General features: G+C 43.7%; 1 long non-coding RNA gene across 1 annotated transcript; it reads left to right on the forward strand.

Annotated features, from left to right (window-relative positions):
- Positions 1-14917: 14917 nt before the first annotated feature.
- Positions 14918-21456, forward strand: LOC132667810 (uncharacterized). Its single transcript, XR_009605381.3, has 2 exons — positions 14918-15252; positions 21281-21456. It is a non-coding gene; the product is annotated as an uncharacterized LOC132667810 (long non-coding RNA).
- The last annotated feature ends 50633 nt before the right edge of the window (positions 21457-72089 follow it).

Genomic DNA, 72089 nt, shown 5'->3' on the forward strand with positions numbered 1-72089 from the left:
GAGCTGGGTCCACAGCTCTTCTACTCGGTCCATGTATCAGCTCCACTGAGAAGCATTCCTAGCCTCCCATCCCTGGCCTGCCCCATCCCCAGCCCATCCAGCTCGGCCTGGAATCCCTCCCCTGGCAGAGTCACTATATTCCCTGTTCAAAAGTTATATTTAGCTCCATGGTGAAAGTACTATTTCTTGCTCAGGAATATCCCTCCTAGTCATCTATAAGAAAAGAAACAAAACTTAATGTTCATGCCCATCCACAGGCCATTTCCTTATATCCACCCTCTGCCTGAGTCACCCACCCACTGCAGGCAGAGTCCACATCCTTGCCAGGACGCAACCCTGCTCTGGGAGCATGACTCCAGCCCACCTTCTTCATCCAGAGCAGCTCTGCTCCCCAGTCACAGTACATTAGCCCAGGAGTTAGGACCTGAGCAGAAAGCAGTCACCTGGGCTGGACACATGGGCAGTGAAGCACCTTTGACGTACTTGTTTCCAGCTTTTTGCCTCAATTTTTGTTCTATACTGAGAGCAGCAAGATGAACTGAAAGAGGAGATAATCTATCAGTTTTGGTTGGTGGGGGGGATGAGAAATAGGAAAGTGTCGAGAGCATGTGAAAAGATGGTCAACATCGCTCATCATCAGGGAAATACAAACCAAAACCACAGTGAAACACTGCCTCACACCTGTCAGAATGGCTAACGTCAACAACACAAGAAACAAGTGTTGGTGAGGATGTGGAAAAAGGGGAACCCTCTCGTACTGCTGGTGGAAATGCAAACTGGCACAGCCACTGTGGAAAACAGAATGGAGGTCCCTCAAAAATTAAAAAGAACTACCATCTAATCCAGTAATTCCACCACTGGGTATTTACCCAGAGAAAACAAAAAACATGAACTCAAAAAGATACATTTACCCCTATGTGTTTTGCAGTGTTATTTACAGCAGCCAAGATACGGAAGCAGCCCAAGTGTCCATTGCTAGATGAAAGGATAAGGAAGATGTGGTGTCTCTGTCTCTCTCTCTCTCTCTCTCTCTCTCACACACACACACACTCACACACACACACAGGAATATTACACAGCCATAAAAAGGATGAAATCTTGCCATTTGCAACAACTGGGATGGAGCCGAACGGTATCAAGCTAAGTGAAATAAGTCAGACAGAGAGAGACAAATGCCACATGATTTCACTCATACGTGGAATCTGAAAGACAAAACAAATGAATAAACAAACAAAAAACAGAATCAGACCTATAAATATAGAGAACAAACTGAGGGTTGCCAGAGAGGGGAAGGGGGGGAAGATGGGCAAAATGGGTGAAGGGGAGTGGGAGACCCAGGGTTGCAGTTATTGAATAAGTCATGGGAGAAAAGGCACAGCATGGGAAATACAGTCAATGATGTAATAGTAGCATATGGTGGCAGATGGTCGCTACAGTTGTCGTGAACACAGCATAACATATGGAGAAGTTGAATCACTGTGTTGTACACCTGAAACTAATATAACATTGTGTGTCAACTACACTCAAATAGAAAATCACTATAAAATAAAAAGAGAAAGAAAAGAAAAGTGTTAACAGGAGGAGGCAGGGCCTTGAAGGGCCAGGGTCAACGGCAGAGCAGCAGAAGTGGATCAAGAGTCAAGCTTTTTTTTTTTGGCTTTTGAATTATGTGTTTTGCTGAGAGGCAGCCCCTCCCCATTCAGTCTCCATAACGACAGCACTGGTAAAGTCTGCTAGGCCCACATATACTTTGTGCAAGTGGTTATGCATTGGCTTTGTTTGCCTTGCTTTGTTACAACACAAAGGTGGTAGGTTTTTTTAATTAATTTATTTATTTATTTATTTATATTGAGAGACAGAGAAAGAGAGAGAGGGAAAGGGGAACAGAGAGGGAGAGAGAGAATCCCAAGCAAGCTCCACTCTGCCAGCATGGACACAGGGCTCAAACTCACAAACCTGTGAGGTCATGACCTGAGCCAAAACTAAGAGTTGAATGCTTAACCAGTAGAGCCCACCCAGGAGCCCCAAAGGTGTTAGTTTTTATGCCAGGATCAACTCTGTGTAGTGCAGAGATTTAGTGAGAGGCACCTGAACCCCCTCAGGGATTCATAACAAGCTTCAGAACCAGGAGAATTGGGGCTCCAGTCATTTGTTCCAAGATTTCCAGGAGGTGTGAGACCAGAGATGACATTTGTATTTGTGTACACTTATTAATTTATTCAACAAACTCTACAACAAGCAAAAGCTGGAAGGCTGTCTGGATATGGTAGGGTTACTTGAAAATATTTTTGCAGAAGGTGAGTTTTGTAGGAAAAAAGAAGTTAGGACTGCTTTCCAAAGATCAGGGATATTTCAAGATGGTGGACAAATGCTATCTATGAAATTTGGAGACAGAAACAAGCAGGCTGCATGAAGGCTGGTGACTTGTGTGGCAGGAATGGAAGCACTGAAGGAAGACTCTTCTCGCTGCTTTAGTAACAGGCACCTATTGTTTGTCAGACAAGTGCCTTCTTTCTTCTGGGAACTATTTCCCACCACCCCACTTTCATCCACATATTTCCATAGCAATAATGTTTTCCGTAACCCACCTCTCCCCTGGTGTTGCAGCTGTTAGATGTGGAGCTCGGTCACTGGATGACTGTGGTTCCTACCATGTGGGTGCCAGTGCTCTGGCTTGCTGAGCAGAGGAGAATGTTGCATGATGGACAGGAAGGAAAGAGAGAGATTCTTGGTGGTTTCTAAGTCTCTGGGTTCTAGTTAATCCTGAGACCAAGCCATTTCCCTGTCCTTTGGCTTTGGACATCTCATCTTCCTAATTTAGGTAGTCAACATTTTCAGTATTCTATCTAGAATAAAGAAGTTCTGTCTAGCACAATCCATAAGAGCCCCTAGAGAAAAAAGCAGAAGAGCCTAGTGACAGCAGGAAGGCTGGCTGAGCAGCTTGTACAAATACTCCAAACTTGATGAGACAGAGATCTAGTCCATGGCTGTCACAATGGGAATGAGCAGATGCAAATGGCATTCCAGGTGACTGAGCTGCAGGAAGTGATGATAGAATACAGAGCTTCCCAGCATTTGGAGTGCTTGTCATAGTAACATTTTCCTGTGACACCTTTGTTGGCTACCGCGCTTTTATGGCAATAATGGGTATAACAGCTTCAATACTAGCCCAGTTGCTCCTAGGACAGGACGCGACCACAAAACATGTCAGAAAGCCAAGGGCATTAATGGAGACTCGGGGGAGCTATAACTTAACCCAAAGAAGAGACTTGATCCAGCCTTTCCAGAAAGGAAATTAAGCACTTCAGCTACCAACTCACCAGCAAGTCCTACTCTCCCCCAAATTAAAGGGCAGCTGCAACTCTACAGGAAGCACCAGGATCTGTTCCCCGGAGGCCCTCAGCTGGAGCCGAAGCATCTGGTCTCCAGGGAAGGCTGAAACTGAGAGGAAAGTCCTGGAGGAGCGCCAGGACAACTGGAGCCAAAAATGTGTCCAAATCCAGAGAAGCACCACCACTCACTAGACTATAGCCTGTGTTTTCTAACCACCTATACAAATATTTGTGGATCCCTCCCCTATGATCTAGACTGATGATAAGCTTTGGGGGAAATTTATAAGTTGTGATCTCACAAACTTTCCTTGAACCTATGTTTCCTTTAACTAAGACCCCTGACATTCATGATTACAAATGTAAGAGGGAGTCTCTTGGAACGACGATTCCTTCTGGGTCTTTTTTTAGAATAAAGGAAAGTTTATACAGAATGCTATCATTCCATGGCATATAATCTCACTATCCATCAGTAGCTCCAGGACCTCCAGAGAAAATGTGAATGCCTGACAGAAAGAATTCAATCTTCAAGCAGAAGTAAGTTAGTTCTTTGACTTCCCAGCAATCAATTTCAAAGTATAGACATTTTAGTTCCTGCACTGTGAAGGATGGGGAGTAAACTGAGTCAGTCAGGATAGGCTAGATGTTATGCTGCAGTGACAAAAGACACCAAAACCTTAAAAAACAGCTTAAACAAAGGTTCACTTCTTACTCGTGATCTGTGTCTAACACAGACCAGGGTGGGGATCCCTGTGCTGCACACAGCCACCATCTCCCACTGCTGATGTAGAGCCAGAGACGTATGGAGACTATCTCAGAGTCTCTTCATGCTTCCGCCCAGAAGTACCCAGCTTCCTGTCAAGAGAGTTCAGTTCTGAATCCAGTTCTGCTGCTGATTTACTATCTGGTGTGACTATAAAGTAATTAAACAAAAAAAGAAGCAGAGCGCAAACATTCAAATGACTCAGAGTAGTCAATGTGGGAAACTTTATACCTCTGTGTACTTAGGGTAGCAAGTCTGGAATCATCCAAGAGCCCAACTGTGGCATTATTCCCAATACTGTGACACTGTCCCCATGACGTGGGCTGAAGGGAAACAGGGAGCTGAGGTCCCAGCTAATCCCCTCACCATGTATCCAGAGGGGAAAGAGGGGAAGAGTGGAAAGGCAGCCACACTGTTGAGTCCCCAGACCCACATTGTTGGGTTACCATGGTGAACACAAGCCTGTTCTGCTCTTGTTCTGCTTTTGTTTTGCTTCTTTCATTGTCTCTTTAAAGAGTGGTACAAGTTCTGTTTTCTCCTAACTTTCAAAGGCAATTTCCCACTGAGTTTTCTCTCTCTCTCTCTCTCTCTCTAAAAGATTATCTGCTTTCCTGCAGTTCTGAGACTTAACAAAACTGTGTCTAGATGTGAGCCTTATTTCTTTCATTATGTTGGGCACTCATATACCTTTAATCTGGACAGTTGTGTTCTTCAGCTCTGGACATCTTTTCTTGATATTTTTTATTTATTTAATTTATTTCTTCCTTCCATTTAATCTGCTCACTCTTTCTGAAATGGCCATCATTTGGATCTTCTGACCCAATCCTCTATTTTTTTTCTCTTTTTCACTGCTCACTTTTCCTTTCCTTGTCTGTTTTATTTTTTGGATATTTGTCAGCTTTATCATCTGATTTTTTGTTTTATGCTACCATATGTTTAAGTGTCTAAATCCCTTTTCATATTGCATCTGATTCTTTTCTATAGAATTTTATTCTTGCTCCATGTTCTGAAGTCATTTGTTACATTTGTTTTGTTTTGTTCAGTAGCACATCGTCTGTCCTTTCCGTTTCAATCTGTGTTGCTCAGTTAAAGGTTTTATATAAATTCTTGGTTATTCTTCACTGTTTATAGTTACAGATGAGACTCTAAAAGACATTCATTATGGAAGATTGGCTATTTCGCTGGATCCCTAAATGCCAGTATTTAAAATACAGTTGACCCTTGAACAACATGGGGGTTATGGGCACTGACTCCTCACCCAGTCAGAAATCCACATATAAATTTGACTCCTCAAAACTGAACTAACAACCTACTGTTGAAGGGAAGCCTTACGAATAATATAAAGAGTCAGCTAATACAATATTGTGTGTTAAATGTATTACATACTACATTCTTATAATAAGGTAAGCTGGAGAAAAGAAAACGTTATTTTAAAAATCATAAGGAAGAGAAAATATATTTACAGTACTCCACTATATTTTTTGAAAGCAAAAACAAAAACAAAACATGTAGCTCAAACCATGTTGTTCAAAGGTCAACTGTATTTCATATTGGACCAGTGTCCTTACAGAGAGTCCTCAAAGCTACTGTGTAAGTGTGTAAGCCTGACTGTCAGTTCTGGGGACTGAAGGGGATTGGGAGTTCTATAAACTCAGTATGTTCATTTTTATTTCATCCTTTTTGAAAAAAAATATAATTTCATACCCTCATCCCTCAGCTATCCTCAGTGTCCCCAAATCTAGAGGCTATCTAGCTCAATATCCCCATAAAGTAAACCTCCCACCTTTTCCTGGAATCATGGGCAAACCCATGATTGCCTTGTGATACGGGGTGAACGAAACCATCTGAAGCCCTAATTCTCCTTTAGCTTTCCATCACTACTCCTGTTTTCAGGCCCAACTGCATCCCGACCTAATGCTCTAATTCCTGGGTTTTTCCAGGATTCTGTGACAAGAGAAATCTTGCTTTTTTTCACTTTCCATCCAGAGACTTAAGTAGTAGCCATCTCTGGGATTCAAACCATTTATTTGTCTCCATTCTTCTTTCCAGTTTCCAAAGTGCTAACTTCTAGACACAATCTCCCCTCCTTTTCTTTCAATTCTTGTGTATTTACAACATGTTATTCCTTTACTACCATTTTGGTGGGATTTCAGAAGGCAGAAAAGATAAGCAAAATGTTCAAACTTCTTTGTTTAACTGGAAGTCTGTTACAATCTATTTTTAATGTTATATTACTGGATATTATGTAACTTAAATTATATCTGGGGGTGCCTGGGTGGCTGAATTGGTTGAGTGTCTGACTTTATCTCAGGTCATGATTTCACAGTTCATGAGTTCAAGCCCCTCATCAGGCCCTGTGCTGACAGCTTGGAGCCTGGAGCCTGCTTTGGATTCTTTGTCTCCCTCTCTCTCTCTCTCTCTCTGCCCCTTCCCTACTTGTGAGCTCTATCTCTCTCCCTCCCTCTCTTTCTCTCTCAAAAATAAATAAATAAACATTTTTAAAAAACTATATCTGAAACAAAATGAGAGGGAGAAAGGGCAATAGAGAAACAAAGGAAGAGGGAAAATAGGAGAGAATGAGAGAAAGGAGGGGAAGAGGAAAAATAGAGACAGGAGTGGATACAGGTTTGATCTAGGCTGCATTCATGCACCTTGCAGAAAAAGATGCTCAGGGTCACTCATGTGCAAGGAGGCATCATGGACCTAAGAAGGGTATTTGGTCCAGAGTAGATGTTCAACTGGCACATAGTGATACAGGGATAAAAAGTGAAAAGAGCCAGCCCAGCATTAGGTGCCATGTTAGTCTAGGTTCTCTGAAAAGCATATACTAAGATGGGATTAAACTTGCAAAAATTTTACTAAGGGACTGTGTGAAAAGGAGCAAGAAAGGAGCAGGGAAGGCTGAGAGCCACCACACCACAGCTACACTTGACCCCAAGTGAAAGAGGGAAGCAAGGAAGTTTCAGTGCAGGTGTCCAAGGACACTTTGCAAAGTCATCAGGGAGTCTTTGAGTCAAGGGCAGGTGATAAAGGAGTCCACACCTCCCAGAAAAAAATCTGCCTTAGCATCCCTACTGCAGTCACTGGGACAACCTAAGAGAAATAAGGCCTTGGCATAACCACAGCATTGGAGCCCAAATGCAGTAGCGAGGCTCTCGACCCTGATGCTCTCTGTAGTAGTACGTCTGCCAGGAACATTCTCACGGCCACCACAGATGCCGGTAAGGAAGGCTGGAATGCAAGGGTCCAGCCAGGGAAGCCACATGACCATCGTCATAACAATGATGGCCACCATTGACTAGGCACTGCCTGGGTGCCTGCACTTGTGTTAGGCACATTCCATACATGAATAATGTCTGTTGCCAATGACCCCATCGCCTGCTAAGAAGGGCAGATCCCAGAAGGATCTTTTTACAGGCAGAGTGGTAGGTGCAAAGATTCAAGATCGAAGAAGTCAAGAAACCCGAGTTACTCTGAGTCATAAAAGGGAAAAATGTGGAGACAACAAGAGGAATCCAGGAGGTAGCAAAGGCCAAGCCCAGCAAGGTTGCACAGACAGGTGTGGACAGAACTGAGAGGAAGGTGAGGCCATGGGAAGCCAGAGAAAAGCTGGAGAAAGAGGTGGGAAGCAAATACCCAATTTGGAACTTTGGTGGCTTGGTGGCATTACACACACTAAAGCTCTCTTTGATCTTCTTAAAACATTTTCATAAAGGGGCACCTGGGTGGCTCAGTCGGTGAAGCGTCCGACTTTGGTTCGGGTCATGATCTCACCACTCGTGAGTTCAAGCCCCACATCAGACTCTGTGCTGACAGCTCAGAGTCTGGAGCCTGCTTCAGATCCTGTGTCTCCCTCTCTCTCTGTGCCTCCCCAACTCATGTTCTGTCTCTTTCTCTCAAAAATAAATACACGTTAAAATAAATAAATAAATAAATAAATAAATAAATAAATAAATAAAATATTTTCGTAAAATCTGCACACTTGGACTTCCAGTTTGGGCAATACTTTCAACATAACACCTGAAACTTTTTTATGTGATAAAATAATTTACATCATTCCCAAATGGTTTATGGAACGGAATCTGATTTGGGAGATATGACAAAATGCTGGGTCCTATAATTCTAAGGACTGAATAAGAAGTTGAAAAAGAAACCCAGTCTTACAGACTTGGGCAACATCATAGGCACTTGGGAAATGCTATGGTTGGGTGGGTAGATATACAGGTACGTGTAGCTCATGACAGCCACATCCGATACCAGAAAGATTAATTCTAAGGACCCTCTTTACCCTAACCCTCCCCTGCTTATAGGTCAGAACCTAATGATTTGGAGCTGACCTTTACCTCAAATGGCTCAAAAACTATGTAAAACTAATCTGCCAGTTCTCAACCATGAGAGGACATGGAGAAGGTGGGGCTGGTATTTCCCGTCCTACATGACAACAGAGATATTCTCACAGAAACAGTGTCCGCTAGGAGTAAGGAATCATTTTTTGTTTGTTTTTGATGGGCATGCAGGCCAGTCAGAAAAACACAAAAGTGCTTACACATTTTTTTTACAAAATGAACATATCTTGAGTGTAATTATAGATGTCTATAAATACATATCTACCCTTGTGATGTAGAAGACTTACTTTATTGTATAGAAATATATTTAAGGGCAAATATTCCTCAGTTATTAAAGCCTTAACATCTGAGGTATCTTTTAGAAGTAGTAATGAGACACAGCCCTTTCACTATTCACCCTGGAAACTCCATCAGAGGCCACAGCAGGAAGTTAGTGGACAGAACGAGACCGTGAGCTTTGGGAGTCACTTGTCACCAGACAGGATATTCATTTAACACTAATGGATAGCACACAGGAGCCTTCAATGGACATGAACGCACGGGCAGTGGCTGCTGAGCTCCACTTGGCTCTACCCTGGGGATCCAAGGAGGTTTAAGGATATAGGCTCCCTGGCCCCTCTGGGAGTGGGTCAGAGTGCCATGGAAGAGGGAGACAGCCAAGTGAGCATGTACCAGCACTGTGACGCATGACATACTAAAGAGCGAGTCCAATTTTTTTGTTGGATAAAACAGCAAAATAATTCTTATTTTGGAAGGCTAATGTACATCAGATAATTATGCAATGAGCATACTGAGACCATTATCTAATTATCCTTAGAGCCTCCCGATCTAAGGACGGGACTTCTAATACTTCTTGTTCCAGGCAAATGCTTGTGTAACTGAGACTTGTGTTTATTAAAGTTTCAAGCTGAGAACAATCATTGTGTAGAGGAACTTGGAAGACCCTTAACAACAACAACAACAAAAAATGCTATGGTTGTGCTAAAAATCACATCCCTTCCACATGTTACCTTGGCTTGGCTTGGCTTTTGCTTTTTCATTGGGTTTTATTAACACCAGGCATGGCAACTTAATAATCTGGTTTGCCTTCCTTGTTCTTAACACTTCAGAGAGGCAAACAAAAGGTTTAGAAAGAAATTAACTACTTTTCTTGCAATGTCTTAATAAGTGGACTGGTCACATCTCACTCACTGCTTTTATGCTTACATGGGACTTCTCTTGCTAGACTAGTGAGTTGGAAATCTAATTCTCAATGTTGACTTTCTATAATCAGTTCCAACACAAAATACTTTAGAGGTTAAAAAGAATATTGGCCTCCAGACAGTCTAAAAACTGCCCTAGAAGGAAGCAGGCACAGAATGAACCAGGCAATACATACTATTTCTGTGTTCAGCTGTTTGAAAACTCTTCAAGTCTTACTCTGTGACATTTACAGACAGTTTCAAGAATGCTTAATAAAATAGGCTTTGAAAGTGTCTTTTCTTAATCTACAGTATCCATTTGTGCATCATCAGTGTATAATTATAGAGCAGTGCTGATGCTAAAAATATAGCAAAGGAGGTAAACTCCCTCTGTGGGCTCAATCAAGCTGGGTTATCCAGGGAAACAGTCCTGGAGAGGTGGGGCTCTACCAACAGTGCTCAGACCCCTCCCTCTACAGAGCTGGATCCCAGATAAATGGGATTTATGCTTTTTTTTTTTTTTTTTTTTTTTTAATGGCTGGGCTCTGGAAAGCAAGGGAAATCTCCAAGGACAGATTTTTTTTCAGTCTTTGAGCTGAAAGCAGAGCAGAGAGCCATGAGCTTCAAACAAATATATTAGGAATGGTCGACATGAGAGCCAATGGTAACATAACTCTACACTAAAAACCTGAACGGTGCACCTGTTGCTTAGGGAAAAGATGAACTTGGGAATCCCTGCAAGTCTGAAAACCTGAAGACACAACACTGCCCTGGATCCTGGAAGAAGCAAATGCAAGTCACTAGAGGAACATCCCCAATGTGGGCTCTCAGGAGTCTCCGACATGAAAATCAAACAAATCCAGGCTCATAACAAAAGATCAAATTCACAAAGGAAAAGTCCTCATGAATGTGAGTTAACAGAAACAAAACCAGCATATTCAGGCTCACACCCAAGGACTTTAGATACTAAAATCATCACACATAGATAAATTCCATATCAAGTGTCTGAAGGAATAAAATACAGAATCACAAAAATGAAAGAGCAGCAGAAGATGATTAATAATGACCAGACAGACGTTTTAGATATTTTAAAAATGAAAAATACGCTGTTGTAAAGAATAAATTGTGGTAGTCCTCACAAAGGTAACCACGAAAACCCGTTCAAACAAGCAAACGGGGTTCATGCCTATTCTTGCCAAGTAAGGGAGAGGGTGCTAAGAATAGGGTCTCAGCCATGTCTTGAGAAGTGAAGTCACAGAGGAATTTTATGGCACTGGCCTGTGTTAGGGTGAGAATGCAGCTGATTTGGGGTGAGCTTTCAAAAGCACCCAAGTAAGTAGTGAAATAGGCAAGGTTAGTCACTTTCGGTCAGTGGGGGGCACAGAGAAGGGTTTTCCCCAGGAGTTGTGTAGTGGGGCATGCTACAGTTGTAGCTTTCCAGAGCGGGTCGTGGCCACTCTGCGTGCCTTCTGCTAGGGAAGGTTTTCAATCCTACATCCCTCCTCTATGTCCCTACAGTACTTTAAAAACAACTCTTTCACAGGATCTTTGACATTACCGTCAGGTTGCTCTATTTTTTGTACATGGCATGTAACTTTGAAGATCGTAAGGCTTCAAAACATGCTTACAACAGAAAGAAAAGAATAAGGGAAGGAGGCAAAGAGTGAATACTGCACATACCTTATTCGTTGGGCTATCAGACCCCCAGGTCTGGTCTTGCAAGTCTTAGAAAGACTTGCACGTTCCATGAACACAAGGACTAGTAGAAATTCCAGGAGCTTACTTACTGTTCCTCATATGTAGTCAACATTTCTTCTTCCTCTTTTTTTTTTTTAAATGTTTAATTTATTTTTGAGAGAGAGCACAAGCAGGGAAGGAGCAGAGAGAACAGTGAACAGAGGATCTGAGGCAGTCCCTGCCCTGACAGCAGTGAACTCAATGTGGGGCTCAAACCCACAAACCATGAGATCATGACCTGAGCCACCTAGGTGTCCCTGTAGTCAATAATTCTGACTACCCATCCATGAAACAAGAGTCTTGGGCACTATCAGATATTAGTTTCCCCAGTCTCCCTTCCTGGTCTCTCATCTGAAAAAAGGCCGCCTCTGAAAGATGGTCAGCTGGGTAGAAAGAGAAAAAGCAAATGGACTCAATTATCACTTTGCCGGCCATGTTTCTGTCACAGAGCCCTAAGGAATGATGGTGGATCTTCACATAGAAAGCCAGAAAGGACCACAGTGAACTTCTCAGAATAATGGCCATTGCTTCATGCCTGCCTTCCACATCTCATGCAAATCTCCTTTGGCCAAATCTAACCCAGGAAAGGAAATTCAAGGAACCGTAGCTCCCAGCTTGACCAAGTTGGCCTGGAACAATCTAGCACAGCCAGCAATGGAGAACAGTTCCTGAACGAAAAAGTCCCTGGCTTGAAGAAGACAGAGGAGAGGAAGCAGAGTTCATGGAAAGCTCATGGAGGAGGTGCAGTGTTCACTGAGGCTCAAAAGAAGAATATGATTTAGATATGGGGAAAAGAGAATGAGCAAATACTTCCTGTTTAAATACCTCCTTTATTCTGGTGTTGGCCCAGAGCATGTACCACTTTCATGGAACATGGACAAGGAACCACAGGACGCTGGAGGTAGGATGTGGCCTAGAAACAGACAGAGGAAGAGCCTCATCCTAGCCTTCACTCCGTCCTTGGGAAGGACTGGGCCAGGATCCTGCTGCCAAACCCATCAACTCACCCAAAGTGGTATAATAGGTCTACACAACAGCCTCAGCTTTGCATTCCACTGTTCCCATGTCTGCTCAAAGACCATTTGGCATGTCTCCTCCAGAACAGGAGCCTGCTTTGAAAAGAATGAATTCTGTCTGGTTGCTTTTTAAGGGCAAATTTTAAAGTCAAGACAGCTCTGAAAACAAGTAGAGTTTTGTTCTTCGCTGACCTCAATGAGATGCTTGTTGGCTCCAGTGCCCAGCAGCCTGGCTTAGAGTTCTGTTGAGCCAGTGGCAACTCGCATGGAGTGAGCACTGCAGGAAGGGGTGCAATGCTGGTGAGTTTCTGCTGCAGTAGAGGAAAGGGTGCCCCATTGGAAGTGTTCCACCAGGGTAATGGCTTTGGTGCTGGCCCAGGGACTTATGATGGGGGGGGGGGGGGGGAGAAGGGGAGGGAACCTGTGGAAAACACTCACGGTGTTCAGAGGGGAAGCAGTTCAGAAAAGGAGGAGGTGGTAGCCAATGAAGAAATGGGCTCCCCAAGATGAGCTCCAATCCTCAACAAATAAAGTCACCCCTACTGCAATGGAGCTCAAATCTCAGGAGCCTGCAGGGTGGGAAGCTCTTTCAGATAGTTCTTTTGCTCCTGGCATCCTCTAAACCACATCTTCACTCACAGGAGGACTGAAAGGAAGGGTTTTTCCATGGGCTTGCACAAAAACAGGATAAGAATTCCTTTAAGCTGTTCTCAGTATTCAACGTTTCGATAACTTGCTTCAGCTCTGGGACACAAAACTGAAAGAAGACTCTTCACCTTGCTGATCCCACATGTACATTGACTGTGCACATGACAGAATATTCTAGCTATATTGCTACCTAGGGATTTTCATGTTGACGTGCTTTTTAAATGGTGCCAAAGAATATCTAGGTGTTTCCCGTCCTGTTAGACCAGTAAGATCTGATTCATTTCCACTTCACAAAGGCTCACTCTATCACAGGCTTGAGCAATCTATCTTTCCTCCCCACATCAAGGATATTGGATCAGCTTTTTCCTTCTCTTCTTTTGCTAAGGAAAATTGGGTTTTCATCAAATGGTTTTCCCATTTCTTTTTAAACAAGCAGGGTAAATGGACTCCCAGGTTGGCCAGTGCGTGGCCCTTCTGAGACACACATGATCCAGGGAAACCTGACCCCACAGCATTCCGCACCTTGCTATTGGAATGTTGAATGCTGTTGACAGGAAAGATACTCTTTCTTTCTACTCACCAAGAGGCTTTGATGTCCAAATCCCCATCACTCAGTCCTGGAGACTATCAGGCGTGTGTGAGAGCACCAGACACAAATCTCTGAGGTCAGGGTCTTGTTTGCATTCAAGTACATGTGCCCCATGGTCCCTGATGACCAGCATGTCCCTCTCTGCATGTGGGATCATCCTTGGCCTACAGCCCCTGCTATGTTCCAGACTCACCTCACACGCAGCTGGAGCACAAATGAGGAAGTCAACGCAATTTGGTATTTGGAGGCATGAGAAGGCGCCAATTTACATTTTCTGTTTGCATTTGCTCAGTGCGTTCATTCCTTCACCCACCGTTGGAGTGAAGAAAAGCAATTCTTGGAGAAATCATTTGCCCAAAGTCTTCATTGTATTCCATGAGGTGCTCCCTCTTCTCAAGAGCAGAATGGCATTATGGAGGGAGGAATACAGTGGAGACAGGGAGCCAAGGCCCCTGTAGATGGTGGTCTTTAGTCCTCTGACGGGGCAGTTTCACCCTCCACCCTGCCCTGTTTCATGTTGTTTCCCACATCCCACTATGCTTAACAAGTCCTGGTCCTCTCTCCAAGCTGCCTGAATTATATTTTTTAAATACAAGTGGAATTATGTCACTCTCCTGCTTAAGACCACCCTCTAGATTCCACTGTCCTTGGTTTAAAGAAGAGCTTTTTCTTGGGCCCCAGCCACCACCACCAGCTGTCTCTTTCCCCAGCCTCCCTCCCTCACCTATCACATGAACTTTCTTTGGTTCTCACATCCCATCATGGCCTTTCTCCTCTCTCAGCCTCACATATGCTACCCTCCTGCTGGGCTGTTGTCCCTTCTTTCTCCTCTCGTCAAACTGACAAATGCATTTGTCTAGAGAGGCCTTCACTGACCTCTCACCCTTCTAACCTCTAATGGCCCCCGCCATTACCAATGGTCCCTTTGCTATTCTGTCCCATAGGATTTTATGCCTGTCTTTCATGGAATTTATGACAACATTCAATGACATAGCTCATCTGCCTACTCAACACCTCCCAATAGCATTGGAAGCTTTAAGCGGCTAGAGGTGGTATCTATATTGTCCACCATAGTCTACCTAGTGCCTAGTACAATGCCCACCACTTTGAAGGGACTCCATAATCATTTACTGAGGGAATGAACACAGGCATGGACAAATAATGAAGTCTGGATTTCAATACCCTGCAGGTGCCCTCTGGGCACCACACCTGACCTTTCCTTCCCAGATTCACTCATGGTGTTTGTGGTTATGTGAGCCCTGTCCACTCAGTCAGAAAATCTGGCCCTATCTTCCACCAGCAGCAAAAAGTACAGGAAATCTCTGTATTTAGGAGCAAGGAACTCCAACTTCTCAACCAGACGCCTGAGTTACAGTTAATGTAACCAATGTTAACCCTAGAAGGCACCTTGACAGCCATCTCTCCATCTCTCCTGCCCTCATTTACTGATGAGCAGAAAAACCATGGCGATAACAAAGGACGTTATTGGATAACACTCTGGGGTCCAGACCCCAGGAAGTTTATACTGCAAATGAGCTGCTCAGTACCTCCCCCATGGCCAGTGCTGTCTCCTTCCCATCCTTTGAGTCAGTGTTCAGGACCCCCAGAGAAGGCTATTCTTATTTTCCAAGCCATTGTTCATGGTAAGCTCTGACCTTAGAATGACTTTGAGATATAGCAATTTAAGATGTAAAGCAATATTGATAGAGTCTAGTTAGACAGTGGTTTTTCTAACCCTCTTTGTCAAAACAATGTTTCCACTATTTCCATTCTAAATATTTCATTTTTGGAACATCGGTCCAACAAGAAAACACAAGGCTTGCTGTGTTAATAGGTGCGCCTGAACACACACTTGGGCAATCTGAGCATTTCTTGTGAGGAACTCCATGGGTCAGTGGGATATAATTTGGTTGAGGAAAAGAGAATCTCAGTGCCACAGCAAATGAATAAATAATTTGATGACCACAAAAGGAATGATTAGAATTTTCACCACAAGGCAAAAGAATTAATTGTTAAAATGTGCACAGGAAGGTGAGAGGATCCATTTTTAATAATAATGTTGTTCAAAAACAAATTTAATCTAACTACGCAACCTGAAATATTTTCATATGCAATAACAAAAATGAAGATTATTGGCTCCTCTTGGTCCTTAGGGATTATTTGTCTGTGAGCAGCATATGAAGAAAACTTTGGAACTGAATCCATATAACAGAAAACATCTGTTTGGGTATCTTTCAATTACAATATGTTACAGGGAGGAAATGGGATTGAGAAATACCAGTCTGACATGTAAACTGGCCATTTCTGACTTAAACATTTCATAGACTCCCTTGGCAGAAACACCTCTGGTGATCCTTTAAATTGATCTCTCTGCCTTTTGAAATTCTTAAAAGCGTTGGTCTCCCCATCTTCTTATGTGGTAAATAAAGTAACCAGACATACACACAAAGAATAATTGTGAGGGTAGGTTCAAAAACATTTCCCCATTAATATGTAAAAAGAGGGAGGAAATGGAAAGCCTGGATTGATAGCTGGAAAATCTTTGTCATAGAATGTGAGTCATTGATTTCAATGTTTCAGGTGGAGACTACACGGAGTGAAAGAAGGAAAGCTCACGTCTCCCATCTTTTAAAAACTCTGTGAGCTCACACTGCCTTCAGGCACTGTGTTCTCTCCTTGCCATCATGGCTCGACAAGCTCCCGGCCACACTTCCCCTGCTCCAGGCATCGGGCTCCACTTACTCAGGATCCACAGAAACCAGACTCTTCTCTGAAGTCTCCTACCACTACCAGTGATGTCCTGATGGCCAGTAGGGTGCACACGATGTGCAATGCCCTTCTTTTTGGAAGTTGTTTCTCTTCCACTCCACCCCACTTGTAGATTCGTGATTAGCCCTTCACCCCTCAAATAGTGTTTCCTCTGTCCTCAGCTTGGAAGCTATTAACACAAGTCTCACCCCACCCCTTGCATCTGCCCCTCCCCCTCCTGCTCCATTGGTCCAGGCCTTCATCTTTTCTGCCTGGACTCCCCGCCCACCTTGCACTCCCACCCCCCACACTCCACCCTATCTCCTGATCGTGCCCCAGGTTGCCGCCAACCATCACCCTACAGGGAAAATCTGTTGTGTCACTTCTCCCCTGCCTTAAAATCCTCCAGTGGCTCCCCATAGCTCCCAGTTTACCCTGCCCAGTCAAGACCCTCCTGGCCAGGCCTGCCCCTGATCCTGCCCTTCCGGAAGGCCACCCTCTCTCCCGGTGCTCCTCACCAAAAGCAGCGGTGGCCTCAGCTACTGCCATTGGTCCAGCCTCTCCTCACTGCCTGGCACACCCCTTCCCCTTCATCACTTCCCTCTTAGTCTTTAAACCTTGGCCTCCATGCCACCTTTCTCATCATCTCCAGTAGCGGCCCTTTGTGACTTCTTTCCATTTTGAATTGATCAGCCTTGCCCATGGTTTATCAATTTTACTCATCTTTTCAAAAAACACAATTTTGGTTTTGGCTCTTCTGCCTGGCTTTTATTTCAGCATTTTCTGCCCTTGTTTTTATTGTTTTCTTTCTTCTCCTCTCTTTGCATTTGTTTTGTTTTTCTCTTTCTAATTTCTGGAGACAAACACTTAGTTCCTGGAATGCTTTTCAGGCTGTATCTTTTCCTAGTACAACATTCTAAGGTGAACATTTCTCTTCAAGCATTGCTTTCACTACATCCCACATGTGTTTGAAAAATATGTTCTTTAAAAAACCTATTTTGGTTGGGGTTCTTTTTGACTTGTGGATTATTAGATATTTTTCTTAATTTTTAAACATACGGTGATCTTCTAGTGACCTTTTTGCTTTTGAACTGTGGTCACATTACACCCACTGTAATTCTCACCTTTTGAAGTTGTTGATTCTTGCTTTGTGGCCTCCTACGGGCTGAGTTTTTGTAATTCAATATATACTTGAAACTAGGTATATTCTCTCACCTCTCTTGGTGTGTCAGGTTTTTAACCATGTTTTTGAAATTTCTCCTAGACTTATAGATTTTTTGCCTGCTTGATCTATCAGTTCTGAGAGAGATCTGTTACAAAATTCCAGTATGACTGTGGATTTACCGAAACCTCCATCGAGTTCTTCTGGTCACTTTTTTTTCAAATATTTAAGGCCATATAATTAGATGCTTATAAATGCTAAGTTATTTTATATTCTTGATGGGCTGAATCCCTAATCAGTAAGAAGTAACTCTTAATCTCCAGTAATTCTTTTTCTTTCCTTTTTTTTCTTTTTTTTTTTTTCTTTTTAACTTGCTTTAAGTTCAAGTTTGTCCGATATTAATACAGATTTACCAGCTTTCCTTTGGCCACTATTTACAGAGTTTAATGGGTTCCACTCTTTTATTTTCAAACTGTGTTTATTCTTATGCTTTAATTTGTGCCTTGAAAACAGAATATAATTTGACTTCAATTTGTAATCAAGCCAGAAAATCTTTGTCTTTTAACTGAAGTAATTAGTCTACCTTTATTGAATATAATTACAATATATTTGACTTTAAATCGACTATCTTACAATATGCTATTTGTCCCACTCACTCCATGCTCTTTTCCTCTCTTTTCTTGCCTTCTTTTGGATTGACTATTTTTTATCATTCCATTTTCTCAGTCTCTTTATTTATAAGCTTTATACTTTTTAGTATGCTTTTAATGGTTACCTTGGAAATGACAACATGAGTTTTGGACTTAACAAAGTGTTTTGATAATTGGTACTTTTACCTCCTCTAGGGTAGTATCAGGACCTTAGAACCCTTAGAATCTTTTTAATCCCTTCCAAACTTAAAGCTTTTCATATCCTACATAGAAATAGATGATAGATAGATAGATAGATAGATGATAGATAGATAGATAGATAGATAGATAGATGATAGATGGATGATAGATGATAGATAGATAGATAGATAGATAGATAGATAGATAGATGATAGATGGATGATAGATGATAGATAGATAGATAGATGATAGATGGATGATAGATGATAGATAGATAGATAGATAGACAGATGATAGATGGATGATAGAAAAATAGATGATCGATGGATGATAGATAGATAATAACAAACACACATATATATGGATCCCACAAATATTATTATTGTTTTATAAAATCCATGTCATTCGGATTTGCTCATTTATTTATTTATTTATTTATTTATTTATTTATTCTCTTGCATCTCTAACCTTCCATCAAGGATTACTTTTTGCCTAATAAAGAACTGTCCTTAATGTTTCCTTCATTGACAATCTGTTGGTAACAACTCTTTCTGTTTTTGTCTGAGAATGTCTTAATTTCATCTTCATACTTGAAAGATATTTTTACTGACAGTCTATACTGGCAGTTTGATCTTTGTGTTTGGTTTTTCAGTATATTGAAGATATTCCACTATCTTTTTTTACTTCCATCGTTGCTCCTGATAACTCAATTATCAGTGTATTTACTGTACCTTTTAAAATAATCTTTTGGGGTCCCTGGGGGGCTCAGTCAGTTAAGCGTCCAACTCTTGATCTCAGCTCAGGTCTTGGTCTCAGGGTCATGAGTTCAAGCCCCACACTGGGCTCCTTATGAAGCCTACATAAAAAAAAAAAAAGTAACATTTTTCTCTCTGGCAGTTTTAAGGATTTGTCTACAACAACACCATGATAGATCCTTTATATTTATCCTGACTAAGATTCCTTGGGATTTTTTACATATATATTAATGTCTCTTGGGAAAATTGTCAGCAATTATTTTCATCAATTATTATTGATAAATATTATAATTTTGAGCAGTTATTTTATTCTTGAGGCTCTTGCTGCTACTCCTTCCAAAATTCCAACTGGACATGTGTTGGACTGTCTAATTATACCCTCTCTTTGTATTGTGTCTTCTTATTACCTTCTGCCTTTGTGTGCTTCATTTTGCGTATTTTCCTCTAAACTTACAGTTTACTAATTTTCTCTTCAACTCTATCTAATATGTCATTAAATCTATATATTGAGTTTTAACTAAGTTACTGGATTTTTAAGTTCTAGAGTTTATTTTGTTTTCATTTAAATCTGCTTTGCACTTTTTGTGGGTTCCGATAATCTGCCAAATTTTTCAAACTTATCCTTTCTCTTCTTAAAAATAGTAAATACAGTTGCTATAAAGTCTCTCACTGATCACTCCCATATCTGATATTCTTACAGGGGTGCGTGTTATTTCTTGTTTTCACTGTTCTTTCACACGGTTCTTTCTCAGGTGACTGTGTACCTTCTGTGCCTAGTTTTTTGTTTTGTTGGTTTTTTTTAATATACGCTTGACGTTGTACTTTTTTAATTATTAGTAGAAATATTTTGGAGCCAGAATTGTTACTTTTTAGATTTAATTTTTATTTGCCTCTGCCATGGCTTGAGGTGCTATCATTTCCTTATCCTTTATTCCAATTTCAGGACCTAAGATTTCTTGGTCCCCCAGATGACCCCGAACTGGGCCATAGTGCATGAGAGGGCTGTTTTACTTCTGTTTGACCCTCGTCTCTAGGATGAACAGTGCTGCTGAGACTGAGACCAAAGAATGGCAGTTTTTTTTCCTGTGGGCTCGGGGCTCCGAACTCATGCCCCATCATCTCACAGGACTGGAAATGTGCTGCTCACTCTCTTAACCATATTTCAGATTTTCATCTGTCCCTTGGTCAAAAGCAGTGGCAACATCACTTCTCGGATTTTCGTCTTCTCCTCAATCTTGACCCACTAACTCCTCATTATCTCATTCGCTCTTTAATGCTTTTGGGAAATGTTTTAAATGTCATTTAATTGTCTGGTGGTTATTTTCAGTGAGATGATTGGTAGGAATTACCCCACCCCTGTCACCAACAGAATCTCTTTTGCCGTTTCAAGCAATGTTATTCATCTTTCCACCCTTGCTATCTCGTTTTCACTGTTCTTTCACACGGTTCTTTCTCAGGTGACTGTGTACCTTCTGTGCCTAGTTTTTTGTTTTGTTGTTTACCCGATACTACAGTATCGGGTAAAAGTGCTGGTCTGGCATACAATGAGGGTGTGGCCCCTGGGGGTGAGAGGCAACTGTTGTCCAATATTGGATAAAAGTCTAGTGAAGAAGAAACTTCCAGCTTCTTCCACCCAACTTGTACTCTTTCCCTGGGCCCCACTCCTTCTCTGTGCCGCTTGTCCCTCAGCACTTTCCCTTGGCTCTCCCCTGCTCTCCCCTGCTCTCCCCTGCTCTCCCTTGTTCTTCCTGCCTCCTAAAACCAGTTCATCTACAAATGGCTCTTGAGCCCATTCTCATTGTTTCATAGTTTCCATCTGAAAAAAAATCAAAAGTGATTCTTTTCCTATATGGATTCAAATGACTCTTAATTTCTTTTTCTAGAAAAGAAAGGTCCAATTGCATTAAACCAAGAGAGACTCTGAGAAACAATGTTAAAGGAGTGATTCATCATGCCGACATTAACTGGGAGGATGTCCAAAGCACACAGAAGAGTAAATACACTTAGAAAGATGATTTTTCATGTTTAAAATCATAATAATCATGTTTCCCATGTCCTCTTTGTTGAGGCTTAAAGTGTCAGGCTAAAAGTAATTAAGCTTTACACTCAATACAAAAATGTATTCAGAAACTGTCATGTCTCAACTTTGTCTTTATTTTTATGTCTTTATAACCAGGACTGGCCTGTCATAAGACATGACGCTTCATTGCAAACATCTCCACTCCTCACCTCCTCACGTGCTCAGCAACCTTCTCAGTGGAGTAACTGTAAACTCCATTCTCATAAAAACCCCAAGGATGTAAACCCCACAGGATTGAGTTTATTAAAGTAAAACCCGAAACAAAATCCCTACATTCTTCTCTTTTAGATCTATTCAAAAGAACCGATAGCCTTCACTCCCACAAACTGCCACAGTATTTCCATTCCAATGAAAACAAACAAGCTTGAACTGAAAAACCTACAGTCCGTGGCAAACAACAAGTCAGGTAATTTCCTTCAATAGGGACACAGACTTGTAAATAAAGAGGCAAAGCAGTACATTTCGAGGGACATTCTTCCCTCCTGTAACTTCCATCAGCTTTTCCCTCCATGTCCACCGACCCACATCATATCACCTCCTCCAGTCAATAAACAACCTCAGTAAAATGAGCTGCTGGCCATGGGCTTGTGTGTGTGTATAGAAAGAGGAGTAGAGAGAGACAGAGACAGAGAGATACAGAGATGAGATGGGGGAAGGGAAAGCAGTAAAGCACGTAAGGTGAAGTGTTAAGTCAGGGAATCTGGCTCATCCATGGAAGTTTTGTACTATTCTTGCGACTTCTCTATGCATCAGAAATCATTTCAAGAAAGAAAGCAAGAACAAAAGATTCTGAGGCTTTGCTTTCAATTTGTGAGCTGGACAAACCCAATCTCCGCTCTCTAGCTCCTTTTTAAGTAAGTCACCGCAAACAGCATCACGTCCTCAGGCAAGTTACAAAACAGTTGCCTGTGTCACAGGCTTCCTTTACTTCATCATCATCATTGTCCCTCCTGAAGTCTTCTCCTGGCCCTGTGATCAAACTTGGATGTTTTTCAAGTGTCTGTCAGTGGGAGGTGAACAAATCATCTTTCCAGGGAGGGAGCTTCTGTGCCTGCTCCAAATACAGAGCAAAAGAAGTTGAGAATTGACAGTGATCTTGTAAAAGAAAAACCAAATCTCCTGAGAGCTCACCAGAAGACAAGGCATGTATTAGCCTCGCACTAATGTTCGATAGATACATGTCAAGGGATGAAAAAAACATGAAATGTGCATATATGCCCAAAAGTCACAAAGCACACAGATGTGTCCACACTGTGGCTTGGATCCTGTCCCCTCTGGCCTGATCTTGCTCAAGGTTGACATCTTCTACCAGCTTCACCTCCTGATTCTGTTCTGTCCCGAGGCCACATTCATGTCCATGCTGGTCTGCTCCCTTTAGACCATGGGAACTTCAGGCACCTATCCTAACTCCAGAGAGAGTTCGACTTCCTTCCTTGCAAATGCTCACATTTTAGTCTTTAATGCACAAAAACCTCTTCGCCTCAACTACAGACACTTCATAAACTTATTTTTGCCCCAGTTCTTTCTACTGCACAAATTCATCAACTACAAGACTTAACTGAGGTGGAATTGTCTCCAAGTCAAACACACTCAACAAAGTGCAAGATGCTTGCTAAGCCCTCTCGAAGTGGGTGGAGGAGTTAAAGACCCTCCTGGGTTCAGAAAGGAAAAACCAGGGGCACCTGGATGGCTCAGTCGGTGAAGCTTCCGACTTTGGCTCAGGTCACGATCTCACGGTTCGTGGGTTCGGGCCCCGCGTCGGGCTCTGTGCGGACAGCTCAGAGCCTGGAGCCTGCTTCGGATCTGTGTTTGCCTCTCTCTCTGCCCTTCCCCTATTCACTCTCTGTCTCTCAAAAATAAATACATAAATGTAAAAAAAAAATTTTTTTAAAGAAAGGAAAAACCATACCCTCCATGCTGAAGGCTCTTGGCAAGATTATTCCTTATTTTTCACATTTATTCTTTGCTTGCTTTCTGTCTTTCCTGTGGCTGTGGTTAAAACCCAACCACTCACTAAATAGTTACCTTATTGGACCTTTGAGATTTCATATTTTATTTACTTACATATGTGCGTTATAGTCATTCAACAAAATGTTTCAAATGTCTGCAATACAGCTGGCGTGAGGGGTGAAAATACAGGGGGATCGACCCCCGACAAGATATAGTTCTGGCTGACCACAGCATGTCTGGTCTTGGAAGTCAGTGCTTCAGGGAGTATTTGGTGGCCTATCGTGCATTAGCATATGATAAGTATCAGCTCAAATAATGCTAATTAACCCTCTATGCCCACCGAACACAAGGTAGCTTTTTACATAATGAACAAAAAATGTAATGATCACCTACAAAGTGAAGGTCATTGTACCAACGACGCACAGGAGTAGGGGATTTCAAACCATCTTGGAGGAGATAAGACGTTAACGTGTGAAAAAGTAATGAACAATTTACGGACACCTATGATCTAGGAGCATCCACTTCTTTGAGACGAGCAAGCTGTGAAGACAAGGCAGGTCTATGGGCAGAATTCCCGACAGTGTCACCCCAACGTGGAAAAGGTTTCCAGCCAAATTTCCTCGTGTTCTTCAAATCACAGCACACAGGTCACTACCTATAGCACGTTCTTCCCAAAGACACAGTGCACGGTGCTGGGCCTGCTCAAAATGGGCCGGACTCCTTTAGTAGGCCGGGAGGGATGTAGGAGCCCGTGCAGCGCGGCGAGGGGCGGGGGGCTCTGAACTCCTGGAACAGCCCAGGGAGGCCCCTCGCCGGTCCACCGCCATCCGTGTGCCATGCTTTCCGGCCGCTGGGTGGGGCAGTTGAAGGAAGGGTCACTCATGGCCTCCCAGAGAGGTAGAGTCTCCAAATAAGGTGCCACACGCACTGTTGTGTTTTCTTCGCCCTTGTCCCCACCGAAAGAAGCACCTGATGCCAGCCCGAGGCACTGCTTATTGCCACTAGTGTCCCCACGGTGCCATGTTACCCGGCTGCTGGCCCGATGGCCCTACCCAGGCTTCCGTGCCCACCATGGGCACATCCTCAGGCCTAGACCCCCGGCCGGACCACAGGGCACCGCGAGTAGCACGCCAGGCTGTGGCCGGTACAGTCCGTCCCTCTGGAGGAGCTCAAGAGACTCTGGAGGAGTCACCAAGTCACTCCCTCCTCTCTTAGGATGAGTCTCTGCTGAGGACTTTTCCTGGTCCCCCAGTAAGCTCGCCTTGCTGGGCTCCAGACCTATGCAAACATCGACTCCTGAGTGGAGACAGCTAAGGCTCCAAAGGGACCCCCTGCCTCACAGGCATTGGCAACGGCTCGGGACCCGGCCCCTGACCAGAAACCGCAGAGAGCCCAGCTGTGAGCATCAGGCACGCCAACGCCGGGCACATGTCGGGGAGGGCTGGGCCAAAGACACGCCTCGAGGAGCTCAGGTCCCCGTTCCTGTTGAAGAACCTCCTAGCCCAGATGATTTCCTGGACAAAGGGGCTCCGGGCCAAAACTTGACAGCAAGCTGATGAAACTTCCCATCGTGTCAAGACCTGGGCATGAGCTCCCCGAACCACGAGCCAGGCCGGGACTCTGGGAAGGAGAGGATGGGGCAAGAAAACAAAGACTCAAGGGGCTTCCACCCTGTCGGGGAGGGCGCCCCCCGGGCCCTGCCACGGCCCAGGCGGGCGGGACATCGGAGCACGCGCAGGTGTAGAGGTCCGGATCTGCTGACCCAGGCTCAGGATCTGCCCCGGGAAGTGCCAGCGGGGCAGCTGCTGAGTGCGCCTTTATGAGGCTGCCTGCCCAGCCTCAGACCGTCTCTTTGGGGGCCTTCTTGGCCCCAGGCTGGAGCAGAAGGCAGGGAGCCAGTGCTCCCAGTCAGAGTAAGCCCGTTAAAGGCCTTCAGGAGGGCGCCAGACTCCTCTGCGTGGTTCTTTTTCCTTTAGGAAAGCAGACTCTCTTGGAATAACTGAGCCAACGTGAGCTCCTGCTCCCCCCTCCCGAGTCTGGCCAGGCATCCCAAGCCCCATGCCCACAGCTCTCTCCTTGACCGTGACCTCATCCCCAAACACTGTGAGCCAGGCCTCCTGAGCAAGCGTGGCAGGATCGGAAAGGCAAGGCAAAGTTTCTGGAACGGGGAAAAGGCTTCACGTGACAAGGGCACTCTCCTCCCTCGCGGGCCCCTCCAGGACACCTTGCCCTGCAGCATGAGGACCCTCACACCCCTCCTCCCGGGCAACAGCACAGCTGTACTGAGACGCCACAACAGGGAGCCCCAGTCTGGGTGCACCACCGTGGCACAGGGGAGCATGTTCGTAACACAGATGCTCGAACATCCTACCCGCTGCCTGACCTACTTCATCGTAATCTCCCGCTGGGGGCTTGGGGCGGCGAAGAAGGCACACGCCGTTTTCAGAAGCCCCTCAAGTGACTTTTAGAAGCTCCCATATCGCCCCGGGGAAAGGCCTCTGCGCTGTGGCGTATAAAGTCTGCAGAATGTGAATAGACACACCACACCTGCCCTCAAGGAACTCTCGAGCCCTCCCCTGACTCCTGCCTGCACCACCTCACACAGAATGAGGCTTCTGAGAAGACGAGAAAGGTGGGGGGCGGGGGGGGGGCACGGGGCTTCACCCAGCTGCGGGCCCACGAATGGCACGGGACAGGCGTGGTCTGGAGGCGACGGCCAAGGAGGTAGAGCCACGGGGCCAGAGTTGCAGTGAGTGGCGAGGCTTCTTTCGGGTGGGAAGAGGGCCCCAGGAAGCTTCTGAGGTTGAGGACTCTCGCTGGGAGAAAGGCACCAGCCACACATGCTGCCCGGGGCCAGGCTGGGCCAGACTTCGTCTTGAGTGACACACTCTCCCAGGCACACAGCACGGGGACCCTGGAGTCCCAAGATTCACCTGCTCAGCCCAGCCCAGACCCACCCCTCCCTGCTCACCCATCCCCACCCCACCCCCACCAGGACCAGGCGCCGAGGCCGCCACCCCACTGCAGGCGGGTTGCCTTCCACGGTCGGCCGCACTCCATCTGAGCTGCTGAGCCTCGTGGGGTCCTGAGAGGAAACGAGGGACCGCCGGGGCCAGCCTGTCCTGAAGCCCTCTTTCTGCTCCATCTAGCCATTACTAACGGACTAATCCTGAATCTTCTGCTTCTTCTGGGGCCATGACTGCTCCTCCCCTGCACTAAGGGGTAAAACCAATCATAGTCTGAAGGGGGACAGTCTTATTCTGGACACATAGACAGACAAGTCTGATAATTCAGAGTCTGTGTCCGATCCCACAGAGACTCAAATCATGGCTTTTGCTTGCAGGCTTTTGCATGTACTAACCCTCTGAAGACTCACAGTGACGCTTGCAGTGGACACGACCGTCACTCTATCCATAGAGAAGGAGACGAGGGCTCGAGACTCAGCTGTTACAGGGTCCATGAAATGCCACCTCATAATACTGTTTGGAAAGTAGACGAGATGGGGAGAGGGATGAACAGGTGCAGCACAGGGAATTTTAAGAGCAGAGAAACTAGGACACCTGGGCGTCTGGCTTTTGGTTTAAGGTCAGATCATGATCTCATAGTTCATGGGTTCGAGCCCCATGCTGGGCTCTGTACTGACAGCATGGAGCCTGCTTGAGATTCTCTCTCTCTCTCTCTCTCTCTCTCTCTCTCAATAAATTAAAAAATAATAATAACAGAGAAACTATTCTATAAGATACTGTGGTAGGGGCACCTGGGTGGCTCAGTTGGTTAAGTGTCCAACTTCAGCTCAGGTCATGATCTCACAGTTTGAGTTCGAGCCCCACATTGGGCTCTGTGCTGACAGCTCAGAGCCTGGAGCCTGCTTCGAATTCTGTGTCTTCCTTTTTCTCTCCTCCACTCATGCTCTGCCTCTCTCTCTCTCTCTCTCAAAAATAAATCAACATTAAAAAAAATTTTTTTTAAGAAGAAAGAAAAAAGATACTGTGGTATATAGATTTGTCCAAACCCAAGGAACTTTAGGACATGGAGAGTGAACCCTAATGTAAACTCGGGACTTTAGTTGATAATAATGTATCAATATGGGCTCATCACTTGTAGCAGACTGACCACACACTAATGCAAGATGTTAATAATACAGGAAACTGTGGGGGGCGGGGTGACACATGGAGAACTCGTACTTTGTGCTCAGTCTTTCTATAAACTTAAAAATGCTCTAAAAAAAAAAAAAGCCTAGTTTTTTAAGTCAATGAGATAACATGCATTTAAAGCACTTGCAAAGCGGCTGACATATTATCTGCTATAGTTATCACCATTTTCTGTCCTGGAACCCAGGCAGATCAGAAAAGCACCCTTCCCTCCAAAAATCTAAAAATTAAAATAAACAAATAAACAGCAACAGCAAAAACAGAAACAGACTCATAAACACAGAGGGCAAACTGGTGGTTGCCAGAGGGGAGGGGGCTGGGGGGCTGGGCAAAATAGGTAAAGAGGATTGAGGGGTACAAACTTCTGGTTATAAAGTAACAAGTCACGGGGATGAAAAGTTCGGCGTAGTATATAGTAACCGTATGGTAACAACTGCTGACAGGTGGTAGTTACACTTACTGTGGTGAGCAATGTGCAATGTATATAATCGTGGGATTGCCATGCCGTGCACCTGAGGCTATATAACATTATAAGCCAACCCTACTTCAATTAAAATAAAACATAAATAAAAAAACAGAATAAAAATAAATTACATATTTAATTTGAGAAAAAAAGAACAGTCCCACTCAGATTTTGTAGGCGATAAGAATATTTCCTTGGGTCTATCATCTTTGGGAGAAGCCCTCCCTTTAGATACCGCTGAAATGATGTGTCTGTGGCAGACAAATTTATAAAACTGCTAAGAATTCGCCAGACCGCCCCCCCCCCCCCCCCCGTGTTTCTTGCCTACCAACCATGTTGCTTGGTGAGAATGGGACATCCGAGCCCCAGCCACGCAAAAGATTTGCTCAGATTCACTGTATCACTGTCCAAACTGAAATGCCCTCTCCTGACTTTATATCCTTGTGTTTTTAAATTTTTTTTTTTTTACATTTTGTTTATTTTTGATAGACAGAGACAGAGCACAAGTGGGGGAGGGGCAGAGAGAGTTGGAGACACAGAATCCAAAGCAGGCTCCGGGCTCCGAGCTGTCAGCACAGAGCCTAACATGGGGCTCGAACGCACAAACCGCGAGATCATGACCTGAGCCGAAGTCGGACGCTTAACCGACTGAGCCACCCAGGTGCCCCAATATCCTCCTGGTTTTTTTTTTTTGTTTTTTGTTTTTTGTTTTTTTTTCCTTTTTTATTTATTTTTGGGACAGAGAGAGACAGAGCATGAACGGGGGAGGGGCAGAGAGAGAGGGAGACACAGAATCAGAAACAGGCTCCAGGCTCCGAGCCATCAGCCCAGAGCCTGACGCGGGGCTCGAACTCACGGACCGCGAGATCGTGACCTGGCTGGAGTCGGACGCTTAACCGACTGCGCCACCCAGGCGCCCCTCCTCCTGTTTTTAAAGATAGCCCTAGTCAGGGTTCTCCGCAGGGTTCTCTCCCAGGCACCCCAATATCCTTGTGTTTTTAAAGATAGCCCTAGTCAGGGTTCTTCGCAGATACAGAACCAAGAGGATATGTATGTGAAGAGAGTTATTTTAAGGAATTGGCTCATCGATTGTGGGGGCTGATGAGCCTGAAATTTGTAGGGCAGACTGGTAGGCTGGAAACTCAGGCAGGGTTTCCATGTTATAGTCTTGAGGCAGAAATCCTAACTCTTGAGGAAACCTTAGGTTTTGTTCTTGGGCTCATGAAGCCTTCAACTGATTGGTTGAGGCCCACCCACATTATGGAGGGTAATTTTCTTTACTTAAAGTCAATTTACCCTAGATGTGAATCACATCTGCAAAATACCTGACAGCAACATCTAGGCTAACGTTTGGCACAACAACCAAGAATCGTAGTCTGGCTAAGTTGACGTGAAATTTAACCACCACAGCTACTTTCCTAAACAAACAAGATGGAAATGGGTGTGTTTGGAAACTATTTCTATTTCAAATGTTCTTGAAGAAATGTACCTCAAGACGTTGTCATCTGACCTGCCAGGCTGGTCCGTGGACTCTTTCGTGCCCCTCTTGGCTACCTCTCGAGAAAAGGACTGTGTCCCTTACCGTGGCCTGCCGCACCACACACGCATGGGGATCTGGAAGCAGGGGACGCAGAGCCCAGTTGAAGAACCTGCTCATGGCGCAGAAACGCTCGCCTGTGCGCATGATGTTGGGCAGTCCTTGCAGCCACCGGTCGGAGCTCTGTCCTGTTGTCACCAGGCAACTAACAGCAGACCCTGAGGAGATACGACGCTCTCACCTTAGGTGGGAGGAGAGATGAGGTCAATCCCAGCACCAGAGGGCGACTCGACACCAGCTGGGACATGTTACTCCTGACAAGCACTTGGCCCTGGAACTCTCAGCACTGGTCAAGCAGGACAGAGAACGTCATTCCCTCCCTGGGCCCCCTGTGAGCCTCTACCGAAGACCTGACAGGAAACCAAGCTAGAAGCGTGCAGAATTGAGCTCAGGTCGCTTTGTTCTAACGTTCTTTGCACTGTGCTCCTGAAGAATGTTGAGGAATATGCAGCTGCTTGAACATGGCCCCGGGGGTGGGTGGGATCTAGGAGGCCATGACTGTGCCAACATTTTGAGAACACTCAGCCAGGAAGAGCATCTCCACCAACAGGACCATCCGTAGGTGGGCAACCTAATGAGCAAAGACAACTCCAGAGACTGTTCCCAGGGGATCAAAATTGGTCAGGGGGTTCCAACACTAAGTGAAGCTGTCCTCTCCACCTCGGGCAGGCTAACATCCCCTCTCCCCAAGACAACAGGCTCCCTCCCAGAGGAAGGCTCTGCTTGGTGGCCCCCGGAGGACCCTCCATCAGAGTGGTGGCTCTTTGGACATGAACAGGTCTTGTTGGGTCAGACACCAGTTACTGCTCCTGTCCCCCTGAGGGGTGGGAACACCCCGCTGTGGACACTGAGCCTGCTCCGGGTGCAAATCCCACACCAACAGCCGCGGAACGCCAAACATGAGCATCCAACAAATCCGGTTGGAGCAAGAGCCCGTATTGCCCATCCTTCAAAGGGTGGAAAATGGGAGCTCTCGGGCCAGGTTAACCAGAGAGATGAACCTTTCTAAGCACATTTCCTCAGCTGCCTGCCTACTTCAGTGAGGCCCGAAAGGCCAGGCAAGCAGCGCACAGGAAGTGATTTGGGAAGATCACCGTGTATGGGACAGAACCTTGAAACTAATGCAGGCAATGCAGGCTATCAACACATTGTCATCTTAACTAGACAGGGTAGGTTTAGGGTAACTGGGTGAATTGTTCCCTGAAGAGAAAAATTCAATTGAGATTATCTTCTTAGAGCACAAAAGCTATCTGGGCTCACAGTTGGCACATTTTTCAGATATTCTCGGTGCCATTAATGAGGGCTCTGCCAAAGCTGATCCACTCCTCCCAGCTTGCTCTCTGTAAGCTGTTTTAACTTTTTTTTAATGTTTATTTATTTTTGAGGGAGAGACAGAGCACAAGCGGGGGAGGGGCAGAGAGAGAGGGAGACACAGAACCCGAAGCAGGCTCCAGGCTCTGAGCTGTCAGCACAGAGCCTGACGCGGGGCTCGAACTCACAGACTGTGAGATCATGGCCTGAGCCGAAGTCGGACGCTCAACCGACTGAGCCACCCAGGCGCTCCTAAGCTACATTATAAAGACCTCTTCTCTGCTAAACCAGCTACCTCTCTTCTTCAGCCACTTCTTCAGAAGTTTAAATCTCCTGCCGCTGTTTTCTCCTCTCTGACATCCTCCGTACCTAAAGATTTGCAGATTTTTCCTATCTTTTTACAAGGGCTTCATTGAAAAGAGGGGTACATTCCTGTAGCTCATCTGCCATAAAATATCACATCGATATGTTGTGCCTGTTTCTGATTCTGTGGTCTAGGTTTGGTCATTGCATGGACTTTCAGGGAATTTCTGCTGGTGGGAGTGAGAGTGATTGCGGGAAATACTGCATAACCGAGACAGGAACCATCCCATCCGCATTCTCTCAGCCCGGAGAAGATGTCTCCGGAAAATGCCAGTCTCTAATGACACAGTCGAGAGGGCCTTACCTCCGTAGCAAGAAGGCAGTGCTGCAGGAGTTAGAGCCCGCTGACCCTGCCACTCAGCAAAACACCTCTTCCACTCATTCCTGCCTGATGCCCTTAGTCCGCCATCACTGATGCAGACAAGCACTTTCCCCTGGAACCTCTTTTCCTCACTTCCTGTTGTTCCATTGACTCAGTTAATTTTTGCCAAGCACGTCCTACATGCTGCGAATCGTGCTATGGATTGTGGGTACAAAAATGAATAAGATAGGATATTTGCTACCGTAGAATAAACATCGTAGCTGGAAAGACAGACAAATCAGCACATAAGGTGGTCCTTGTGGGAGCACAGTGGTTGGAAAGTTCTACCTGGCGTGGCTGAGGAAGCCTTCAAAGAGAAATGTCCTTGAAGAATGAGTCAGACTGAACCAGGCAGGGAAAGCAAAGTAATAGTGAACAGAGACGGGGTTAGAAAAAGCCAAAGACACTTGAGAGACGCTCATAGCACTGTGGTGTGAATTACAGTGCATAGTTTAATAGGAAATCTCCAGTAAGCAACAGAGTGCTGGGGGTTTCAGAAGTAGAAGGTTACATATCAATAAACATGACGGGTAGAAACAGAAAACCATAAACTCCACATTCTCGCATTCAGCTTTGGTTATGAATATAGTCCAAAGCAAAAGCCACAAATTTCAACAGAACTTGAGAGAATGACAGAGCTGTTGTCACAGGTGTTTTGAAAATACGAAGCACTGAACTTGCCACCGCATCTTATGATAAAGTTACCCCAGAAGGTGAAGAACGTATACAAGTCAAACACTTCAAAGACACTCCAGGAAATAAATGCTAACCAGTTGGACAATTTCTTATTCTGCAGAGTGTCAAGCTGAATCGAGGCTGATTTGTTTGCTGGAAATTCTCCCGTGACAATCCGTTTGTAAATTCTAAAAGCCTTATCATCATCTCTTCTGGAATGTAACCCTTAAGCTCTAGGCTATGCTTGCCTTGCATAGTTCTTATGGAGAGTTGCTTTTCCCTGCTATTTTATTTGTTTAGCAAATTGTATTCATTATAAGATATTTATTGTAGAGCATAAAATAATTTACTCATCTAAATTATAATGTACACATCAGTGCTGTGGTAATTAGATCACTCTCATGACCTCACTAATTTTATTCTGGAAAGCTCATCTGTATATAACTGGCTTGACATTACTTATGCATCAGAAATTATTAGGAATCTATGTTGGCTTTCATTCTACAGGCTTGTTTGAGAAATACACTGGGCTCTGATCAGGGTCATTCCTTTGAAAACAATGCAAAGTGAGTTTTGCACAACACAACTATGTAAAAAGTTAAGATAAGGAGGGTCAGGGGCTAATTTAGCAAGCAACTCTGAATTACATAGGCTTCTTCCTAGCTGACACCTTCTTCTTATACACTGTTTGGCTCTGTCCAACTGGTGCTTGCTCAGGACTTAGCTGCATGAGGATTAACCTTACTGTGGTAAGGGGGTTGTTTCTGAAGGTCTGTCCTTTGCCAACTCTGGCTGCTCAACCAGAGAAAAGAAGGTAGAAGTTCTTTGCATCACGAGGCAACACCCGTCTTGTTACTGCTAGATTCCCAATGTCGGTAGCAGTGGCTGGCACAACGGAAGGTGTGCAATAAATATTTATCGATTGAATAAACCTGAATGAATAAACTAATTCCAACCTTCATTTTTCCTGTGGCATGTATCAAACTGTAGAAAATGTCTTGATTTCTTTTTATTCCCAGCCTGCCATGTTGAAAGAGCATTGTATAATGGAATTACCCAGCCTGCCATGTTGAAAGAGCATTGTATAATGGAATTACCATCTCATTGGAGGAAATGGAAACTTATAACTTACATAATCAAAAAATACCACCGTTATAACCAGTCATCTCCCTCATTTTACTGATAATGATAAACAACCCCAGAGAGAAGACACGGTTGCCTATGGCTTTCTTTTTCTCCATTCATGAAACATTTGCTGTGAGCCAGACACTAGGTCAAGTGCCAGGCCTGTCACAGAGGACAGACAAAGCCCCACCCTCACAGAGCTCACTGTCCAGTAAGGACAGAGGTTTTCAAGCAGTGGTCCTCAAACCAGGCCAGGCCAAGCACACCAGGATCCCCTGGAAGCCTTATTAAAAGTAGAGAGTAGGGGGGGCGCCTGGGTGGCGCAGTCGGTTAAGCGTCCGACTTCAGCCAGGTCACGATCTCGCGGTCTGTGAGTTCGAGCCCCGCGTCAGGCTCTGGGCTGATGGCTCGGAGCCTGGAGCCTGTTTCCGATTCTGTGTCTCCCTCTCTCTCTGCCCCTCCCCCGTTCATGCTCTGTCTCTCTCTGTCCCAAAAATAAATAAAAAACGTTGAAAAAAAAATTAAAAAAAAAAAAAAAAGTAGAGAGTAGGGGTGCCTGGGAGGCTCAGTGGTTGAGGATCTGACTCTTGATTTCAGCTCAGGTTGTGATCCCAGGGCCGTGGGAGCTGAACATGGAGCCTACTTAAGATTCTCTCTTCCTCTCTCTCTCTCTCTCTCTTTCTCCCTCTCCCCCTCTCCTGGGCTTGTACTCACTCGCTGTCTCTAAAATAAAATTTTAAAAGAAAGTAGACAGTGCCCATCAATGAATGCCAAAGGCAGTGGGAGATGGTGGTCAAGATTACAGGAACTAATACTGTCTCAATCTCTCTCTCTCTCTCTCTCTCTCTCTCCAAGATACTTATTAATTACAAAGGGTTAAATCACTTTACAGTTGAGAAACCTGGCAGGGACCACCTTACCCAATAACCAATGTTGCCAATGCCAGGGATGGAGCTAATAAATTGCAGGGGCCTCTAGACTTGATGCATAGAGAAAGACACATCATCACTCCTGTGGTATGATGGATGCCCCAGAGAGCATAACCCAAATCCAGTCATGAGGAATCATCAGACACACCCAGACTGAGGGACATGTTGCAAAATCACTGACCTGTACTCTTTAAAAATACCAATATTGTGAAAACTAAACAAAGCCTCAGGAACTGTTCCAGGTTAAGAGAGGCTAACGTGATATGGCAATGGAATGCAGAACCTTGGATTTACTTTCTCTATAAAGAATATTGTTGGACCATTGGGCAAATCTGAATAAAGTTTTAAATTAAACAATAGTGTATTGATGTTAATTTTCTGGTTTTGATTATTATATTGTATATTTATGAGGTAAGTCTTAGATTTTAGGAAACGGATATTTAAGGGTAATGAGGCATCATGTCTCATGTCTGTAACTTTCTCTTAAATGGTTCAGAAAAGACTTAAACATGCCTAAGCATATATGTGTGCGTGTGTGTGTGTGTGTGTGTGTGTGTGTGTGTGTTGAGAGAATGCAAACACTTAGGTCACCTAGGTGAGGTTATTCAGGAATTCTTCATATGATTCTTACATTTTTTCCATGACTTTAAATTATTGTCAATTTTTTAAATTTAAATAGAGATACTTGGGCTCTCCCCTAGGAAATTTTGATTCAGTAGACTTGGGATGAGTGTAGGTGTTTTTATTTTTAATAAGCACTCAGGTAATTCTGATGCAGCTTACCTTAAGAAAGCTTAGGGGAAACAGCATGCACTGAGAGTTGCCTAGAACCACATAGCTATTCAGGGACAAAGCCAAGACCAGACTATATCTTCCCTTCCCATCCAGGCTTCCTTCCACCATATTGTACTTCCTTAAATTAACACTAGGCACACATTTAAGATTATTTCAGCCAATAGGCATCAACAACACATTGCTCTCTCAAGGCTATCTCCTTGAAAATGGCTCCGGCTGTGGGAATGGTGGGCAGTGAGGACGCTCCAAAGGCAGAAGAGGAGGTGAGGAGCTTCTGACTGCCTGGGTCCAGCTCACAGGTCAACCAACAGTCATGTCCTCATAATGACCTTCTCCAACAGGAGGTCAGAGCTCATACCTGCAGACGGCTACTTATTCACTGCAGTAAAAAATAGACACCAAACCAGGGGCGTCCATGAGGTCACACTAGCCTGAAACAGCAGTTATTTTCCCAGTGATCTGTGAGGTAAAGTCTGTCTGCGTGTGTGTGTGTGTGTGTGTGTGTGTGTGTACCAGAAATTCTTGAATTCAGAAACATCACTATGTACTAGGCCTGTACAAAGAAAAAGCAGCCTACCAAACACCTTGTCTTGGAACCCAAATTCTCAGGTTCACATTTCACTGAAAAAAAAAAAAAGAAAAAGAAAAAGAAACGATTGGAGTCTCATCAACTCCAGGAGGACTCTGCCTCCATCTGTATAAAATATGATTCAAAGATCACTAGAATCTTCAATTCTTAGATTGGAAGGCTCTTTCTAAAAGAACCTGGTTCCAAATATCACCCATTTTTATAAACAGATAGAACTGTTCTGGGAATTGATTAACTTCTCAGTCTTGGGGTTGAGTAGAAGACAAGAGTTCTAACATCAACCCTGCCCAGTATGATCTCAAATGCGACTTCCTGGAAAGAAACATAAAGTAGCCATTGACAAACTAATAGGATATTTTCTTCATCCTAAAAAAACAAAACAAAAAAAAAGAGTATGATTGTTTTTGAATCTGGATATCCTAACCAGTCCAGGGTGAGTGATTCAAATGCTGTGAAGTCTATTTATGGTCAGTGATGACAAGCGAAGAAGACAATGGTTATTTGAAGACGTAGAGATAAAAAACAAGTGATTTCCCTTGGGAGCAAGGGAACAGGATGACACGGTGGGGATTTGTTATTTCCCCCATGAGCAGCCACTTTCCTTTTAAAGACCAGAGAAGGGAGAAGAGCATCTTCCCATAGCCTCGTCCATAGGAATGGGAGGCACCTGCCATTGGTCTGGGAGGCCAAGAAATGGGTGCTTCTGGTGTAGGAGGGAGACAGTGCAGCCACCGGCATGCATCCCCTGCCTCATTCCACTCCTCCTCTGATCCAAATAACCTCCGATGCAGGGAAAGAGCAAAGGAACAGGCCCAGAAACTTGCTGAAGTGACTGAGTTATAACTTTAGTTGAGAAGAACCTCAGCTCATCATGCATGCATTACAGAAAGTGCAGGAACTAAGGCCTTGGCAAGAGCCAATGCACAAGCACAGCAATGACCCCAGAACAACCGGGGGAAAGCACCCCAGTCTGGCGTGACCTCCCATTGCACCCAGTGAGGACTGGGGACCCTGCATGGACAGCTGACCTGACCTTCAGGATCTTGTAGACATTAGTGCAGAGATGGCCACTCTTAGACACACACCCTAAATCCCTGCATGAAATCATCACTCTTATTCTTGTTTTCAAAGGGAAAATTCCCTCTCTGAGTGGGAATCTTTGCCAAATTGCTTAGTTACCAAGTATGTGTTTGCAGTTGTATTTACAAACTAGGTCCTTCCCTTCCCTTCCCTGTTTTCATCACCAGAAACCCTATTGGTCTACTTCCCTGGGCCTGGCTTTGAGATCAGGCTGCCAGAGGCACTCCTAGGTAAGAGCTGCACCAGGAGAGCTTTTCTTCTCTCACAGGCCACTGTCTCGTTCGGCAGGAGAGTTAACTTCTCTCAGACTGGGCTCCATCTCACCAACAGACTCATATTGATCACCTACTATGTGTTGGATACTCTGCTATGCACTTAGGGGATACCTAGACAACATGCAGCGAGTCCTTGCTACATGCGAGGCTCGGTTCCAGTGACTTGATGTATCTTCATTTATTCAATCCTCACAATTATCCTATGGAGGAAATATTAATGCTTCCATTTTACAGAAGAGCAAACAGAGGCACAGAGCACTTTAGTGACATGAGCAATGTCACACTGTACTAAGTATTGGAGGCAAGACTTGACCCTCAGAGCTCACACTCCCAACCACTGCGCTGTAATGAGACCTCACAGTCCAGTAGTGGAACATGCCTGTAGGTCACCAGTGCAGGGCAGCGTGCCAGGTGCCATCCTAGAGATGGACTCAGGGAACCATGAGCCACAGGGTCCAACTTTACCCGCAATCCTCTGCATTGAAGAAACCATGTTTCCAGTTTGTGTCACTGGCCCTGAAGCCCCAGAACCAACATGGCGGCATCCCAGATGTGCCCCAGGGCTCCAGACCAGCTTATGGAATAAAGCGGTGAGTGAGTGAGAAATGGCCTCCGCTCTGGATGCTGTGTGGACATCAGCATTCATCTGGCCACTGCTTGTGTGGGTTGCTGCAGCAGGGGCCACGCCATCTAGCAGAGATGCCTTGAAGGACACGGCCCCAGACACCCCATTGCCCCCGAGGAGATTTCTGGCTCCCTGTTAAGTGGCTCTGTGGGGTCCTGGGAGTCAGAGAGGGGAGCAGCAGGAGAGTCTGGTGGGGATACTCAGGGTGGCAGCCCTCCCCCCAGTCCCCACAAACAAACAAACAAACAAAAACAAAAGGTGGAGAACAGGGGCATCTATGTGGCTCCGTTGGTTAAGCATCTGACTTTGGCTCAGGTCATGATCTCACAGTTCATGAGTTTGGGCCCTGCGTTGGGCTCTGTGCTGACAGCAGGGAGCCTGGGGCCTGCTTCTGATTCTGGGTCTCCCTCTCTCTCTGCCCCTCCTCCTCTCACGTTCTGTCTGTCTCTCTCTCTTTCTCACAAAAATAAATAGACATTAAAAAATTTTTTAAAGGTGGAGAGCAAATCAAATTAAATTAAAATAAATTCTTAATTTAGCTAAAGGTCAACCACATCTGTAGTCATCTGAGACTCTTGTAATTTTGTTAGCTTGTCTTGTTTTAATCTCATTCATTTATTTTCAGACTGCCTTCTGGGGGCTGTGTAAATTCTATCTCCAGAGACAGAAATCACAGAATTTCCAAGTTAGAAGGGATATTTGAGCATTTATTACAATTCTCCCATTTTACAGATGATGACACGAAGGCCCAGGGAGGTTTGGTGACAAATTCAAGGTCACTTCTATCAAAATAGGGGAGGAATTAAAATACCTCTGCTGTCTTGCAGTTTAAACAAACCTGTATTTCCCAAACACTCAGGAATCTAGTACCTAACGTCATGGCTATTTTTGTAGTAAACATAATATGCCCAGAGACAAATTTCTGAAAATTCTATACTCGGTTCAGTAGTTTTAATCAAAATGTCCCATTCTCTTCTGCCTTCATAGTAATCGTTTCTTTATTTGCTTCTGTGACTCTTTCACACTCAGGTATTTTTTACTGCCTTTTATTATCATAAAAGAGTCCCATCCAATTCTAAATGCATCTACTGTCATTGTCAGGGTCTACTGCTAACCATCCTATGACTGGAACGTCTCACAGCGTCACCTCTGGACTGTAGCATGTGTATCAAGAGGGCATGAGGCACCAACTTGTTTTTTTATTTATTTTTTTAACTTGTTTTTTTTCTTCTTTTTTAATTTACATCCAAATTAGTTAGCGTATAGTGCAACAGTGATTTCAGGAGTAGATTCCTTAGTGCCCCTTACGCATTTAGCCCATCCCCCCTCTCACAACTCCTCCAGTAACCCTCAGTTTGTTCTCCATATTTATGAGTCTCTTCTGTTTTGTCCCCCTCCCTGTTTTTATATTATTTTTATTTCCCTTCCCTTATGTTCATCTTTTTGTCTCTTAAAGTCTTCATATGAGTGAATTCATATGATTTTTGTCTTTCTCTGACTAATTTTGCTTAGCATAATACCCTCCAGTTCCATCCATGTAGTTGCAAATGGCAAGATTCCATTCTTTTTGATTGCCAAGTAATACTCCATTGTATATGTATACCACATCTTCTTTATCAATTCATCCATCGATGGACATTTGGGCTCTTTCCATACTTTGGCTATTGTCAATACGGCTGCTATAAACATGGGAGTGCATGTGTCCCTTCAAAACAGCACACCTGTATCCCTTGGATAAATGTGTGGCACCAACTTTTATAGTGATTTGGATAAAAAGCTGAACTGTAAAAAAACAAGACCCATCTATTTGCTGTCTACAAGAGACTCATTTTAGATCTGAGGACACCTTTAGATTGAGAGTGAGGGGATGGAGAACTATTTATCATGCTACTGGAAGCCAAAAGAAAGCTGGAGTAGCCATACTTATATCAGACAAACTAGACTTTAAATTAAAGGCTGTAACAAGAGATGAAGAAGGGCATTATATAATAATCACAGGGTCTATCCATCAGGAAGAGCTAACTATTATAAATGTCTATGCGCCAAATAGCGGAGCCCCCAGATATATAAAACAATTACTCATAAACATAAGCAACCTTATTGATAAGAATGTGGTCATTGCAGGGGACTTTAACACCCCACTTACAGAAATGGATAGATCATCTAGACACACAGTCAATAAAGAAACAAGGGCCCTGAATGATACATTGGATCAGATGGACTTGACAGATATATTTAGAACTCTGCATCCCAAAGCAACAGAATATACTTTCTTCTCGAGTGCACATGGAACATTCTCCAAGATAGATCATATACTGGGTCACAAAACAGCCCTTCATAAGTTTACAAGAATTGAAATTATACCATGCATACTTTCAGACCACAATGCTATGAAGCTTGAAATCAACCACAGGAAAAAGTCTGGAAAACCTCCAAAAGCATGGAGGTTAAAGAACACCCTACTAACAAATGAGTGGGTCAACCAGGCAATTAGAGAAGAAATTAAAAAATATATGGAAACAAATGAAAATGAAAATACAACAATCCAAACGCTTTGGGACGCAGCGAAGGCAGTCCTGAGAGGAAAATACATTGCAATCCAGGCCTATCTCAAGAAACAAGAAAAATCCCAAATACAAAATCTAACAGCACACCTAAAGGAAATAGAAGCAGAACAGCAAAGGCAGCCTAAACCCAGCAGAAGAAGAGAAATCATAAAGATCAGAGCAGAAATAAACAATATAGAATCTAAAAAAACTGTAGAGCAGATCAACGAAACCAAGAGTTGGTTTTTTGAAAAAATAAACAAAATTGACAAACCTCTAGCCAGGCTTCTCAAAAAGAAAAGGGAGATGACCCAAATAGATAAAATCATGAATGAAAATGGAATGATTACAACCAATCCCTCAGAGATACAAACAATTATCAGGGAATACTATGAAAAATTATATGCCAGCAAATTGGACAACCTGGAAGAAATGGACAAATTTCTAAACACCCACACTCTTCCAAAACTCAATCAGGAGGAAATAGAAAGCTTGAACAGACCCATAACCAGCGAAGAAATCGAATCGGTTATCAAAAATCTCCCAACAAATAAGAGTCCAGGACCAGATGGCTTCCCAGGGGAGTTCTACCAGACGTTTAAAGCAGAGATAATACCTATCCTTCTCAAGCTATTCCAAGAAGTAGAAAGGGAAGGAAAACTTCCAGACTCATTCTATGAAGCCAGTATTACTTTGATTCCTAAACCAGACAGAGACCCAGTAAAAAAAGAGAACTACAGGCCAATATCCCTGATGAATATGGATGCAAAAATTCTTAATAAGATACTAGCAAATCGAATTCAACAGCATATAAAAAGAATTATTCACCATGATCAAGTGGGATTCATTCCTGGGATGCAGGGCTGGTTCAACATTCGCAAATCGATCAACGTGATACATCACATTAACAAAAAAAAAGAGAAGAACCATATGATCCTGTCAATCGATGCAGAAAAGGCCTTTGACAAAATCCAGCACCCTTTCTTAATAAAAACCCTTGAGAAAGTCGGGATAGAAGGAACATACTTAAAGATCATAAAGGCCATTTATGAAAAGCCCACAGCTAACATCATCCTCAACGGGGAAAAACTGAGAGCTTTTTCCCTGAGATCAGGAACACGACAGGGATGCCCACTCTCACCGCTGTTGTTTAACATAGTGCTGGAAGTTCTAGCATCAGCAATCAGACAACAAAAGGAAATCAAAGGCATCCAAATTGGCAAAGATGAAGTCAAGCTTTCACTTTTTGCAGATGACATGATATTATACATGGAAAATCCGACAGACTCCACCAAAAGTCTGCTAGAACTGATACATGAATTCAGCAAAGTTGCAGGATACAAAATCAATGTGCAGAAATCAGTTGCATTCTTATACACTAACAATGAAGCAACAGAAAGACAAATGAAGAAACTGATCCCATTCACAATTGCACCAAGAAGCATAAAATATCTAGGAATAAATCTAACCAAAGATGTAAAAGATCTGTATGCTGAAAACTATAGAAAGCTTATGCAGGTAATTGAAGAAGATATAAAGAAATGGAAAGACATTCCCTGCTCATGGATTGGAAGAATAAATATTGTCAAAATGTCAATACTACCCAAAGCTATCTACACATTCAATGCAATCCCAATCAAAATTGCACCAGCATTCTTCTCGAAACTAGAACAAGCAATCCTAAAATTCATATGGAACCACAAAAGGCCCCGAATAGCCAAAGTAATTTTGAAGAAGACCAAAGCAGGAGGCATCACAATCCCAGACTTTAGCCTCTACTACAAAGCTGTCATCATCAAGACAGCATGGTATTGGCATAAAAACAGACACATAGACCAATGGAATAGAATAGAAACCCCAGAACTAGACCCACAAACGTATGGCCAACTCATCTTTGACAAAGCAGGAAAGAACATCCAATGGAAAAAAGACAGTCTCTTTAACAAATGGTGCTGGGAGAACTGGACAGCAACATGCAGAAGGTTGAAACTAGACCACTTTCTCACACCATTCACAAAAATAAACTCAAAATGGATAAAAGACCTGAATGTGAGACAGGAAACCATCAAAACCTTAGAGGAGAAAGCAGGAAAAGACCTCTCTGACCTCAGCCGTAGCAATCTCTTACTCGGCACATCCCCAAAGGCAAGGGAATTAAAAGCAAAAGTGAATTACTGGGACCTTATGAAGATAAAAAGCTTCTGCACAGCAAAGGAAACAACCAACAAAACTAAAAGGCAACCAACGGAATGGGAAAAGATATTTGCAAATGACACATCGGACAAAGGGCTAGTATCCAAAATCTATAAAGAGCTCATCAAACTCCACACCCGAAAAACAAATAACCCAGTGAAGAAATGGGCAGAAAACATGAATAGACACTTCTCTAAAGAAGACATCCGGATGGCCAACAGGCACATGAAAAGATGTTCAACGTCGCTCCTTATCAGGGAAATACAAATCAAAACCACACTCAGATACCACCTCACGCCAGTCAGAGTGGCCAAAATGAAGAAATCAGGAGACTATAGATGCTGGCGAGGATGTGGAGAAACAGGAACCCTCTTGCACTGTTGGTGGGAATGCAAATTGGTGCAGCCGCTCTGGAAAGCAGTGTGGAGGTTCCTCAGAAAATTAAAAATAGACCTACCCTATGACCCAGCAATAGCACTGCTAGGAATTTATCCAAGGGATACAGGAGTACTGATGCATAGGGGCACCTGTACCCCAATGTTTATAGCGGCACTCTCAACAATAGCCAAATTATGGAAAGAGCCTAAATGTCCATCAACTGATGAATGGATAAAGAAATTGTGGTTTATATACACAATGGAATACTACGTGGCAATGAGAAAAAATGAAATATGGCCTTTTGTAGCAACATGGATGGAACTGGAGAGTGTGATGCTAAGTGAAATAAGCCATACAGAGAAAGACAGATACCATATGGTTTCACTCTTATGTGGATCCTGAGAAACATAACAGAAACCCATGGGGGAGGGGAAGGAAAAAAAAAAAAAAAAGAGGTTAGAGTGGGAGAGAGCCAAAGCATTAGAGACTGTTAAAAACTGAGAACAAACTGAGGGTTGATGGGGGGTGGGAGGGAGGGCAGGGTGGGAGGGAGGGCAGGGTGGGTGATGGGTATTGAGGAGGGCACCTTTTGGGATGAGCACTGGGTGTTGTATGGAAACCAATTTGACAGTAAATTTCATATATTAAAAAATAAAAAATAAATAAAAAATAAAAAAATTAAAAAAAAAAAAAAATAGACCTACCCTATGACCCAGCAATAGCACTGCTAGGAATTTATCCAAGGGATACAGGAGTGCTGATGCATAGGGGCACCTGTACCCCAATGTTTATAGCGGCACTCTCAACAATAGCCAAATTATGGAAAGAGCCTAAATGTCCATCAACTGATGAATGGATAAAGAAATTGTGGTTTATATACACAATGGAATACTACGTGGCAATGAGAAAAAATGAAATATGGCCTTTTGTAGCAACATGGATGGAACTGGAGAGTGTGATGCTAAGTGAAATAAGCCATACAGAGAAAGACAGATACCATATGGTTTCACTCTTATGTGGATCCTGAGAAACATAACAGAAACCCATGGGGGAGGGGAAGGAAAAAAAAAAAAAAAAAAGAGGTTAGAGTGGGAGAGAGCCAAAGCATAAGAGACTGTTCAAAACTGAGAACAAACTGAGGGTTGATGGGGGGTGGGAGGGAGGGCAGGGTGGGTGATGGGTATTGAGGAGGGCACCTTTTGGGATGAGCACTGGGTGTTGTATGGAAACCAATTTGACAGTAAATTTCATATATTAAAAAATAAAAAAAATTAAAAAAATAAAAAATAAAAAATAAAATAAAAAAAAAAAAGCTGAACTGGCAGAAGAGTAAATATGATTACACATTCTTCATTAGCCTTCCTTGTTCATTGCTAAGAATAATGTTGAAATAAAGTTGTTTAGGTTAGGAAGTTGTTTGTGAATGAATGCTCGGCATCTCTCTTTTGAAGTTTCCTCTCCCAGCATTCACAGATGGTGTGTGATCTTCCACCTTGCTGACTAATCATGAGTAATACAGTAAAGCAAGTGCCGTCCAACTAGAGAGACATCTGAGGACATGACGGTGTAAAGTCTCCCACTGCCAACAACTCCAAAGGAAGTTGTTTCCATCACTGTGGCTCTTCATTAAGAGGGACAGAAAGAACCTGTAGCCTGAGGTCCTGAAAGGGAGTTCCAGAAACCTTGTGATTGGCTGCAAATGTCTGTGTCTGTCTATTTTTTTCTTGTTTATTTATTTATTTTTGAGAGAGAGATAGAGAAAGTGTGAGCAGGGTAGGGGCAGAGAAAGAGAGAGAGAGAGAATACCAAGCAGGCTCCATGATGTCAATGCAGAACCTGATGCGGGGCTTGAGCCCACAAACCATGAGATCATGCATGACCTGAGCTGAAATCAAGAGGTGGCCACTTAACCGACTGAGCTACCCAGGTGCCCCTGTGTCTATTTTTAATAAACTTTTCAAAGGCATGTGACCCCAGAATATTTTTAACTCAACTGTGGGAGAGGATGAGAAACCATGGAAAGATTTTAAAGGACAAGTGCAGCCTGGTCATTTCTCAAATCTCTCCAGTGACAGGGTGGAGAACAGCCCCCAGGGGACTTTGGCTGAAGGCAAGAAACCCGTGACAAGGGTAATGAAGGGGTCCAGGCACTGGAGGGCAAGCACCCAGACTCACACAGCCTGTAGGGTGGAGAGCAGGGGCAGAACCATGAGGTTTGGGGAGCTACATAGAAGAGTTTAGAAACTGACTAGGTGTGGGGTGGGAGAGACAGACAAGAATCTGGCATGATCCCCTAGATTTCCAGCCTGGGCAAGGCACATGACAGTGTCACCAAATGAAGCAGGATTACAGCAGAAGGAGAAACCATTTTGAAGTAAAGATGATGAACTCAGCTTTAGACACTTTGCACGTCACTTTCTTGTGGGGAAAGGTGCTCTGAGATGGCTAAAAATGCATCCAAAGCTTGGGGTGGGGGGAAGATCAGGGACGTAGCCAGAAAATGCCATTAACATTTATTTAGATACCAGTTAAAATGCAGCAGTAAGATCATCTAGGGAGGAAACATGGCAGGAGAATAGAGAGAGGTGGGAGACAAAAGCCTGTGACACACCAACATTTGAAGAGCAGAGAGAAGAGGGGACCATGGAGGAGATGTGGGAGGAAACAGCCCAGGAGCCTGAAGGAAGATCATCAGGGTACAAAAGAAGTCGGTCTTGTAAGACAAGGACTGGAAACTCTTCATTGGATTTTGCAGGTGGAAAGTCACAGGTTAGCTCAGCTGGAATACTTCCACAGTCCTGATTCAGATGGAAGAAAAATGGCTCTGGCTTTTCAAATGTTTGAAAGGTAATGAAGAAGCAGTTAGTGTCTTGATTCCATGTGGGCAGCTGTAACCAAATACCACAGACACAAACAGAAATTTTCTTCTCAAGCTCTGGGGGGCTGGAAGCCCAAGATCAAGGCAAGGGCAGGTCTGGTGCCTGCAGAACCCACTTTGAGACTACAGATGGCCAACTTTTTGCAGCACATCCACAAAGTAGAAGCAGGAGGAGGCTGTGGGGATTCTTTTCTAAAGACACTAATTGTGTTCCTGAGACTCTGCCCTCACAACCTAAGCACCTCCCAAAGGCCATCCTCCTAATACCCTCACACTGGGGGTTAGGTTTCAACCCATGAATGGGGGAGACACAAACATTCAGACCACAGAAGTGAGCACAAATTAGCAGGCAGAGACTGTGAGGTAAAAGGACAGAGGGAGAGTGGTAGCTACAGATCGTGCCACAGAGACATTTTGGGTCTGCGTTCCACACAGAGATGAGAGCGTGTTTGTACCTGAGGGGAGTGGTGAGCAGACAGGGATGTGCAAATGTGGGAAAGAGGGTGAAGCCTGAAGACAGGACTCTGAGGAGACAGTGACATTTGTAGCATAGGTCCATTTCCTTTTTCTTTGTTCTTTTATATGCATTTTAAGTATACAATTTGATTTGATTTATGTATACATTGTAATCAATCACTACAACCAAGCTAATTAACACATCCATCACCACACAGAGTTACCATGTGTGCACGTGTGTGTGTGTGTGTGTGTGTGTGTACAGTAAGAATACTTAGATCTACCCTCTAAGCAAATTTCAAGTGTCCAGGACACTACTATAACCTACTGTCACCATGCTGCACACTAGTCTCCAGAAGATAGTTGTGCTGTATAACTGAAACTTTGTGCCCCTTGGCCAACATCTCCCATTTCCCCCTCACACCAGTCCAGGTAACCTGAACATCTTCTTTATCCATCCGTCAGTGGGCATTTGGGGTGTTTCCATATCTTGGCTTTTGAGAAAACCACTGAAATAAACATGGGAGAGCAGGTATCTCTTTGAGATCCTGATCAATTCTTTTGGATAAAAACCCCAAAGTAGGATAATTTGACCAGATAGTAGTTCTTTTTTTTTTTTTTTTTAGTTTTTTGAAGAACCTCCATATTGTTGCCATAATGGCTGTACCAACTTACATTCCCAACAACAGTGTGCACAGACCAATTTCCCCGATGAACATGGATGCAAAAATTCTCCACAAGTCAACCGGATCCAACAATACATTAAAAGAATTATCCACCATGATCAAGTGGGATTTTTACCTGGGATGCAGGGCTGGTTCAGTATCCACGAATCAATGTGATACATCACATTCGTAAAAAAAAAGAATACGAACCACATGATCCTCCCAATAGATGCAGAGAAAGCACTTGACAAAATACAGCATCCTTTCTTGATAAAAACCCTCAAGAAAGTAGAGAGAGAAAGATCATACATCAAGATCATAAAAGCCATATATGAAAGACCCACTGCTAATATCAACAGGGAAAAAGTGAGAGCTTTCTCCCTACGGTCAGGAACATGACAGAGATGTCCACTCTTGCCACAGTTTTTCAACATAGTATTGGAAGTCTTAGCTTCAGCAATCAGAAAACACAAAGAAATAAAAGGCATCCAAATCAGCAAGGAGGAAGTCAAACATTCACTCTTCATAGATGACATGATAAAAGATATGGAAAACCCAAAGTTTCCACAAAAAAAAATGTTAGAACCAATCCATGAATTCAGGAAAGTCACAGGATATAAAATCAATGTACAGAAATCTGTTGCATTTCTATACACCAATAATGAAGCAGCAGACAGAGAAATCAAGGAATCGATCCCATTTACAATTGCACCAAAAACCATAAAATACCTAACAATAAACCTAACCCAAGAGGTGAAAAACCTATACACTGAAAATAACAGAACACTTATGAAATAAATTGAAGAAGACATAAAAAAATGGAAAAAGATTCCATGCTCCTGGATAGGAAGAACAAATATTGCCAAAATGTCGATACTACCCAAAGCAATTTACATTTCCAATGCAATCCCTATCAAAATAACACCAGCATTCTTCACAGAGCTAGAACAAACAATCCAAAAATTTGTATGGAACCAGAAAAGACCCCAAATAGCCAAAGCAGTCCTGAAAAAGAAAACCAAACCTGGAGGAATCACAATTCTGGACTTCAAGATGTATTACAAAGTTGTAATCATCAAAACAGTGTGGTACTGGCACAAAAACAGACACATAGATCAATGGAACAGAATAGAGAACCCAGAAATGGACCCACACACAGATGGCCAACTAATCTTTGACAAAGCAGGAAAGAATATCCAATATATAAAGACAGTCTCCTCAGTAAATGGTGTTGGGAAAACTGTACAGCAACATGCAGAAGAATGAACCTGGACCACTTTCTTACACTGTACACAAAAATAAACCCAAAATGGATGAAAGACCTAAACATAAGACAGGAAACCATCAGAATCCTAGAGGAGAAAGCAGGCAAAAACCTCTTTGCCCTCTGCTGCAGCAACTTCTTACTCCAACATGCTCTCCAGAAACAAAAGCCAAAATGAACTATTGGGACCTCATCAAGATAAAAAGCTTTTGCATGGCTAGGGAAACAATCAGCAAAATTAAAAGGCAACCAATGTAATGGGAGAAGATTTTGCAAATTACATATCAGATAAAGGGATAGTATTCAAAATCTATAAAGAACTTATCAAACTCAACACCCAAAAAACAAATAATTCTGTGAAGAAATGGGCAAAAGACATGAATAGACACTTCCCCAAAGAAGACATATAGATGGCCAACAGACACATGAAAAGATGCTCAACATCACTCATCATCAGGGAAATACAAATCAAAACTACAATGAGATACCACCTCACACCTGTCAGAATAGCTAACATTAACAACTCAGGCAACAGCAGATGTTGGCGAGGATGCAGAGAAAGAGGATCTCTTCTGCACTGCTGGTGGGAATACAAACTGGTGCCCCCACTCTGGAAAACAGTATGGAGGTTCCTCCAAAAATTAAAAATAGAACTACCCTACAACCCAGCAATTGCACTACTAGGTATTTATCCAAGGGATACAGGTATGCTGTTTTGAAGGGACATGTGCACCCCAATGTTTATAGCAGTGCTATGGACAATAGCCAAAGTATGGAAAGAGCCCAAATGTCCATCAATAGGTGAATGGGTAAAGAAGATGTGGTACACACACACACACACACACACACACACACACACACACAATGGAGTATTACGAGGCAATCAAAAAGAATGAAATCTTGCCATTTGCAACAATGTGGATGGAACTACAGTGTATTATGCTAAGCAAAATTAGTCAGAGAAAAACAAGTACCATCTGACTTCACCCATATGTGGAATTTAAGATACAAAACAGATGAACCTAAAGAAAGGGAAATAATATAAAAAGCAAAAATAATACAAAAACAGGGAGGAGGACAAAACATAACAGACTCTTAAATACAGAGAACAAACTGAGGGTTGCTGGAGGGGTTTGGGTGGTAGGATGGGCTAAATGGGCAAGGGACATTTTGGAGGGTACTTGTTGGGATGAGCACTGGGTGTTATATGTAGGGGATGAATCGCTGGATTCTACTCCTGAAATCATTATTGCACTATATGCTAACTAACTTGGATGTAAATTAAAATTAATTAATTAATTAAAACAGTGTGTGAGAGTTCTAATTTTTCCATGTCCCTGTCAACACTTAACATCTGTGTTTTTTTTTAAATAACAGCCATCCTAACAGAAGTCAGGTCGTTACTGAACCTATGTTCAGCTGCCCATCATTCAAAAGGTCGATACTCAAGGGATAAGTTTTTTTTTTTCCTGGTAGAAAGTTTTATTTTTTTTATTTTTTATTTTTTTCAATATATGAAATTTATTGCCAAATTGGTTTCCATACAACACCCAGTGCTCATCCCAAAAGGTGCCCTCCTCAATACCCATCACCCACCCTCTCCTCCCTCCCACCCCCCATCAACCCTCAGTTTGTTCTCAGTTTTGAACAGTATATTATGCTTTGGCTCTCTCCTACTCTAACCTCTTTTTTTTTTCCTTCCCCTCCCCCATGGGTTTCTGTTAAGTTTCTCAGGATCCACATAAGAGTGAAAACATATGGTATCTGTCTTTCTCTGTATGGCTTATTTCATTTAGCATCACACTCTCCAGTTCCATCCACGTTGCTACAAAGGGCCATATTTCATTCTTTCTCATTGCCACGTAGTACTCCATTGTGTATATAAACCACAATTTCTTTATCCATTCATCAGTTGATGGACATTTAGGCTCTTTCCATAATTTGGCTATTATTGAGAGTGCTGCTATAAACATTGGGGTACAAGTGCCCCTATGCATCAGTACTCCTGTATCCCTTGGGTAAATTCCTAGCAGTGCTATTGCTGGGTCATAGGGTAGGTCTATTTTTAATTTTCTGAGGAACCTCCACACTGTTTTCCAGAGTGGCTGCACCAATTTGCATTCCCACCAACAGTGCAAGAGGGTTCCCGTTTCTCCACATTCAAGGGATAAGTTTTGATTGGAAAGGAATATGAGCTTTATTCAGGAGGCCAGCCACCTGGGGAGAAAGTGGACTCTTGTCCAAAGGCCAGTTCCAAGTTTTCTGCCTGGCCCAGAGATTTTTAAAGGGGTTTAATCAGTTAAGGGAGTGCAGTAGTTTGTGACATTTCTTGACTGTGTGCACAATCGATGGTGCCAGCTACAGAGTTATCTCAGTGCTTGGTTGTTGTGCAAGACGTTCTAGTTCCTTGGTGCTCGGGGGAGAGGGATGTTGTGCAAGGTCTGGTTCCTTGGTACCAGAGGTTGTGCAAGAGTACTCTGTTCTTTCTGCAAAGGAGAGCAAGGTCTACAGATGCACAAAGTGGGGTCAGTAAAGTCATTTGTTGTGACCCTAAAAAAGAAAAACATTATGCTAACAGATTGCTAGGTTACTCAGAAGCTGAGGTGACTTCAAATAGACCTGCTGGACTCTGTGGCCTGGGAATGTTCTGGTCCTCCATTCTCCAAGGCCTGGGGTCTGCAAATCTCAAAGAAAGTAAATGAGATCCAGGGCCTTGGATCAGCAAGCAAGGAGTGTGTTACCTGAAGCAAATTAACCCTTTAGACCAGCTGGTGTACTGTTAAAGGTGATATCTCACTGTGGTTTTGATCTGTGTCTCCTGATGATTAGTGATGCTGAGCACCTTTTCATGTGCCTGTTGGCCATTATATGTCTTCTTTGGCAAAATAGGTCAGTTTTCAATGGGAGCTGGGCAGTTCCAGAACCAAGTAGAGCTTTAGAGTAAAGCCTCCTAACCTCTTCGGTTGATGGACAGAGCTCAGGGACAGTAAGGATCTGGGTTACCCAAATGGACTAAGACACTCACTATTTCTTCAAGGAGAGCTCTTCTTCCTCCAGGAGAGAACTACTACTCCAACTCTGGTTCTCATACTCCTGGAAATAAGCATCTGATTTTGCTGGTGGTATGTTTCATGGGGCTGCAGTTGGCTAATAACCATATACCTCTGCATCCAAAGCTGAGTTATCCACACACTCCCCAGATCACTCCCCAGAGAACACGGTCAGCAGTGCCTGCCAGGGGCCAGCCCCACAATTAGCATTGTTTCATTTCTTTGTCATTGACCTGGAAGAAGGAGTGAAGGATCCACCCATCTAGCTTGGTGGATGTTGCCGTGTGACGCAGGGGAGCTAACATCTTGGAAGAGAGATGCAGAATTCGGTCACTTGGATGAGTTGTACAATGGTTCAAAGGGGGAAAAAAGATAAAGTTCACCAGGAATTATGTCAAAAAAAAAAAAAGTAGCACCACATTTGCACAAAGGAAAAGGACTCAACAGGTATAGCTCTGCATCAAGAAATGCAACTATGAAGAAATTGGCTGCTTTCAAAAGCCAGAAAATTTTGTTTTCTATTGCCATCTGTTTTGATCTCATAATCCCTACAGTATTAGATCTATCTTAGATCTTTGCATTTGTAAAAACTGAGCTAAAAAGCATCAAGAAGGAGGGAAAAAAATGAAAGGAGATGGAAACTATATCCTACCAAGAAAAGATAAAGAATAGAAGGGTAAAAAGGGTTGAGAAATATCGTGACCATCCCACAATTTTTTTAAGAAAAATCTATGATGTGAATATATCAATAAATGAACTTAATGCCTTAAAGTGCTCTTTTACAGTATTCAAAGAATAAGTATTAAGGAGACCAACTTGTTCTTCACTTTCTAAAGAAATTGATGAAGCCAGCAGCGACATCTGGAGAGCAATCTGGTAATATGTTTCAAAAGGCTTAAAAATATTAATATTCTTGACCCCAAACTTCCATTTGTAGGATTTCATGAAAAACCTCATTTATAATTTCTATTCCTTTTATTTAATGGTTCTGTGACATTGGATATCCCTGAGCCTAATGGATCTTCCTGATCCATTAAATGGGCAAATAATACCAAATCACAAATTGTGTTCAGAAATAATCAAAGTAATATAGGTCCTTCGTTTAGCTAAAAAATAGTAAGCGTTAGCAAGTAGTAGTTGTTTGCAAGTTTATTCTGGTAGGTGTCCATTTCATTATGTAAATGGAGAAAATAGCATCCGACAATTAGATAATAGGTCATTGGTTAAATACATCTATCGTATACATACCATAATAACTATTCAACTGCTAAAATAACATCATAAAGGATTTAAAAGGTGAAAAGTTCATGATATATTTGTTTGTGCTTTCTAGGACAATCCCAACGTATCTTGAGATACGTAAATTTATAAATCGATCTGAAAGCAATACGACAAAATTTCCTCGTAGGGTGTTTATGAGTGGTACAGTAACAAGTGAACTTTTTTATCTTTATGTTTTTCTATATTTCCTCAATTATCTATGATGAACAAAACTTACAAATGAAATATTCTATTTAAAATTTTGGTTTAGAGAATCAGCTGGCCTTCGTGGTATTATTAAACTAGCATAACTCTGTTTAAAAATTCCTTAAACAGTCTTCAAAATAATCTCTAGGAAGAGGCTCAAGTTACCTTCAGAAATAATTTCTGGAAGAGTGTGCAAGTTTATAAAGCTTGCAGATGAGCTCTGTTAGTTGCTAGAAACTGATGACAATGGTTTACACATGTGTGTCACCAGCTGCACTTCCCAGAAACTTAACCTTTGGAGGGGAAAGGAGGTTACAGACGCCTGTGAATTCCTCATGAAACCTCCAGACCGTCTTTCCAGGAAAATACACATTTCCTATATACACTTGAAATGTGGGGTTCTGCTTCAGAGGATACAAGGACTCCCTGCCATTCAGCCCACCAGTAACTATGAGGGAAATGCCAAGGTGAGATGCTCCCTTCAGTTTAAGAATAAAGTGGAAAACCACTTTCTTCCTGCTTCGGAGAATAACACAGGAACTTAGCATAAAGAAGTAGCTAATGACCAGCCGGCTCTTTTCACTTCCCAAAGAGAACAAAAGAGAGATGTAGAATGGGCTGGACCTTGCAGGTGACCTGTTAAAGATGCTGATTCAAATTAGTTTGACTAATCTAAGCATAGGGAGTAAACCTCCTATAATTGAGTTAGGGGACAGGAGTCACTGGTACTTGTAGCTCCCAGCAGATTGATAGACTATAAGAATAGATATAGTAAGATGAAATAGACTATAGAGCTATAGACCAAGATCAATTGAATTTTTGCTCTGAGACTGAGTGGTAGATCCGTTTTGGATTCGGTTGTTCTAGATATCTACTGTGTTTTAGTGAGAGCCGTACAGAAGCTGATAGAGTTAGGAGTTAATCTCTTCTACAAGCTTGCTCCATAAGATTATCTTCTCCACTCTTTAATGTTTGGGTTTTTTCAATAGAGTTTTCATTTTATAAGTGTGGTTTGGTAAATTCATGGGTACTTCTGCATCTCAGACTAGGTATGTACCTTGTAGCTCATACAAGGGCTCTGATGTATGCTCAGAAGGGGCTCTGATGGCCACTGTTCACGCCGTGGCAAAGTCCCAGCACTGTGGAGAGAGGGCACCTGCCGCAGGGACACAGGAGACGGACACAGGCGACAGATGCAGCTTCAAGTCTGAAAGACACAGATTCGGAGCTGAGTGACAGCCAATGTCCCACGTTGATTTAGACGCTCGTCTTCATGAGGCTTCACCATGAAACTTGCATGTTTGTGACTATGTCGGTGTACCCTGTCTCTTTGCTCCGTGAGTGGTTAGCCGGGTACTATACTTGTGCTTAAAGCCTACAGGGAGGCTGGTGAACGGCCAACTAGGGAGCTCTCTGAATATTTCTGTGAAAGAGACAGAGGAGCAGCACTTCTGGAAAAATTGCCACATACAGCTTAGTTGCCAAAGAAACAGTGCAACACAAGACAAAGACCAGAAGACAGAAAGGAAGAGAGTCGGTGACCTACTGCGCCAGCTCTAAATCTTCCATCATGAGCCACCTGCCTTGCTGGGATCGTGACCTGAGGTCATGGCCTCCCTGCATCCATGCGCACCCTCGTGAATGACCTCCCATGCGTCAAGGGAGTTGACTGAAGGTCACTGGCGGGCTGATTCTGAGCCTGACCCATAGAGTGGTGTGACTGGGGACACAGTCAGGACTATGACCCCAGGTGAACGAGAGGCTGCAGGGAAGTTCAGTGGGAGCACAGAGGCTAGAGGGGCAGGTGGGCTAATCCATGGAATTCAAGGAGTACAGCAGTGCTGCTCAGGATCAGAACTCATATAGCATCGGGCTGGTACACAGGCTGGTGAGGCCCATGCATCATCAGACAATAATTCTCTGGGGGCACCTGGGTGGCTCAGTCAGTTAAGCGTCCTACTCTTAATTTCAGCTCAGGTCATGATCTCATGGTTTGTGAGTTTGAGCCCCGCATCAGGCCCCGAGTTGACAGTGCAGAGACTGCTTGAGATTCTCTCTCCTTCTCTCTCTCTCAAAATAAATAAATAAACTTTAAAAAAGAAAAGGAAAGAATTCTCTTTATATGTTTAAAATACGGGCTATAACAGTAGCTGCAGCATATTACTTTCAGAGCACACTTGGCCCATTGCAAGGGTGGCTATAAATCAATGCAGGACTCAAGGTAAAAATGGCTGGGAAGACAGCCTCGTCTGCCAGACAAAGAGGAATAAATCATCAAATTTGGCTGGTCTGGAATTGGAATTAAATGTGCAAAGAGTCCCCAGGATTCCAATAGAAGTAGGACTCCTCGTAACAAAAGGCCGAGAGATGGGAAAGGAAGCCTTGAGGCTCTGGGAAGGCATTGCCCAACCCTCTCACAACACTAACACTAATGCATATTGAGCGCTTACTCCCTGACCCTGGCATTGATAACCTAATCCTCCCCACAATAAGCAAGGTCTGTTGGGATTCCCATTTTATAGATGAGGAAGCTGATCCTCAGGGAGTAGTCTGTGGTGACTTCCCTAGAAAGAAGTAAAATCGGGATCTGAATCCAAGTAACCTGACTCTAGAACTCGATGCTCTTATTTTTCCGCCCCGCTTTACTGAGAGATGATTGGCAAATATAGTTGTATATTTTCAAGGCGTACAACTTGATTTAACATGCACGTGCTTTGTGAAATGGTTACCACAATCAAATTAACACACCTATCACCTCATATAGTTACCATTCTGTGTGTGCGAGGACACTTAAAATCTACCCTCTAAGCAACAACTTTCAAGGGCACAGTACAGTATTATCAACTGTGGTCACCGTGCTGTCTCTTGGAACCCAGAATTCGTTCATCTTATAACTGAAGTTTGATGTTTTTAATAACTCCACCCTATGTCCCCTTTCGAGAGTCCCCCGCATCACCTCCTCTCCATTTCAATCACTTCTGAAGTGAGCCCAGGGGCTGCTTGCCCTGGAGAAGCAATTTTTGGCGTAAATGGCAGCATCTGGTTTATGCCCCACCCTCTCCTCCCCCTCTCTCTGAACGCTGACTCTGGCTTCACCCGCCTCCAGGGAGCTGCTTCTGCCCTTGCTCAGAGGGTTGAGGAAAAGGTAAACCACAGGTTACGACAGGTATAAGAGAAGGGTAGGATTAGACTCAAGTCTATTTTTTGCTGTTAAAAAGAAGATCAAGGGCGCCAGGGTAGCTCAGTCAGCTGAGCAACCCACTTCGGTTCAGACCATGATCTCACAGTTCTTGGGTTCAAGCCCCGCATCAGGCTCACTGCTGTCAGCGGGGAGCTTGCTTCAGATCCTCTGTCCCCCTCTCTCTCCGCCCCTCTCCTGCTTGTGCTCCTTCTCACAAAAATAAATAAACCTAGGGGTGCCTGGGTGGCTCAGTCAGCCAAGCATCCGACTTCAGCTCAGGTCACGATCCTGCAGTTTATGAGTTCGAGCCCCACATCAGGCTCTGTGCTTGGAGCCTGGAGCCTGCTTCTGATTCTGTGTCTCCCTGTCTCTCTGTTCCTCCCCTGTTCACTCTCTCTCTCTCTCTCAAAAATAAACGTTAAAAAAAAAAAGAATGAATGACCACAACCAAAATAACAAAACCCTCTCCTGATTCGCTCAAAAAGAAGGAAGTGAGGCAAAACCTCTCAGAGCAGATATAAAAAAATAAGGCTGCAGAAGAGGCAAAGAAATGGAAATTTGTGGTGGGCACTGATCTGCAGTAATGGGCCCGCACGTTTGTTATGGCAGGCGCAGGGAGATACTGAAAAGGAGGTTTGAAGAAAGGATCAGTGGCTTCTTTTTGTATAGTGTTTATTGTTGATCCAGCCAAGTATCAGGAGAGACAAAAATCCAAAATACTTTCCATAGCTGCAGTACCTACCCTGCCTTATCAGAAGCAGATGAGCTCCATCATTTCCAGAAAAAACACATCATCCTCAGCACCCACTCATGGACCAAACCACATCCAATTCAGTAAGAGTAACCTTACCCTGGGCTGTGCACGCTTGAATGCAGTTGGTGGTTACACAGCTCACTCCAGACAACTTCTGCTGCATCAAACATTCATTTCTTGCAAAGCATTCACCCAAGTGCATTGTGTAGTCTTTTACAAGGACAATAATTGCCAGGCCCACCATCTTCCAAACAAGTATGAGGCAGTTTAAAGAACTCTGTGCTGGGAACCATCAACTCTAATCTTATCATAGCCCTTGGACTTTCACTCATCACTTTGCTGACAAAGAGCCAAAGACCCAATTGGAAAGGTAGGTTTCCCAACCAATATATCTAAAATAGGACACTCTTCTCAAAAAACAAAACAACAAAAAAAAAAAAAAAACAGAACTTCCTATTTATCATGGAACTACTTTCATGTTTTAAATAGGTCCATATTACTTGGCAAGAACTAAGAATTTCGTGTTCCTCTAAAAATGGAACTTTCTAATAAATAAATAAATAAAAATGAAACTTTCCATGGTATATCCGCTACAGGGATAAATCTTCTCTACAGGCAAATTTAGCAATGAAATATGTAGAGGGCTGAACATCCAGATGTGCCAGGTCGTAATGCTTGTTGCACAAATAGCCCAGTGCCTCCATTTCTCTTTTCAGAAAATAAGGTTGTTACCACCTCACCAGCCTCATTGTTATCTCTAGTTTTAGACCAAAAAAATGCTAATGTTGCTTTGTAGAAAGTAAATTGTGATGAAAAAATCTCAGCAATAAGTAGTAAAAAAGATATATTACCAAGACTCATGCAGCCATACCTAGTTTGTCTCACTCAACATCAGAATCATGGACACTATCAAGGAAAATGACAAAGCATGGTCCCTGAACATGTCTTTGGACTCCACTTCAGCCCCCATAAAAGGACATAGCCTACAGCTGCCACATCTTAAAAGTCATAATTTCACATATTGATTTGCTTGAGGAGATCCCATGGATGGGATGGGAGAGACTCAGCATCTTGCCATGTGATGATGGTAAACTCTGTGGGTACAGATATGGGACATTATGGCTGTCACATAATTCCTTCTCAGTGCCTGCAACTGGCTCCCTTTTTCTGCTTGTATTCCAATTATATCTCTTTCTTTGTTGGCCTTAAAGTACCTACCTACACCATTTCCTTTGCAAATCTGTTCTACACTGCTTTTGATGTGCTCTCACCCTTTCGAGTGTGGAAACATGATCCTTCCGACTCCTTCATATGAACAAGAAGTCAGACCCTCTCCTCCCTCACTTTCCTCAGGGCCCTCTACATGTATGCCCTGTGCAAATGGATTGATTTCAGGAAGATGATCAGACTCACAACTGAAAACGCTGTCTCTGAAATGTATGATGAAAAGTAGTTGTTAGGTTTGATTCTGAATCAGCTTGTTATAGAAAATAGTGAGAGTTATTCTCTTCTTCTTTGAAAAAGTATGAACAATAACCAAACCCTAGTCAGGGCCTTGAGCACAGTCAGAGCTAAGAAATCTTTGTGTGCACAACATGTGCCAGTCAAAGGTCAGGCATAGGAGAACACCTCTGTCTAGCATTGTCAACTAGTAATTTGACCATTAGATTCACACTCATGCTTCTATTGTGTGCTTTTCAAGTTTACATGAAATAATCTTTATTGTTCTACTCTGCTGTAAACTCTTTCAAGGAAGTTTTCTATTCTCCACAGTACCTAGTACACATCTTCGCAGATAGCATAAAATGAGCAAATATAATAAACATATTAATAATCAATGCAGATAGGAGATTCTTTGGGGAATAGTAATTTTGTAAAATTATATGTATAACAAAGAGACACGTTTCAACTTAAACCAAGTAAACCAACTTTGCCATGGAACTAAAACAGACCTCTGTTTTACCAATTTGCTAGTATTTGTGTCTTTGGGATATATGAGCCTCCAATCTCCAACCAGAAGATACTTATAACATTTCCAGAAAATTCTCCGATTAATTTTAAGACCCTGAGCTAATGTCAGCCCTAGCTGCATGATCATACACATACAACAGAGACTGAGAAGTGCCTTCCAGTAGCCATTAGCCTCTTCTTCCCGAGAAGAACCCGAAGTTTTCGTTGGGATCGTTGATTCTCTGGCTGCTCCAGCAGCTAGAGGTGGGCTTGCGACTAAGTTTTAGTCAATGAAATATGGGTAGAATATTGTGTGTGACTCCTGGAAAGTGTCATTAGTAGGAAGGGGCTAGCCTTTCTCCTTCCTCCTTCCCGCCATTTGGAAAAAAAGAGTTGGTGGCTGGAGCTGGTGATATCGGACCATGAAGTCACCTTGGATATGACAACCACGTATGGTAAAACAACAATACAGAAGGTGATAGATAGGATTGCTGACACCACAGGGCCACCAAACCAGCACAGGAGTGCCAACATCCAGACTTCATTTACATGAGATATAAAAACTTCTGCTTTATTTAAAGTTCTATGGTGGGGGGTGGGGGTGGGGGCGGTTCTCTGTTGACCCAAGACAAACCTAATCCAAACCAAACTCAACCTGACATAAGAAACCCTACAGCCTTGCATCGTGCTCTTTAAATTGGGGGAAATGTAGTGATACAGATTACCCTTAATGAGTCCACTTGGGGAGATGCCACCAATTCCAGCAGTTGAAGAGAATCCAAGGCCACAGAGTTTAGCCTTAGGTCGAAATAATTTCTAGCATGTTTTATGGCATATATTACAAACTGACTCAATTCAACCCTAAGCTGACCCCCACATGGAAACTCCCTTCCTTTTACAAGAGGCCCACATCCTTCTGATGCTGGGTGAGATTACTGCCCCCACCCCCAACCGCCATTCATCCCTGCCCATTTTCCATGTGTGATGAAGGGGGGGGGGGGTCATTGCAGACAACCTCTCTGATCCACAGTCCCGGGCACATTCAGGTCCTTTCCCTCATGCCTCTGCTGGGGACTTGTCCCCTGCCCATCTCAGCACCTGAAACATCATCTCCCATGAACGAAGCTGCCTGAAGGGGGAATAAATGAGTCAATATCTCATGACCAAACTCCCAAACAGTCACAGGCCAGACAGAAATCCTTGCTGAGATTAGCGAGAGGGAAAACTTGAAAATGAGTCCCCGGCCACGCTCAGACCCTCTCATCACATGGTACCTTCACAGGGTGTCAGGGCTCACGACCTTCAGAAAACACACTTGAACTGCCTGGAATCACTGGCCAACATTTTTGTCCAAAATAGTTTAGACCCGCGTATCAGCTGCAGCAAAGCTCCTTATGTCTTCTTCAAAAACAAAAAATAACAACGAAAACCTCCACGTTGCATGATTTTTCACATTTATCAAGCCCCTCAGGCACCAACCAACCAACTTTTGAGTTAACCTGGTGCCCTCCGGGTTACTAACACCACCAGCTGATTATTCACAAACAAAATCGTTTTAGAATACTGTGCAGCGGTTAGGACGCGTGAAAACACACCCTGACCTCCTCCCCCACACTCACAAATAAGAAAACTCTAACCAATTAGGCAAACTCTACTCCTAAACAGAGTGTCTGTCCCGAGTCCCAGCTTCCTTCTAAACCTCCTAAGCAGTGTCTGTCATCTCTCACCAAGAACAGGGCCCATCTAGGACTTACATGCTCTTCCCCCACCCTCCTGAAGTTCCCACTCAGGGCCAAGGTGTCCAAGGACAGGCCAGCTCAGGTGGGCCCGGTGGCTCTCATCCCCCTATTGCTGAAATGATACCCCCTTTCTAGTATGTCCCTCTGCCTTCCTCTCTTTGCCTGCCTGCCCCTTCTCAGAGAACTTCCCAGCCTTGATCTCCCCTCTGTGCATTTGGAACCTCTCCGTAAGAAGATGAGGTTGTGTGAGCTATACCAGGGCAAGAAAATGGGAAGATCTCACTTTCATCGACCATTGAGTATCTCCACATAGTACATTTTTTTGCCCATAGTACATTTTCTCATCTAATACAGCTAATCAGAGTGGTTTATATCAATATTCCCATTTGAGAAACCTGAGGCTCTGAGTGTCTAGGAAACTTTCCCAAGGTCATAACACAAGCTCAAGTTGGCATTCAAATCCAAGCGTGTATGATCTCAAAGCCCATCTGGAATAGTACCTCTCTAATACACACATTAGAAATAATTAATATTTAATAGCTTCCTAAAAATACAATTTCTTTTTCCCTGCATCCATGGATTTAAGGCAGTGAGAGAAGTCGTTTGGCTAAGCTGGAAAGGATGGAGAGTTGGTTTGGGGGAGGTATTTTTTTACCTGAATCTCCTTAAGAGAGTAGCATGTCAATTTTCAGGACTTAAGAAAGAAGCATTTAAACCCTAATATCATCTTGAAATAATTAAGCGTTTCATTAAGGTCCCACAGAGTCCAAAGTTTAGCTTTGGAACAACACAGCCAAAGAAGAAGTTAAGAAATAGTATGAATAATGTAAGGAAACATTTTGTAAGATGAATATATAAAATAAAGTTTGGCAATATAAAGTCTCCACTTAAGACTTATTGTGCCAGCATAGCCGTAGCGACATCTGCTTCAACGCATACTTCAGTTTCCAGAACTGCCAACTTTCTCTAATACCAGCACGTAAGGGAAAGGAAAGAAAACTTGCTTTCTCATATTGCCGTCTTTGTTTAAAGGAAATGAAAGGAGGGTTAACCTAGGTGAACATCTCGAAGATTCTTATTACATCTGTGGAAAAGGGAGCAGAATTGTCAAGAAATGGACTTATGTCAAGCTGGGAGGTCTGCAGGCAGTAGTGACTGTGGGTCTATTCTTAGCAGTTAAAGTCACTGCTTATCTTTTTTAGATATATTTGTCATCTTTGGCGTTCAGTACAGTTGCCAAGTTCCACGAGGATGCTCAAGCATCCAGTCCTGGGATGGATGGGAGCGAAGGGCCTCTCTGTTGTAGGAGAGTGATCTCCCAGCCCCGCCCCGTAACCCCCAAGGCCTTCAACAGACACCGAAAATACATAAATTCCATTTCCGTATGTGGCTTGGAATGCTCATTGTCATCACGCTATTGTGTCTGCCCTAAGTATTTGTGCTCTGGGAAAGGGATCACTTACAGCTCCTAAGGAGGCAAGGAGACCCCCAGACTTTTCTCTCTTCCCGTTTCTATTATCACCTCCGTTTCCCTCCCATCTGAGAAGCTTAAGGACCGCAGGAAGTCTGTAAGTGAGCCTGTCTCCAGTGAACCAGGGAGAATTCAGATGATCCCAACCCGAGGCACAGAGAGGGCATCCAGACAGGGCAGCACCCAGTGCTCACGCTTCCTCCTCACCATCTGGGGCTACGGTTCTCGCCGGTGTTGCCCAGGAGGAGAGAATGAAGGTGAGGGCAGCCTTCATTTGAAGTGGCCAGGTGATGCTACCATTAGTCCTGAGGTTCCAGAAACTCTTAACTCGGTTCAGCCCGCCCACCAGACTCCAAAACTGTCAGCTCCTGAACTGCGCCGGGCTGCTCACTCCCCACGTTCTTCCTCAACAAGTAAATGAAGGTCAATTTCATCATTATTTCAAACACACAGAAAAGTACCAAGGATACTCGAACAAACACCCATGTGCCCATCACCCAGATTTGTTAAGTGTTGAGGACACAGAAATATCTGGGCTGGTGAGCATTCCAGAACAGCTTGGCAAGTCACCCCTGCCCCTGTTTTGCTTCCGTGTCTGTGTTGTGACATTCAGGGCTTGTGTCCCATGTGTCAGCTGAGACGTGTAAACAGCCCGTGTAATTCGTAGAGCCGATGAGCAGTGCTGTGTGACCACGGGCTGTTCTGCTCGAACAGGGCTCCTCCTCTTCACACCCAGAATATAGCTGGCGCATCAGGGGTTTCAGGTCCTGAAGAGGTGCCTCTCGTGCTGCACATGTATCATAAATGTTTCCTAGTCCAATGCTCACAATTATCCTCATTTAGAACCAGAAGAAATCCCAAGACCCATCCAATTCAACCCCTTTATTTCACAGATGGCAAAAATCAAGGCTCAAAGGGATTCAGTAGGGTGCACAGGTCACACAAACACTCGATAGAATCTGGGCTGGAACCCCGTTCTCTGTCAGATCCCTCAGCACAGCGGGTTTTCCATCAGCCTCCCAGAACCGCTTTCCTGAAAAATACAGCGCAATGCATGTGGCCTTGCTGGAGCCAGTGGCCAGGCAAACCCAGAGAGCAATGTCCCTGGTGGTCGATGTCCTGCCTCTCCTTACAGTGTTCATCTCCTTGTGTGCAGGTTCTGAGGACCCAAGCTCTCTTCTGGTGGCCCAGAACACCACCCTCTGTGACTTATCCCCTGGGCTTGTCCCATTTACCCCTTGAACCCCACACTAGGCCCCATTCCCACTACCCTTATCTGTTCCTGGCTAATCTAAGCAAGGAGCTCTCCCTAAGGATATTGCTCTATTTGGCCGGTGGCCCATTGTGGCCCTCAGATCCCACTGCATTAACACAACTCCTAGCACTTGATGCAAATCTCCTACCATCTTTGGACCAGGATTCATTGATTGGGCCTTCTCCATTCTCTTCCCTCCACTATCACATTGTAGAGACTAAGTTTAGGAATTCCCTGAGCTTGCACCAATGGGTTAACAAGGCAGGAAAGAACAGGAAGCCACAGGATGAAAGCATCCAAGATTAGGCAACCAGGATTAGATATTCAGAGTGGAAGCTCCCCAGTTTAGTACAATAGCAGAAAGCTGCTTTCACAGGAGAGAAGGGCCAAAATAGGTAAACAGGTAAACAGGACCAAAGACCACAGCAGGGCAAAGTTGCCTGCAGCAGAGGTAATTAGCAAAAGAAAGGTGCCTTGTTGACCCCTGAGGTAGCATTCTCTGTTTTACCCCCTAGGCAAGGCAAGATAAACAGACAGGGCACCTCGTGCCTGCTGTAAGCAACCATCTGCTGGTGGAAGGATTTGTTTTGTATTGACTCAAACTTCTAACACCACATATTCTTGCAACCCCCTTTCCCTCACACACATGAGTTAACGTTCACAGTTTGATTGTCTCTTTGTGCACATCCATCAAGCCTGTAAGCCTTCTGATCCTAATGAAAACAGAGCAAGGATGCTTACTGGGGAGGGGGTGGGGGGGCTCTTGTCTCCTCTCGCACATTAGCCTTTCTACGACCGCCCTCTTGCTGGACAAAAGAGAACTCCAGACCCAGAGTCTACGACATCAAATAACATAAGGGCAATGGCCAAGCTGCTAAAACATAAAGGTAATATATGAGAATAGACAAGGAAAAGACCTGGGTCACCCACCAGCAGAATAATCTAACACTGAAAAATAAATGGGCTCTAAGTATCATTCTTCTCTTGAACAGATTTCCAAGTGACTTAATCTCCCAAACATTCAGTCAAGGCAGTGAAACGGAACCCTGAGATACCAAGAAGGCTTTCACGCCCACATTTTTATGTCAGGAGCAAAAAAAAGGCATCTGGACTTCTAGTTACCTGTGGTCTTAACGCTTGACATGAATCCAAAGTGCATTTCCCAGATGCCTCCCTGAGAGGCCCCAGTCCCCGCTTTCATGCATAATCCCTCCTCAGAATGGGTTCAGTGCCTGGTGTCTCCAGAGCCTAGAAGACGTGAAGGAGCCAGAGTCTCGGCCCAGAAAGCACTCAGAGCTTTCCCATCAGACTTCCCGGAGGAACTCCAAGAGACCTGAATCTCCTGCAGCCTCCGAATCTGGCTTTAGGCTACTGTATTAAAGCAGCTGAATGCAAAAATCTCCTTTACCTTTATAATGCTAAGACTCTGGGATTCCAAGGCCACTTTTCAGCAGAGCTGGGGTTTCCCTCAGTTGGGCCAATGGGCTCTAGAGAATTCCTCACTGACCCAAGGAAGCCCTCCCTGGTCCACCTCGCCTTAGTTCTTGAATCCTGGCAGTTGGGCATGAGAGAAGAAAACATCTTCAAGTTTCTCAGAAGACCCCACTGAAATTGACATCTCCCACCACTAGACTAGGACAGGTTTGGGACCAGACTGGCCTCTACTCCTCTATGAATGCCACAGGGACAGAAGCACAGCTCCTGAATCATTCACTCAACCCTCCTCAGAGAAGCTGATTCCGAGTTAACACTGTCTCTGGAATTTTCTACGTCTTCACAGCCTACCAAGCTACTTCACCCCTTCAAGACGTTGTTTCCACCTGTGAAATAGGAAAACAGACTTTCTTACCGCATGCGGATGCTTGCAAAGAGTACCTGAGAAAATATATGTAATCTCCTAGCACTGTGCCTGGGACCCTGTAAGCGAACAATACATGCTGTTACTCACCAGTGGGCCTCACAGAAGGACTAGGACAAGGATAATATTGGGAACTGTATGGTCCAACACCCCATCTAACACAGGAGAAAACAGGGCCAGAAAGATCAATTATTCTCCCAGGCTCGTGCCACTGGTCAGCGCAGAACACAGATCAGAATCTGCATCCGTAGCCCACATCCCACTGGATGTTCTCACATACCCTTACAGCCAGCAGACAGTTTTCTTTCTTAGCTTGTCCCTTTTCTTGATGGCCACAAAGCCACCTTGAACGTTTACTTATGGTGTTTTTTTTCCTCATTAAATGAAAACCAGCACACTCCGGAGTGCCCATTCACTTTCCAGAGCAAGCCATCTGACTTGAGTTGCCTTTCACACAAGTATTTCCATAGACTTAGCATAAATCAGTCTTTCCTTCCCTTTCTTTCTTTTTCCAGCCCTTTGGATACCCAACAGAGTCTCATCTAAAACTTCCTTTGGAAATCCAAATGCTCAGAATGATTCATGTCAGAGAGTTTTCCGCTCACCTTCTCCTGAATCAGAGCCTCCCTGCTGACAACTCACGTGTCCATGAGAGGGAAGTGGTGTGGGCCTGGCCGCCAGAAGTCACCTCGGGTCCAGAAACTACTGCAGGGCCATGGCCTGTGGCTCCAGTTAAGGGGAAACAACTCACACAAAGAACATCTTACAGCTGAGCTGAAGAAATGTGGTTTCTGCTCTGGAAATGAATTTGATAAATGGGTTTTCTAAGATTCTCACCCAGCTGCCCTAATGTTTCTTGCCATCAGACACGTTTTCAGTATCCCTTGATCCTGGGTGAGTTAAATTCAAGGATTCCCAAAATAAATTTGCCAAATTCTTGGGTGAAAAATGGACTTAGAGGTGGTGCCACAACTTATCAAATAGAAATTCTATTTTCAAAGTCATTTTAACGCAACATATATTTATGGAGTGCTTTCTGAGTACAGGGCGTGGGCCAGGCATTTTCATATACATATACCGCACAACCGCCAGTGAATAGATTTTGCTCTGTTTCAGTGATTATTTCAGGAAGACAAAAGTGAACAGTGGGGACAGCCCAGGGTGAGAGGCAAATATATATATATATATATATATATATATATGTGTGTGTGTGTGTGTGTGTGTGTGTGTGTGTGTGTTCGTCATTAATTCAGTAAAGAATTCATACCTTTCTCTACTTATATGATCTATAAAGAATAAATGTGCCATTAGTGGAACTAACAATCCATGTAGTTTTATGTAAGGTGGGTTGATTAAAGTGATTTTATTCTGAGAAGTTAAACTTATGATAAGCTTTTAGTTACTATTTTTTATTTACATTATCCTTTAGGAAGCAAGGTGTGTGGTAGAAACTCAGAGGGGTTACCTGTGGTTCATTGAGATTTTCAGATTTTAGCAGTCTGTTCAGTGTTCAAGATACAGCAGGGTCCAGGAAGGGGTCTTCTGAGGGTGAATGTCAGACACGACTGAATGCAGAACACACACAAACGCCCCCACTCCCGCGGGGTGTCTCCATGGAGGGCTGATTACGTCTCTGGAGTGCTAGTCTCACATGGTGACACCAAATTGTGAAATCCCAGATGGATGAAGTGTGGGTCGACATCTGCTCTGTCAATTAAAAACAGCCCAAGGAAATTATCATTCTTCTTGCTGGGTAATTTATAGCACTCTCTCTGATCTTCTGCCCTGGGAACCATGTGCTCCAAGACATCTTCCATTGGGATGAAAACACTCGGCTGCAGTAAAGCCTTGTTTACATTACTGTTTATTGAGACGACTTGGGGCCTCCTGCTAGTCCAAGCTGGTGGATTTCAGCAGGGTTTTATCAGTGCTGGGAAAGCTGGCTCTCTGGCCTTGCCATGGTAAATAAGGAGGCATCTCTGTATCATGAGGTCATGCGTTAGTCCTTTTGGTAATTTTCCTGCACACAGTTGAACTCTCTGGGGGGTTCAGTAGCCATGGCCGGCTTCTCCTTCCCTCCACCCCAACAACATGCTCACTTATTCAAGATAGTGTGTCTAGCCCCGCCGACACCCCATTGCGTAGGCTAATTTTTGATACTAAGTTAAATAAAGCATAAAAAGAAAGCAAACGTCCTGGTACAGATGGACTGAAAGAGGGGAAATATTTGAAAGTCTTTTCAAGGGATTATTCCACTGCTTCCCACCAGTAGTGCTGTGGCGGAAGCTGCCTGTGAGTTAAGTATGCGTGTGTGAACTTAGCCTTGATGTTATTTCTGCCATGTGGGTGCAGCAAGCAGTGCACTTGCTTTGGAGGAATCTAGGACTGAATCCTCCTCAGCGGCTATGGTGAAGACAGAGGAAGGCACCCGGCACCTTCCTGCATACCATCGGTTTCTGCTGCATATTTTCCCACAGGAGAAAAATGGCAGCTCCGTTTCTCATTGTAGATTTTACCTACCTGGTTTCTAATGACTCTCGAGAGTGAAGTCATGGAGGAGAGTCAGCTGCCCTTCGGTGATCAGCTCTGGAATTGCGCTGAGACCCAGACCTCAGGCAGAAGATAACCCTTATCACCTGCCACGAAAGGATCTATCTGAGCCGTTGGCCAGTCTCTCTGTGTCTGGTGGCCTGGCATCAAGGTCTGAGACAGCTGGAGCAACCACACCATCTACCTTACAGGGCCAGGCCCATCCAGCAAACCAGATTACAGCAGGGGGCCAACCAGCCCGCTCTGTCCCCACTCTGCCCCCCTAGTGGTGGAGAATCTCTCAACATTTCTTGCTCTACAGGCTTCCTTCTCATAGACTCTATTCAAATCGTCCTGTATATAAAGTACAACACAATTGATGGGGCTCTTTATTAATCACAACTTAATGCTGCCATGTACCTGAGTCACCTTGATCAGACCGTGTGATCCCAAATCTCTTAGCCACACATTTATAAATTGTTCGAAAGCCATTCTTAGAAAGTAATCTCACTTGCAGTTAAACATATTTCCGCTAATAAAGGGCAAGGGGAATTCAGGAATGCTAGATGTGGGGCGCAAGCTGGAGCTTTAAGTAGAAAGATCAGTGTAGACCCTATGAGAAAGTGACATTTAAGGAAAGACTATACTCCACCATAGTAAATATTGCAAGACACCAACATGAGTCAGACATAACATCTGAGCTTAAGAAGTTTGTCATCTAATGATGGAAAATGTTCAGGAAGAGACACAACAGACTGAAGTCATTAAAGACTGATGGGAAAATGTACATAAATAACAATGAAAGAAAAAGCATGCTAATTCTAATGACATACATATACATAAATAGCGTTGGTGGGTCTCAGAATGAAGACAAAGGGGTGAGAAAGGGCAGTTATCTATACCAGAAGTTTGATGAGGAAGGAAGGAGAGCACTGAGCAGCCAGCATGACAGGGACTCTCTCAGAGAAGCAGGTGTCTAATGATGGGAAGAGCTGAGCGTGTGTGAAGGTTGGGGGAGGTGAGAAGTAGGCTCCATAAGGTCAGTGGAGAGAACCCACTGTCGAGGATATGACAGAGGAGTTCCTGAGGAAGTGAGGAAGGGCAGACCAAATGGAAATATTGTCCCTGGAGGTGAGGCAGAGTTTTGTCTCTGAGATGCATGGGAAGCACAACCGAAGTAAGGATCCAGAGAAAGGTTGTGATGGAGAGGAGGAAGGGGATTCAGATGCCCACATCAATTTCCTCTAAAAAGTGGGAAGTAAGGTCATTTGCCAAGAGTAAGTAGAGATGAAGGTTAAAGATTTGGCAGGCCAGAAGAGATTTAGAATAAACACACCGACAAAACATGCTTATGGGTCAGATAAAGATAAATAAAAAAGAACATGGAATATCAACCGTTGGAACCAAGAAATCCTAATACAGGAGTTTCCTCAAGGTGTTTAGCTACCTGGGACACAGAAGATGTACCAAGGACAAGAGAACCAGGGGTGTGGACGTGAGAGAACAAAGAAGGTGGAGAGAGCTACTTCATAGCTCATGGGCCACACGGGGCATTCAATAGGACTGTTAGCAATCCTACAGCGTACCCATTAAAAATCAGTATGCCATCATGAACAAACAAATGAAATTATTGGGAAAATAGTTCAAATTTGGCTGTAATGCCAGAAAATTTAGCCTGGCCCACTTAATTTAATTTGGTCCTGGGGTTCCATGACAGTAAAATAAAATAGGAGAAATTCTCCCTATTTGCTATTCAAAGAACCTTTAAAGTAATTCATGTATCATTTTTCAGTCGTCCGATGACATTTACACCTCAACTTTTTAATTCATAGTCAGCTAAGCAGGAACGAGACCAAATTGCATGGTTCTGAAGAAAATAACATAAGCTTATAAACTGTGTCTCCATAAAGTACAGCGCTGGACAAATTCCTCCTAAATAATTCAGGCTATATGTTCCACCAATGCACACCTCCTATATAACCCAATACAAATACATACTCCCAAGCTCTATGTTTTGAAATATGTCAGTATTGACACGATATTGCCTGTTCATTTTAATGCTTTATCTTCCCGCAACTTTGTTTCTTACATAAGACATTTGGGGTTCCCCAAAATAATGCTATTAAAATGATTCACTTATGTACTCAAAATAAACTCTTCTCTGTACTTGGGCAAAGGGGACATGTTAGCCAATGTGTATTCGAATGACTACCAAAGAGTTCCGGGCTGTGCATGAACCAAGCGAGGTCAGACAGAGAATTGTGACCTGGAAGGCCTGGGATCCCCTGAGGGCCAGGGAGAGATGTGGGGATGGTGAGAATGAAGAGTCATTCTGTGGGGGTGAGGAAGGCCAGGGAGGACACCGGAAGTAAGAATCTCCAGGAAGGGAATCTCCAGGAAGGGAAGACCCAAGTTCACATGCAGTATAACTCCTAATAATAATGGGCTCCAAGTGTGAATGAGACAGCTGACCTGGACTGAAGTTCAAGGTCACTGGGAACCAGAAGGCTGAATTGCTGTGTGTCTAGATTTCTTTCTCCAATCGATCCTTCTTAAAATCACCAGGGTAATCTCCTCAACTGCAAAATCTGAACTCAACTGTTACGTGTTTTGTAAATGCCATCCAGGCTACTTATTCCAACCCATAAATGCTTGCTCACTCTTCAAGCCTCTGCTCAAATGTTAACTTCTTTTGAGGAGCCTTACTGGGTAAAACCTGGCATTTGTTTCCCATGATCCCATACCACTGTGCACAAGTGTCAGTAACATTCATTGCTCTGCATCGCAAATTCCACATAATCCATTCTCTTCTAAAATACAAGATCTTTCTGGGGCGCCTGGGTGGCTCAGTCGGTTAAGCGGCCGACTTCGGCTCAGGTCATGATCTCACGGTCCGTGAGCTCGAGCCCCGCGTCGGGCTCTGTGCTGACAGCTCAGAGCCTGGAGCCTGTTTCAGATTCTGTGTCTCCCTCTCTCTGACCCTCCCCTGTTCATGCTCTGTCTCTCCCTGTCTCAAAAATAAATAAAAATGTTAAAAAAAAAAAAAACTTAAAAAACAAATAAAAATAAATAAATAAAATAAAATACAAGATCTTTAAAGACAAAGAGTCAATTTATTCATGTCTATATCCCGGTGCCTAACACAGAGACTGACACATTGTTTGTGCTCAACTAATTAATATGTAAGAGTAGGAGGTTTTTAAACAGGGATAAACTGTTGAATCTTCTGGAGAGACTTTTCAAAATGCAGAATTGTTGGCCCTTCTCAAGACCTAATGCATCCAATCTCTAAGGCTACATTTGGGCATTGGATTCTGGAGAAGCTTCCTCAGACGAGTCAGAGGCTGCCCACGGCATAAAGCCTCTGCCCTGGAGATACTCCTTCATATTCTATGCACTCACGCTACTAACATCACTCACGGAATCTGGAGGCAGGAGGTCACTGTGAAAATCCCATGTTCCAGAGCCAGGTGAATCTGAATTCAATTCATAGCCTTAGTCTGTGAGTTTATTGACAACCAACCATGGGAACTTGGGCAAGTCCCTATACCTCCCTGATCCTCGACTCAGAGGGTGGTTGTAAAAATGAAATGAGACCATGCATAGTACATAGTAGATAGGCAAGCTGGTACTGATTATGTCTGGTAATGAATCAAAGCCTTGGGCATACTCTTTACATTCTACCCTGTCTATTATAATAATGATGATCTTTTGCATATTTGCAGAGCTAATTATTCTTCCCACCAAACTTTCTCATTGTCGATATCATGTAGACCTCTTAGTAACTCTAAAAGAGGGGCAGAGAATGTCTTGTTTGCTCACTTTATAGATGCAAGGCTTGCATTTCATGGCAGTCTAAAGATTAGCCATGAGCACATCTGAATGCCTAAGCTAGAACAAACACCTTCCTGTTCTTCTCACTTGACTACCACTGCCCTTCCCCAGGCAGTCACACAGGTGTGCAGTGAGCTGGTTAGAGGCCCCAAGTAAACAGCCGTTCATTTAGTCATAATCTTCTCAGGGTAAGAGGAAAGCACCCTGCCAGAAGTAAAAGCTCTACTAGAAAGGTGAAATTCCAGGCGAAGAGAATGCCACATGTTAAGACGCAGAGGCAGGAAAGAAACAGGTGTGTCTGAAGAACAAGCTCACGGTTGATTCTGATGAGTAAGAGAACATGCTGAAAGGGATATTCTGGCCAGATCATAAGGACCACATCATAAGGGGCTCTGAATGACATTTACACTTTATTTGCTTGGCGATCCAGTTGCTGAAGATTGGTAGCAGGAAAACTGATAGCTTCAACACTCTAGCCCTGGCTTTCTGAATGGATTAAATTGGGGGTGATGATGATGATGATGATGATGATACTAAAAACAAAATACTCAGTAAGACACTTCCCCAAGTGCTTTATAAGAATTCATTAAAAAAAAAAAAAAAAAGAAAAGAAAGCTCAGAGATAGAGAAAACAGATTGGTGGCTGCCAGAGACAAGAGGTGGGGAGGTAGAAGGAATGGGTAAAGAGTATCAAAAGGTACATGCTTCCAGTTATAAAATAAATAAGTCATGAGGATGTAATGTACTGATGGTGACTATAATTAAGAAGACTGTATTACATGTCAGGAAGTTGCTAAGAGAGAAGATCTTTAGACTTTTCATCACAAGAAAAAGTGCATAACTATGTGAGGGGACAGATGTTAACTGTGGTGGTCATCTCACAATGTACACAAATGTCAAATCATTATGTTGTACATCTGAAACTAATATGATGTTGTATGTCAATTACACCTCAATTAAAAAAAAATAACTCATTCAATCCTCACACCCACTCTTAGGGCAGGTCCTATCATTTTCTTCATTTACGGGTAAGGGAACTGGGATGAAGAGATGATAGCGAACATCCCACGACCACATAGCTGGTAAGTGGTGGAGCTGGATTTGCTGGAGGTCTGGCCTGATGCACGAAGCTCTGGATCATTTCACAA

The sequence above is a fragment of the Panthera onca genome, chromosome B2 (assembly GCF_046562875.1).
Source record: "Panthera onca isolate mPanOnc1 chromosome B2, mPanOnc1 haplotype 2, whole genome shotgun sequence".
Lineage (NCBI taxonomy): Eukaryota > Metazoa > Chordata > Mammalia > Carnivora > Felidae > Panthera > Panthera onca.